Source organism: Rhinolophus sinicus, chromosome 7 (genome assembly GCF_057876585.1).
Source record: "Rhinolophus sinicus isolate RSI-liver-muscle chromosome 7, RSI-T2T, whole genome shotgun sequence".
Classification (NCBI taxonomy): Eukaryota; Metazoa; Chordata; class Mammalia; order Chiroptera; family Rhinolophidae; genus Rhinolophus; species Rhinolophus sinicus.
In genome coordinates, this window is record NC_142507.1 from 20,244,403 (window position 1) to 20,316,491 (window position 72,089).

Below are 72,089 nucleotides of genomic sequence, written 5' to 3' on the forward strand. Positions count from 1 at the left end.
TGTTTTCTGGGAAGTTTTGAAATGAGCTAACTTAAAGCAGCAATTTGATTTATAGTCAAATGGGACATGGTCTGAAGGGGTAATTGGAAAAATTTCTCACCAAGAGAGATACCTGTTTCTGTAACTATACCGTCCATCTCAAGAAAATACCACATTCTTAGTTTCGTCTGATTGAACTGTGATTATGAGATTGACCTAAAAACAATCATTTTCACCTCTGACTGACGCACGGTTTTTGTTGGTCCTGTTGACATTTTGAGTTCAGGCTGCTTCAGTCACAAGCTCTGTTCAAAGCCTGATAGGTTGGCAGACATAGGGAACCTCGCCCTGCCAAGTCATGCCCACAAGCTCCCTGATAAGGTGTCACAGATTTGTCTGAGGATGCCAAACTTGGCCGTCGGTGATCCATGAAGCTGGTAGAGGGACATGAGCTGGATGTGGAATGGATGGTAGAGAGTTATGGAATTCTCCATAAAAATGATGCCTGAAGAAACATAGTATCACTCTTCATCCAGTTTGTTTTGACTTTTAGCTACCTCTGTGGACCTTACTACTGACCTTCTTTGGTTTTTATGTACATTCTCTCAGTTGGTTTAGAATGGAGTAAATTCCATTTTTTTCACACCACAGAAACAGAAAACTACCAAAACTCCATTTTAAAGGAACATTTTAGATTTAAAAGGAGTGGATAGACATTTTTCAGTAGCAGTGAGCCAACGCTTAAAAGGGAGGGATAACCTTGAAAAGTACAAGATTTTAAACTAGAAGAAATCAGAGGGCGATGTTAATTAATGTTAGTCCTGTATGTCGCTTTACTGTTGAAAACAACCTAGTCAAAAAAAAGCAACCATTACGAGGGAGTTTAGCAATGTGAAGACAATAACATACTGTATAATGTGGATCCTTTGTCTCTTTTGGCTTCGGGGAAATCCTGAAGGTCCTCAATTTATCCTTTTCCTATATTTTATAGTCATACTTTAAGAGATATTAAAATGATGGCTACAAATGAAAGTAACCTACATTGCAGAATGTTCTCCAAAGACTCTTTCAAAGCTTTTTTCTTTCCCATAGAATGTGGTGCTGAAAGAAAGTTGGGAGATCATTGATTTCAAGTTTTAAATGATAAGACAATGCTCTAGGAATAGCCCTTTGGGATTGGTACGATTTCCGGCTGCAGCCAGACACTTCTGTGTCCCTTTTTTATTCTAATCAGTTTCTAATCCAATATGGCTCCCTGTGTATTTGGGGGCAGAGTATCCATCTAGGTTTTCAGGCTTGCAAGGGCCAGGTTGACATGGCTCAATTCACTACCCATCCTTGTGGAAGGGTTACATGTCCTTGTCTCCTTGATATTGGGTTTGGTCAGATGACTCACGGTACCCCTTTCTGTGGGATGACTGTACTGATCTAACCTTGAATTGAGGTTTGGCTACATGACTTGCTTTGGCTGATGAAATATAAATGGAAGTGATGGATGTTCCTTTCAAGCAAACGCTATAAGAACTAGCCTGTGACTGTCATCTCCCTTTGCCATCTAGCTGAAATTAGCATATCTTAGATATACTGCTTCAGGAGCAGAGCTGCAGCTGCTAAACAGTCATGTGAATGAAAAATAAACTTAACCTTTGTTGTCCTTAGCACTGAGGTTGTGGGGTCAGCTGTTATCACAGCATCAAAGCCGAAGCTGACTGGTTCAGTTGCTTAATATTGGATGGCACTCTTTAATAGGAACTGAAATAAGGAAATTAACCTAATTGGGCTGGTCAGAAACAAGGGTGGAGGTAAGGAGAGCTACAGCACTGCTGCACCAGGGAGAGAAACTTATTTACCAAAATTTGGGCCCTAGAGGCATGAGTAACATAGGTGGGAATGCAAAAAAGCTGTCAACAGATCAAGGCAAAAATCCAATGATTCATGTATTCATTCCTTATTCAACAAATACTATTTTCTACTGTTTAGGGTTGAAAGTAGCGAACAGAGGAATGTGTTTGTTTTGTTCACCATTATATGCCCAATGCCAGAAACCATCCTGGGCCTATTTTAGGGACTTGAACACTCAGTAGTTTCTTATTGAATGAAAGGGCACCTAGTAGGAGCTGGGTCTTACCAGGAAGGATAAACATGGCATCCCAATTAGGACTTATAATACAGCACGTTTTGATGCCAGATGTCAAACGGTTGAGCTAGAGAGCTCCTTGTATTTCCCCAGTTGGAGTCAGGACTGAGCCCCAGACCTGGTCTTATACTAGAGCTGCAGGTGCTGTGCAGGAGGTGACAGAGGTCAGCAGAGGCTGGGACATAAGCGATGTCAGCTGGATATTCATAAGGAAACCAGAAATGCATCATATGTAGACATTCTCAGAGGAATTGTGTGCTCAGTCTGATTGAGTGATTTTACCCTAGGGGAAAGGCCAAGAGCATAGTCTTTAAGATTAGACACAGTTGCATGTATTTATTAGCTAAGTGACTGTGGGTAAGTTGTTTACTTTCCCTGAGTTTCCTCTTTTTTTAAAACTAGGTTAATAGTACTTATGGCATAAGGTTATTTTGAGGATCAAATTAAATAATGCATGTAATTCCGTGTATTACATAGGAAGTAATGAACACTTTCTAACTGATGGTATGTAGTTGATACTATCAACTGTCATTAATTGTATAACTAATGTCATTATTTTATCTGAGTGCCATAGCAATTTCACAGAGTGACTTGGCATTATGAAATTTTGTTTGGTCTACTTGGTTAAAGTAACCTAATTATAATTATGATACAATTATGATTCAACTCTGGCTTTTTTCTATCATATAGTTGGAATCCTCCTTTCTCAATAAATACGAATTGATGATGGCATGATAAAGGATTAAAGGTGACCACTTATACTAAGACAGATATAGTCAGCTTTGGATTTAATATTTTCACACTTTGACAACAATAATCATTGTGCTAGGAGTTTTGGAAATATAAGAATGACCTCAAAGAATATTCATTGAAATAAAAGAAGCATACATATTTAATAAAGTAGAAGTGGTAAATATCATAAAAAGCAGTAGTGATGCACTTGACAGTTCAGAGGAAGCTGGATTCCCTTCACCTAAGAAAATCCCACAGAGGAAATGGCATGTGAGGAGGGCCTTAATTTTGAATAAATGAAGACAGACCTAAATTTTGGGAAGAAGGAACAGCTTTGGTCAAATTGTGGAGAGATTTTGTTATAAGCTGGACTCCCCAGGAAACAGACCTTGAGATGGAGACTGTGTGCTTTATTTTACATTCATTGGGGTATATGTATAGGAATGACATTTCTGAGGAAGAAGAGAGTGAGAAAAACAGAATTGGTAGAAGGAGTAGTTAAACTGTGATGCAGCTGCAACAGAGGCCATGCCTCCCCCCTCCCAAGAGGAAATCTGAAACTGAAATGGCCCATCAGAGACATCCTGGGTTGAGGCAGGGTCCTAGGTCTTTACACCTTGCAGTGATGAGCCATAGGGTGTGAGTTGACCCTGAGAAAGGAGGAGGCTCCCTTCAGCCTAAGGCAATTTCTAAGAGGAAGAGTTCAGCTATGAGAGTCAGCAGGCAAGTCACAAGGCAGCTGGAAGGATTACGCAGGGAATCTGGGCAGCACACAGCAGCATACTCTATAGCCTTGGATGTTGACATAGCGACACTGTGTCTTGTGTTAGTTTCCTAGGGCTGCTGTAACAAGAACAAGAACAAAACAAACAAACAAACAAAAAAACAAACAAACAGAAAAACCACACGAACTGGGTGGCTTAAACAATAGAAATACATTTTCTCATGGTTCTGGAGACTAGAAGTCTAAGATCAAGGTATCAACAGAGTTGTTTCAAGCCTTTCTCCTTGGCTTGTAGATGGCCCCCTTCTACCTTTTTTTTGTGTCTTCACATGATCTTCCCTCCCTGTGTGTCTGTGTCTTAATTTCCTCTTTTTATGAGGACACCTGTCATATTGCATTAGGAAGCACCCTTATAACCTCATTTGACCTCAATTACCTCTTTAAAGACTCTGTCTCCAAAAGTCACATTCTATAGGCACTGGGTGTTAGGACTTCAACACATGAATTTTGGGAAGACATAGTTCAGCCCATAAAACACCTCATTTGCTTGCAGAAGGAAAAATATTAGAAATTTTCACAGGAGAAATGCTCACTAGGGGATATACTTCAAAAAGATTAATCTGTGGGTAGGGGAAAATGAATGCTGAAAAGAGAAGAAGAATGGAGGCCAATTAGGTGGCTAATGCTTCAATACTGAAAAGACATAATAAAACCTGAACTAGAATAGTGATAGCAATGATGGAAAATAGAGAACCCATAGAAAAGATTCTCTGAGTAAAATTTGTTGGGACTATGGTTGGTTGGATATGGGGGGCAAGTAAGAGGCAGAGGTTGAAGACTGGCAGCTTGGATAAATGCTTTCAACAGAAACAGGGGATATGAGAGGAGGAAATATTTGCAAGTAAAAAAAAAGTGATTATTTGAGAACATCAGGATTGAGCTGCCAACAAGATCTCCCAGTAGAAATGTCTCATGCAGCTGGGAAATGAGGGGCTAGAGTGTTAGCAAGATACCAGCATTAGACGTACTCAGGGGCCACCCGTGGATCAGCACCACCCTTAGTTTAGATGAGATTCTCAGCAGAGCCTGTTGAGAAAGAGAAGAGTTCAGCAGGAAATGTCAAAATTTAAGGGACAAATAAGAAAAGAGAGAAACAAAGAGGGGCAGAGAAAGGCCAAGGGGAACAGAACAAGAGCATATACTTTAAGCCGATGGAGAGAGTTTCCAGAGGCACACTTGGCTGCTCCACAGATATTTGTTAGGTAAATGGATGAGTGAAAAAATGACAAAATAAACAAATAAAACTATTTTTGTTCACAAACCTTTTGTTTTCTGAAGGCTAACTGATCTGAGCTTGTTTACCCCATTTAGTTAGCTCACTGAGAACAAAGCAGTAGAGTTTTCTTAGGTGTCAAATTCTAAAAAATGGAATGTTCTCATCCATCTATCTTCCTCAGATGAATGTTAAAATGGGAACTCTATTTAACACTCTTTTGGAATTCACAAACTATCAGGAACTTACTGGAAGCTAGAATGGTCTAGTTCTATCTTCTGGGTATAAGTGGTGGGAGGGGTGGGCTTCTGCTGGAGGGTCTCTGGCCCAGCTGATGTTTGGGATGTTTGTTAGGAAGTGGGTATCTAAGGCCCTTTTTGCCTGTGTCTTCCAGCTTGTCAGGCGTGTTACCAATCTCTGGGCTTGCTGAGGGCAGGAAGCACACTTTATTTCATGCCCTGAGGACCTGGAGCTATGCCTAGCACGTAACAAAAAATGAATCTCTGTCCACCTGAACCTTGCCTTCTGTGGTACACAAGTGACTCAGCATCAGATGCATAAGTTGCTCCAGGACACCAGCTCATTAGCCCCTAAAGTTCTAGCACATTTCAGTCTAGACATGGAACTTCAGTGAATCTATGAAATTTTATCATGTAAATAATTCTTTATGGTTTTAAACAATTGGATGAAGAAGGTCACCTAAGATTAGGATGGTCTACTTGACAGACTAGCCAAAAGACTTATAAAGTTCCTCTTTATAAATCTGGAACACTAGAAAATATAGCAATTACTACTCCAAAAATACTTGTTGAACTACTGAATTAACATAGCTCCTGTGAATTTAGCCGAGGAGACTATGGTTTGACTTTCTTTCCCATCCCTCTCAAGAAGCCAATATGCTCAATACAGTCTCCGTGAAGACACTTGAATATCATTCCAATGGTATATGTACAATTTGCTCACTCCTGATTTCATCCTGTCTGAGGCCTGAGAATGAACTGACTGGGAAGCAATCATAAAGAATGGATCGCCACTTGCCTAATTTTAGATAAAATTGTAAGTATTCTAGCATAATTGTCTAAAGATAATGGGAAGTAAAGTTGAACAGAGTATAATGGCTTTAAGATGATATCATTAGCATCTCTTTTTCTTTGTGATTCATGTAGAATACATCTAACCAAATCAATCAATCCTCTCATTGTAAGGTAGATAATGAGAGAAGCCTCTTATCCTTTTACATATCCAGCTTGTCGCTCTATGGCCAAAGGAGCTGTAAGTCGATGTTTCTGCTATTCCTTTCAGAAATTGCCAGCAGCAGTATATATGGCCCGACTGAGCCTGTAGCCATTAGTATGAAAAAGTAGGAGAATCCACATAAAAATCTAGTTTTAGTTTCTCTTAAACCAGATATGGAAACTGGGATGTATTTCTAAGTGGTCATATGTGCTGAAGCTGAGTCAACGGTTAGTTAGACAGACCCAAAACCATGTCTCTCGCATCCCCAGTTCCCAATCATGTGTGATGCCTGCTTGGTCCCTGCAGGCATTGAGTTTTACAAGCCCTGCCTCATTGGAGATTGAGGAGGGAAGTTGTCGTCCTGTCTATTGTGTTGTTCCACTTTTCCTGTGTGACTCTTTGCTCGGAATCTTATTTATAACAAGGTTCTGTATATTACAGAACCAATCTTTTATTAGAGTGGGTCTCTTGGTAATAACTGTTTTTTTGTGTTTTTTCACTTCGGGGATTCATAGCCTTTCTCAACAACAAAGCCTTCTTCTTAGGTCTGAGTATATTCATGGTCATTCCAACGAGATCGTCTTTAAAAAGTCTCAACAATGTTGATTTTAAGGCTGTGCAAACCGTTGAGCCACAAAACAGGAGCATTAAATCATAGAGAGTGTTGAGGTCTAAGCACAGAGGGGGTAGAAAACATGATTCTTTTGTGCATGACTGCCAAAACTATGTTTCATACTACAACTGGTTTCTCAATCTGGAAAGAGACTCAAGTTTCGGAACTTACTTCAGGAAACAATATTTCTGTGCTAGATTCAAGTTATAGTTGTATCTCCCAGAGTAGGAATTTGGTATTCTTGGGCCAAGTCTTGGCTCTCCTCGAGGGAAGATTGGATGATTAGACATTTTAGAGGAAGTGAAAATTTCCCATCTCTGCTTGATAATCCACCAAATATACTAATATGCATATGCTAATGGGACAATTTCTACACTTTTCCATTCTCCCTATTTTTGGCCTTTTCTCATCCCTCCAGGCTCTGCACTGCAAGGACAGCCTGTCCTCTGGGAAGCCTCTCTTGACCGTCAAGGCTAGGATAAGTGCCCTGCCTGTGTGCATTCATACAACTCTGTGAATGTCTAGCATAACATTTTCACACTATTTATTAAGTGTTTGCTTCCCATCTGTCTTCATCCAACACTTGAGATACTTAAGGACAGGGACTTTGTCCTTTACTGCTGTGTCCTATCATTACTTACAAGGAATCTTGGCTTAATGACTAAGACACAAAATAATTCTCTAGACATGAGATTCAATAACCTTTATCATACTCTTACATCAAAATACAGTTATCTGAACTTCACTGTTTTAAAATCAGGTCAAATTTATCCAATATTTTACTTAAATTAATAAATCCCCAATATGGGAAGAGATGAAATGATTTTAATTTTTGCTTTTACTTTCAATATTAATTCTGGCTCCCAATACATCCTCCTGTTATAGCTATTTAGAGAAACTACTGTAAAAATTTAGTATGTGTTCTTCTATCATTTAAGATTGGTTTTGACTCTGTAGAACACTGTCATAAAAAACCATAGCATCTACAAACTTTCCAAATACACTGTCTTAAAAGAAAGAGAATGAGTGTTTCTCTTTGACATGAAATGAATCTGGAGGTAGTCATTAAGGGCTGGAAAGGTAATCAGTGAGGGTTCAAATTTTCAGGACTTGGGACACTTCATCCATCCTTAATTCCAGCCATATCCTCTTCATTCCAGCCAACAGGATGAAGCAGGGGAGAGGAGGAGTCCATCACTTCCATTTTTAAGAAGCCCTCTTAATACCTCACAACATTGATGCCTGCCCCAATGTCTGTACATGGCGGCCAGGGAGACAGGGAAATGTGCATTTACCTGGTGGGTAATGTGCCTCAAAAAACAAATTCTTCATTCTTTCTGCTTGTTTTAGTTTTAGTTTCGTTTTCTAAAGAAGAGCAAAGGGGAGAATGGGTGTTGCAAGGTAGCACTCTGTCATTTTTCCCCCAATTTACTTTATATTAAGTAAACGGGATCAAATATATGGTGATGGAAGGAGAACTGACTCTGGGTGGTGAACACACAATGGGATTTATAGATGATGTATTACTGAATTGTACACCTGAAACCTATGTAACTTTACTAATAAACTTTAATTAAAAAAGAGATATTAATATTCATGTTAGGATTTTATACTACTATATTAAATATAAAGATTTATTTTAAATATGTTAATATGGAAATATGTTTGTTTATTTTTACACAGGTAATATGATATACATTGTTCTGATTTTAATGGTATCACTTAAAAAAAATCTGTGACTGAACAATTTTCCATAAGATGCAGGTACTCAGTTAACCATTTGTACCTTTTCTCTTCATTATCTGTTTGCTCTTCTTGAGTTAAGAGCTATGGATTTTCTTTGGAGACTCTTCCAGTGGTTCCTGTAGAATAAACTCAACTCTCCATCCCCAGTCCGAGGTCCAGAAGTTGTAAGGGGTTGGCTGAGTCCTGGCCATCAACACCTTGGTTTCCTGTGGTCCCAGTGGTGGATTGGAGAACGGGTGCATCACCAGCAAAGTCAATGAGTGTTGGCAAAGTATTTGCTGAGGTTTCTGGAACTGAAGGAGGTAATCCTTTCCCTCTGCAGTGTACCTGGAAACATGACACTGAAACTCCTATCTCCATCTGTCCATTATATGAAGCACATGAGAATGAGTCCTCGTACACAGCGCAGCAGGGATATAAGACAGAGGAAAGCAGGCCCTAGCAGCAATTTTATTCAAGTTCTGACCAAGCCTGTCCTGCACTCAGTCCTATCTCTGGATTTTTCAGGTATGTGGGATAAATTAATTTCATTTTGAGTAAGCCAATTTGGTTTGGATATTCTGTCACCACATTTAATTGGAGGGGATCAATTCAAAATTATCATTAGAAAAAGATAGTAAGGAATTACTAATATTTGCCCTAGTGTTTCTGAGTTGATAGGAGAATCGTATCTCTTTTATTAGAAAACCTATGCATTTCTATAAACTTGTTCTCTGAATTCGAGAAGCAAAACTTTTTGCCTAAGTGCAAAATTTAGAAATTCTTTAAATAATATGAAAAGTAGTAATAGAGTTACAAATGTTGCATGACTGAAATGGTTCCAGCTTATACTCCTGAGGTTTTTGTAATCTAAAGGGCATTTTGAAGGCAAAACACTAAAAGACTACACAATAAGAACTTTAAAATGACCTTCTGTCTTTTAAGAGTAAGAGGGGGGTTCTTCCCTTCTCCCTCTGCCCCCTCCCCTCCCTTGGCAAATAGCTTTCTTCGCAGCATAGGCAGATCAGGGGCTTGGCTTTCATCACACACTGACAGGTTTTTGTTTACCTTAAGTGAGAAATGGACAAAAGGAAATACAAAACAGATGAATGGGCAAAAGTAGGAATAAACAACTCCCGCAGCTGAGTAACAGATGGCTGCAGGGACCTCATGACTAAACAAATTGATTTGCAAGATTTCTGGAAGAAAATACTTGTTAGTGTTTTTCTCAAGCAAAAGACATAGTAATAGAATAAAAATGATCTCATCACTGACCGTAGCCTTCTATAATAAAAACAAAGAAAAAGTTGTTTTCAAAAAGCAAATACGGGCTTTATTGCGAGGAAGAACAAAATGAGCCCCACAAGAAGCTCCTAGGTGAATTGAAGAGGATATCTTGCAAACACTAAAATGACAATGCATCCTGGAAGAATTCCACAGTGACGGTATGGAGCAAATATTACAGACGGTAATATGCAGTGTGAGAAAGGTCAAAGTCATGGGCTATAGAAGCAGACAAGACTAGACCAAATCTTGAGTGTCTCTGCCCTGATTTACTTAGTTTTGCAGAGCTTCAAATTTTTCTTAAACTTAAAATAGTAATATTACACCTTTATGTACTTGACCAACGTTTATTAAAAACAGTCTCTGGTCCTCAGACGTATGCATGAGAGAGCAAATGTAGAAATACATGCTTCTGGTAGGAAGGTCTGAAGACCATCATCTTTCTTAGAGGCTGTGGTAAGAATTTCTGCAGGCTTCATTGGGGAGGCAACTGTGGAGGTTGGAGCTTATATACCGTGGAGCCAGATTTCTGTATGAAAATCGTAGCTCTGAGCTCACTGTGTGACTTTGGGCAAGTTACTTAACTTCTCTGTGCCTCAAGTTCCTCCTTTGAAAAATGGGGATAATAACAGTAACAGTCTTACTGGGTTATTATGAGAATTGAATGCATTATTAATACATGTAGAGAATTTAGTATAGGACCTGGCACCTAGTAAACACTAAAGAACAGTGAATATTGTGATAACAAAATAAGATAACATGTTAAGAGTAAGCCTTCTGATTCATTAAAAAAAAAAAAAAAGTCTAGTAAATTATTTGTTCCCTGTGGAACAAATAAGCACAGTATACAATTTAAAACCGCTTATAATTGAGATTTTTTATGAGCTAATAAGCTAAGTATCACAAGTTAAAAATAGTAAAATGCCTCACCTTGAATTTGATAATTTCAACATAGAATGCAATAACTAGACTGGAAAATCTAACAGACGTTTAATTTGTCTTCCATTTAATTAATTAATTCCTCATTTTAGTTAATTATTTTTATTTTTATTGGACCACACCTATGAATTTTGTCAACTCCAACCTCTGGTATTATTTCCTGATTTTGCAACAGGACTGATTTTGTAACAGGCCAATCCAAGTCTCTCTGCTGCAGATTTAGGAAAATCGTTGACTACCAGATTGAATGGGGGACTGTGTGTGGTGATTCACAACCAACACTCAACACTTCTAAGATACCCCCTGAGATGGCTTTTGAGATAGTGGACTTGGCGCACGCTGTCTGTAGGACACCCATTTTGCTGCAGCTACCACCATGAGGGACATGCCTTAGGCATTCTTCTCTCACGTTGGCTGTGGAGGTCTGTCAACCAGGGCACGGGCGCAGATTTTTCTAAAGATCCTTGTCACTTGAATGGAAATAATGTTCCTGCAGCTGCTGTGCTGTGATCGGCAACCTAGGGGACAGGTCCGCCTCCAGAATTGAGGGAATCACCGATTTGCAGGGTTCTAGGGAAGACAGGCTTTGCATGGCACTAGGAGTGTCCTTTTCGCAGCACCGCACAGCAGGAGCGTGGCAGTGCCTAGAAGCCCATGCCCAGTTTCCGCAACCCCTAAACTCTCCGTGACTGCCTGGTAGTGTCTCCTTCAGCTTTCACAGCCCTGGAAAGACCAGTGCAGGAGTCACCCAGACTTCTGCCTTGTAAATGGAACTCCTCCCTTTGGTGTTGCGGTTCTCTGCGCCCTATGCCAGGGGTTTGGCATCTTACAACTATATTAGAGATAGGCCGGCCTTATAGGTGCTTCTCAGTGAATGAAACAGCACCTTCATGAGTGGCACGTGTCCTGATGGGACCTAACATACAACCAGGATGAAGTTTGAGAGTGTGGATCCTGCTGATAAGACCACAGAGAAATAGCACAGCCCCGGGAGGCCCCAATTGCCCTGGGCAGCTCGCACCCGGGTGCTGAGTGGCTCCAGGAGCCCCGCCCCTTCCCCTCCAACTTGACCCATTGCACAGGTTCCCACTCAGGCTGACCCCTTCCCACAGCTTTGAGGGCAATAGTAGCAGGAATTACCAGCCACACTTTTTGTTTTCTCATTGTCTCCTCCCAACAAAACCCTAATGCCTCGTTTACTATCCCCAATTGTAAATAAGAAAAATTAGAGTCAGAAACTACAAGATCTGGTCCAAAGCCACGTGGCTCCCAAAGGGTAATGTGAAGATTCTGACTCCAACCCCAGGCTAACTTCCACACGAATGCTCTTAACCTTAGTATCACCCCGAATTTATTTACAGTGAAATAAGCCAGGTGAGGCACATATATACAAAGGTATTCTAAAGTATATAATTTATTCCAAAAACAATTTTTTATTGTTGTTGTGATTATTATGTTGTTGTTGTTGTTGTTGTTGTTGTTTGATAACTGGTTTAACAAAGGACCAAAGGAAAGGGTCCAACAAAATCCCCAAAGTCCCTTGTCAGTGGCTCCATATGACCTCCCGCCATTGAAGTCCTCAAAGCGTTGTAAGGTGGAGCTAGGGCCCCGCCGACCACCCCCTACCCCCCTACCCCAGCCACGGAGCTCCTTGCTAGACCCATGACCCCGCTTCCTTCAGGGATGCTGGAAGAAACACACAGGAAGGGAAACTTGAGAGACTGCAGCTCTTTTGCTTAGAGAGGTCACAGAGGACTGACAGTGGCATATAGATTCAGATGCCTCTGGTGTTTGGCAGCTTCCGGTCTCACGTATGTTTAAATTGACAACGAAGACAAGACTGAGAAGAGTAATCCCTGGAAATGACCCCGGACGTCATGTGAAGAAGAGTAATGCTTACTTGTGTTCAAAGGACCTCAGCACAGAAGACAAATGTTTCCTTCCCGCCTGGTAGTGAGGGACAAGTTGATTGTGGAAAACAAAAGTAAAAAATGATTTTGTAATCAGGTGTACAACATAGTGATTAGAGTAATATAATATTGTATGTCAACTGTAATTGAAAAATTTTAAAAATAAAAATTATTTAATGTTATTATCAAGAAATTCCTTGAACCATGGACACAGAATATGAAGTAAAGACTGTCCACTGTATTTTAGGTTTGTATTTAGATACCAGATGGAAAAGCTTTAGCGGGGGGGTTTCTTTTATGCATTCATTTATAAACATATGAGGACATACTCTGTACCAAGCTCAGTTCTATGTGCTAAACATGTAAGAATGAACTGGTTTTTTCGCCTGAGTCAGGCAAGTCAATTAATTCAATTTATAAGAAATTTGCTGAAATGGATTTTATTCTTTGGGATATGCTATCTGATATTAACAAATGACCTCATTATTTCAGTGACTTATCATGTCACCCATCCCATTAATCCAGAGGGCCCTGCACTGCTCCATCATTTGGGAACCCAAGATCTTTCTATCTCAAGGCTTCACCTTCCTCTATGTTCTTCCTTCTGTGAACGGACTGACAGAGAAAGGGAGAATTGCTCTCAGGAGGTTTTCAATGGGGCTTTCCTAGAAGTGGCATAGATTACATCTGCTCACTTTCCTTTCGCCAGAATATAGTCATATGGCCACATCTAAATGCTAAGAAGGGTGAATAATATAAAATCGATGTATAACCAGAAAGAAAAGGAGAACCTGGATATTTGAAACTCTGACATGGAGTTATGTTCAAAGACCAGTCTTAACAATTCCACTATTTTAGAAGGGTGAAAATTAACATTGACTGAGACCTTCACAGTTAGTTATGGACCAAAAAAATCCTAATTATTATTCCTTGTTAACAGATAACCAACTTTGTTTGCTAGGCCCTGTCCCAGGCGGTAAACTGTTAGTGTTCCAAGCTTATCATGACACTTCTGGTTCTGTTTGGCTGACACACATTCTCAGCTTTACTTGCAGCTAAGGGTGGCAATGAGATGTAAACAGACATCTAATGAGGGCTTCTGAGAAAACAGCTCTTTTTTTTTTCTTTTTCTATCTGATTAAAGGGCAGGAATAGGAAGCAAGTTTGTTATCATATCCTCTTCCCCTTGCTTCTTGCATTTGAATATGGTGATAGGACTAGTGTTTGGAACTGTGATAGTCATTTTGAGACAATGAGACAACAGCAAGACAAAAAAAAAAGTCATGTAACCATATGTACTGGTTTGCCTAAGACGGCCCCCAGTGACTCCTGCTGTCTCTGGGTGATGATTGATAAGGGCCCTTTTTGTACTCAAAAGTGTCCTGAATCAGACAACAAATTTTTGGTCAGACCCAGAAAAAGATTCAGATACTAAAGCTGATAGAGAGGAAAGAGCAATAACATGAACTTTGTAGAGTGGCTGGCCCAGTTCTGGACAATTTACTTCCTGATTTTGATTTTAAGTAAACAGCACATTTAAACCTATGTTCATCCAGTTTTCTGTTACTTTCAGCTAAAAGCTTTCTTTCCTGTATTTATCTTCAACAGGGATTTTGGAGTACAGCTAGAGCTTGACCATTACTTTCAAACTAAAGCCTTCTAAAATTCTGAACATTTTCGATAAGTGTTTCTTTTTTGCAATTCCTGAACTGGCATGATAATTACTGAAATGCTGCACAGAAGGCTTATTTTGTGGTATTTCCAATAGGAACCAGAAGTGAAAGTGTCAAAACTCTCACCAGAAAGCTTGTTATGAGATGTTCTGCTCAAGCTGGCAACTCCGGGTGGTTTGGAAAGTACAAATCAGAGGTATAAAAAAACTTCCCTCAATTCATCTAATTTTCCAACTTTTTGGGTTTCAACTTTTCCCAGCAGACAATATGCTTCTCATAAATCTTTAAAGTTTAATTATAACCTTTTTCATTTATTTTATTTTAAATGCAAGCCAAATTTTCAAGGAAACGAGTACTAGAATCCTGGAGGAAAATGTAAACTTTGCTGTCTGTTACATTTGAAAATATTTACGGGTCAGATCTGTGTCTGATGGAAAAGAAGTACCAAGTATATGGGAAAAGTTAAATTTCAGGAGAAGGAAATTAACTTGTTAAAAACATTTAAAAATTAAGTGACAAATCTGTAGAATTAATTCCACTACAAACTTTATATAAGTAATCAGGTATAATGTCATATTACAGAAGGTTCTCCCATCCACCACTTCCCACAGGACAGTTGAAACAGGATGATCCAATTATGACCTGAGTTCATTAGCAGTAATTGCTGACTAATAGACAACTTGCATATGTTTGTAACAATTTGGTTAAATTTGGGATAAGTTTCTAATATGACCAACAGGTACTTTTTAAACTTGTTTTCCTTATAAGGTGTATTTTCCAAATAGTCTTTCGCCTCACTGAATCTCATGTCTTGCTTCTCTCAATAATCTATATCACTTAGGTCTGAACAGACAAGCATTCAGGCCACTAATCCGACATTACTTCTCTTTAGAGTTAACTTGACATGAGGCTGCTAGTCTGTTATGCTAATTACTGCACTAGCTTTTACGTTTGCCCATTTAGGACACTAACAAGGCGTTCAACCTGACCTCCCTCCAATTGATCTTCCACTCAGCTGCCAGAATGATTTTTCTCACACGCCAACCCAATCCCCACCTGCCTCTGGTTGAAACCTGCCAGTAGCAGGGCAGGGCCTGACCCTACTTCCCACTAACAAGATGAACACATGTCTCCCTGATCTGAACCTCATTGCTTTGCTGGACGCACAGGCCCTCACCCCGTAGCTGGCCTTTGCCCCAGCTGTGAGGAACTTCTTTTAGTCCCTGACCTGGGGATGCTCCGTCTTCCTTCCCTGCCTCTGGGCCCCTGTGCTTGGTGTTCCTTCTACATGGAATATTGTTCTCACCCTCTCAACCGCCACAATCACGTCTTCCATTGACCACACCTACTTTTCCTCCAGATCCCAGCTTGAGTGTCACTTTCTCTGGAAAGCCTTCTCTAACCTGGAAGTCCCTGCTAAGTGACCCTTCTAGGCACTCCCAGACTTGCCCCCATCAGCACTTAGCCCACTGTATGGTGATTGCTCCTTTCCTTGTTTAGATCCCCTAGTAAACTGCAAGGCCTATGAGGCTATGTGGTAGGCTGACCCAAGGATGTCCACACGCTAGTGCTCGACACTGTATGTGATATTACGTGGCAAAGGGAAATTAAGACGATTGTCAGTTAATTTTAAAATAGGGAGATTATTCTGGATTACCTAGGTGAACCAGTGTAATCACAAGGTTCCTTAAAAAGAGGGCGGCAGAAGATGAAAGTCGGAGAGATGGGACTGTGGGAGCATGATCAGAGAGATGCAATGTTGTTGGCTTGGAAGATAGAAGAAAGGAGCCATGAGCCAAGGAATGTGAGCAGCTTCTAGCAGCTGGACAGGTTAGGGAAATGGTTTCTTTCCTAACGACTTCAGAAAGAAATGCAGCCCTGCAGATACCTTGATTTTAGGCCAGTGAGGCCCATTTTGGACTTCTAACCTACAGAACTGGAAGACAGTAGATTTGTGTTGTTTGAGCCACTATGTACATGGTAATTTGTTATAGGAGCAATCAAAAAAATAAGGGAAGCAATGCTGTCTCTCTTGCTCATAATTGTAGCGTAAGGTCCATAATAAATCCCTAGACTGTAGTAAACAGCTTGATTCGTTGAATGGGATATGAGAAGGTCAGGCCCAGGAATGGCTGTTGAGGGACGCGCTGTAAGAGTGAGGGGTCCCACTTGCTCACGGACTGTTTCCAGTCACCTGCTCAGGAAAGATGATCATCTACTGTGCACTTATTTCTTCACTCTCTGTCTTGCTAATGAGGAAGAATCGTTTTCTATTTGAGAGAAGTCAAGATGATCCCTGCACTAGAAGTCGTAAGAGGGAAGAAAGGTGACAAACTGGGCCAGGAGGGAAAGTTTTAGCATCCTGAGGAACATGGTGCCATGAAAAGCACAAGAGCACTGAGGTGCGGCGTAAGGACTGACAGGCATTGTTGACGGTTATGAACTAGGTCGACTTTATCACCTAAAATGGGATTGCTTTAAAGTCACTTAAGACTACTAAATTGTATATCTTTGAAAAAAATGTCTGCAACGGCTGAGTTATTAGGGCATTCTCCATTTATTAGGGTTACACTTCTTCTGACACAATAGCACAATGATAGGGACACACTGTTAAGTCCATTTGGGGTATATGTAGGTTAAGCAAACTGGGTATGTATCTTTGTCAGGGGAACAGTATTTCCTTTTCCAGCTAACTGAGCTCCTGGGAGAAAAACACATAAGTTCTTGGTTTCTCACATTCAACATAATGCCCAGCGACATGGGAGGCAAGAGCACAGAGGCATCAGGCAGCCCCTGGAAGAATTTGTTCTGATTGCTGTTGCACTTACAATTATCTTACATGTTTGTTCTTTTCTCCTTTTCTAAAGTTTAAGTGAGAAGAATCTTTGCTTACTTAACATACTTTTAATAAGATACTTTAGACATTAAATTTATAAGCAATTTTCTTCAAAAGCCAGCTTCCAAGAAGCTAAAAAAAAAAAAGAAATCCCTTAAGAAAAAAAAATTTCCCAATATTTCGGAACTTAAGAGTAAGGAAAATAAAGCTGCCATGGATACTAAACAGCAAACAGTAGATTTTACCCCCAAAATTCCTAGGTTATAGGAAATATACTAACAACTTTAAATTGCAAGCTTCAAGAAAATTTGTGCCATCCATTTTTTGTACATTTGCTAAACAGGAAAAGACCACTGGAATAAAACAGATCTAAAGCCTGATTTTTTAAAGACAAAATTGGGTTCCATCATTGTCACAGTGCTGACAGAACAATTATGTTTCATGTGGAGAAACCAACAGGCACCAGGAACATAGCGACTGACGTGTCTACAGTGCTTCTCACCAATGACACGCGGCGATACGGATGTTTATACGCGACTCTTGAAGTTTCTCTTCCAGGATATGTTGGGCTGTGTTAATCCAATAAACTCTGAAAACACAGAGTTTATAATACAAATTTTAAAGTTCACAGACCTTAGTTTAGCAGCTAAATTTACTTTTTTCTCTCTTCCCAAGAACTTAAATTTTCTTCACTAAGAAGTCAGGGACGTTAGGCTTGTGTTGCCTAACTTGCAAAAGCCTATTTTCAAAATTTCATTTACTTGTGAAAATAAAGCATACACAGTTTAAAAATAAATTAAAACAACAAAGAAAGGTTTACAATGAAAGGCATCATCAAAATTATAATTATAGTTTTTTTTATTATTATGATTCATTAATGCCTGACCCACCACTAGACTGTTCTATCCAAGAGGGGATTGGATTATTGTATTCAATCAGCAATTATGGCAGCAGTTTCCTTAGTGTCCAATATAAAGCTTGGCATATAATAGGCTCTCAATAAATAATTCTTGGTTGAAAACATTAGAGGAAACCTAAACAGTCTGATAAAATCTGAGTCTGCAAATGAGACGAAGTGTGTGGCATGCCTAAGAAAATGAAATGGCTCATAGCAGAAACTTCACTAAAATCCAGAGTGGACCCTAGGCTCCATGAATCCCAGTCAGTGTTCTTACTGCCAGGGTCAATTTAAGTAGAAAACAGTTTCCTAATAATCCCCAAAGCAAGATTCTCTCATGACAAACAAGTTAAAGAGCTCTGCAAGTTTCTTATCTCCTATTTCAAATTAAATGCCTCCAAGGTTCCTATGACCTGCCCACCAGTCTCAGGTGTAGAAGGTAAAGCATTAAGGATGAGGGATTAGAAGACGAGGGGTGGGTACTATGTGTGGTCTTGGTACCTCAAACAAACAAGCCAACAAAGAAATGTAACAATGTATGTCAGCACATCACCTATCTGCATAACTATTTCTCTTCCCTTATGAAGGAGTCAGTGGGAAATGGAGAGAGAAAATAAAATTGCTAAACCTTAAAATTTCACTCACCATCCACTTCTAGCCAATGAAGGTGAACCTTATACTACTTCTTAAGAAATTGTGGAAATTAGGAAATAGAGGGCTACTCAAAACACTCCTTTTTTTTTTGTTGTTTTCATTACCCATAGTATTCATAGTTACCTCCAGTTATTACATTTTCAGAGAAAAGCTCAAGTCCAAGGAATGAAATAAATTCCCTCAAATTAAAGTGAAGGAAAACCACAGTCCAGAATGCTGCTCTCCTTTATGTCTTCTGCTCTGTCCATTGGAGGGAACTCACAAAGATGCCACCTGTGAGCTGGATGTCCCCTTACAGCAGCTGCATCCTTAGCCTTCTGCCCAGGAAGTGGGGGCTGGGGGGCTCCTTCAGCACCTACAAGTTGAATTCCTGTTAACATGATATCTTCATGGATCTCAATTGCCAATGAATCAACAAATCAGTAAGTTCTACGGAATAAGTAGCTGCAGCACCACAGCCACACAATTTAGAAGCCAACAGGCCGTTCTCCAACTACCTCAACATATATATCAAATACACGTATGTCCTTGCAAGTATATACATATTTCAGTGCAGAGCCACACTGCTGTGGAGTGCAATGAACCAAGAACCATATCACTGAAGTCTTAGAGAAGAGAGAAAGGAAGGAGACAACTTCCCTAATTTTATACTTACAACATGCCAGCTCATTTCTCAACTTGAATTCCATTGCTGTGAGAAATTTCCTTCATGTCCTGTGCATTCCAAATTCCCAGGGAAACATTCATCTTGCAAACTGACTATGTTCTCAAGTAGGGGTATTTTCAACACTCTGTCTTCTTGCAAAATTTAGGAATTTGCTGTGGTGTGATTCCAGGGGCTCTGGCCAGCATATCAACAGTGTTGCTCTACCTTGGTGCCCCAAAGGGGGACTAGCCATGGGCTCTAGCTGGAGATACAGCTTCTAATTCCTGTTATGAGCATTTATAACAGAATTCTCCATGCAAATGTATTACCTACCTTTCTCCAGAGACCTAGTGACTTGTCATCCTCTTTCTACTTTATCTCTAGAAAGGTAATAGAACATTGTGAGTTATTTACTACCCTTCTCATCTTGGAATTCCACAGATCTGTCTCTATATCAGTTTTTCCCTGATTCTTGAGGAATTATGAATAGCAGTTCCTTGAACTAAAGCTTATTTTGATGTTTCCACAACCTATGCTAGCAGAGGGTCCAGCAAACTAGTCTGTCTCTTCTCAAAATATTGCTTTACTCTGCTTTTAATTCTCCAGGTCTGGACTAACTTATATTAGGAAAATGGCAGTGAAATAGTTCCATTTTGCCACTAGTTCTTTTCTTGCAACAGAAGGTTCTGACTCTAATTTTTCTCCAACTTATTTCAGGTAAGCTCAGCTGAATTTATAAAATTTACCTGCTTCCAAGTTACAGTAGCCCCCTCCACCCCCTTATCCACATATTCACTTTCCACAGTCTTATTTAACTTCAATCAACCATGGTCCAAAAACATTACATGAAACATTTCATAAATAAACGAATCATAAGTTTTAAGCCTTTCTGAGTAGTGTGATAACATTTTGCACTGTCCAGCTCCATCCCACCTGGGCCATGAGTCATCCCTTTGTCCAGCATCTCCATACTGTAGACACTCCCCGCCCTTTTGTCCCTCAGTATCTGTCTTGTTACCAGATCGATTGTCATGTTACTGCAGTGCTTGTGTTCAGGTCACTCTTACTTTACTTAATAATGGCTCCAAAGTACGAGAATAGTGATGCCGGCAATTTGGATATGCAGAAGAGAAACTGTAATGTGTCTCCTTTAAGTGAAAAGATGAAGGTTCTCAACTTCATGAGGCATTTTATCATCTAATGTCATCACAAGAAGCTGGGTACAATACAAGAAGATGTTCTGAGAGAGAGAGAGACCACATTCACATAACTTTTATTACAGTGTATTGTTATAATTGTTCCATTTTATTATGAAGTAGGTGCAAAAGTAATTGCAGTTTTTGCAACTATTTTTAACCTTTTAAACCACAATTACTTTTGCACCAACCTCATAGTTATTGTTGTTAATCTCTTACTAGGCCTAATTTATAAATTAAACTTTATCACAGGTATATACGTATAGGAAAAAAGCATGGTATATAGAGTGTTTGGTGCTATCTGTAGTTTCAGGCATCCAGAGGGGGTCTTAGAATGTATGTGGGTAAGGGAGGACTACTGCAGCTCTATATTTACTCTTCCACGTGTAAGACCAGCACCAACCAATATTCCTTCCTTCTTCCCTGCCTGCCTTTCTATCTTCCCCTCCCTTTCCCTTTTCTTTGGAGCCAGTTATTAGCATTCCTAACATATTCTTGCAGAGTCTACTTTGTGGGAGCCCCTTAGTAAGATTTATGACATAAATGAGTTTGCGTATATCAAAATAATTCTTTGTGAAACAAATCCTACCTACCTTGCAACTGTTGAGAGCAGTAACTCCCCCAGCTGTTACTCCATTTTCAGTCTAATGATTCATCTAAGACCATGCTTTAACCTGCTATTCCTCCTGCCAGGTTCCTTCCTATACCATTTTCCCATAACTCACCACGATATATTCTCCTACAGTATGTGATGACTCTCCCTCCCCATGAAAACTTACTGAAGAGTAACCTCGCTTAGACTCTCCCAGCAGGAAACAAGCCTGCCTCATTCACTGCTTTATACCCAGTGCCTTTAACAGTGTACAGCACATAGTAAGTGCTCAGTAAACATTTTCTGAAAGATAAATGAATATGCATAATAATAGCATCTTAAAATTCACCTAAGAAAAACTGAAATTTTGTATGCTTATCTTCACAGCCAATCTTTTAAATTCTGTCCTGATCTTGTATAACCTTTAAGTGTGATTGTCTTCATTTTTAATTTTTCACTTGAATATTGACTCCTCATATCTGGTTTTACAAAATTATTTTATAGTGGAATCTGTCTTTACGTTCCTACTGGTGACGTTACTCTAGTCTTCTGTGTCTTCCTCTCACTGACAATTCAATATCTGTGTACCACAGTCATCTTCCCTGATCTTCTAACAATTAACATATCACACACTTTCCGTCTTTAAAGGCACTAGAATCAGAAATAGCTCCATTTTCCCACTTTACAAGATCGGACAATTAAGTTCGCGAACTTGTTGCAACCATGTTGCTAACCTTTTTTTTAAATGTATATATATTAGAGGGATTTTTCATTATGAATTTGTATCAACTGTACAAACAGATAACCAAGTTTACTATTTGGATGCGTGGAAAAGTTAAACGACCTGAAATTTTCGCCAACAATTCATGGCTCTTTCATCACGACAATGCACCAGCTCACACGGCACTGTCTGTGAGGGAGTTTTTAGCCAGTAAACAAATAACTGTATTGGAACATGCTCCCTACTCACCTATTCTGGCCCCCAATGACTTCTTTCTTTACCCAAAGATAAAGGAAATATTGAAAGGAAGACATTTTGATGACATTTAGAACATCATAGGTAATACAATGACAGCTCTGATGGCCATTCCAGAAAAAGAGTTCCAAAATTGCTTTGAGGGGTGGACTAGGCACTGGCATTGGTGCATATCTTCCCAAGGGGAGTACTTTGAAGGTGACAGTAGTGATATTCAGCAATGAATTATGTAGCACATTTTCTAGGATGAATTCACGTACTTAATTGTCTGACCTTGTATATTTGTCTAACTTGACCTTCAATACCTCATTCTTTCCCCTAAGGATTTTAACTAGAATGATCAGGGACTGTTCATTGAATAAGTGACAATTTGAGGCAGACTTAGAAAAATAAATGGAATTTTGGAGTGGAATTTTGACAATGGAACTTTGACAATGTCTTATAAATCTTACTATTAGATCCCTTAGCATAATGCTTGATAGTACAAATTAATGAAATAATAAATAAATGAATGAATCAGGGGAATAGTGCATGAGTGAAAATATAGGGAACTATATGTAGTAAAGCAAAGTGAGTTATAATTTGGTGGTGACTCTAGAAAACAGTGATCTAGTTCACAGATAGCCTTGAATGCCAATATAAGGGGTCACAGCTTTATTTAGTGGACAAGGGTTTTTTTCACTGGGTGTGATATGAGTTATGCTTTAGAAATTTTATATAGGATGGTAGCATGTAGGAAAGTTTAGAGAGAGATGTCGGAGGTAAGGGGACGAGTTTGAAGGCTACTGTAATAGTGCTTAAGACAGGCAATGATGACATATATTACACTGATAGTATTAGGAAATGACAGGAAACCATGGTAAATGCATTAAACAAGATAATAGTGCTTATAAATAATATGAAAATATGGAAAGCAAGGTATTTGAAATAGTTAAAGATCTAGCCTATATGTTAAGTCTTATATCAGGGAAATAGGATTTTAATAACAGATGTAGAGAGGAACTACTAATTCAGGGTAGAATTTTAGGCTGCCTGTGTTTATAACCCAGCTCTACCAGTTATCTAATTATGTGACCTTAGGAAAATGACTTATTTGCTCTATGTCTCAGTTTTCTCATCAGCAAAATGAGGATAATGGTATAGTTCCTTTTTAGAGTTGTTTTGAGGGTTGAAAGAAAGTATGTTATACACATAAAACACAGGTTGAGACATGGAAAGTGCTCAATAGCTATCAGCTCTTTATTTTTATTATTAATATTATTGAACTTAAAGTCCTAGTGGCATATCCTGGCAGAGTTATTTAGGGGAAAGTTAAAAAATATATGACCAGGCTTCAAAAATAATTGTGACTAGTGGCGTGTTAGAGTTGGTATTAGATTTGAGTGTTGGAATTGACTCAGAGTGAGATCACCCAGAGAGTGATAGGAGCACATGGAACAGAAGAGGACTAGACAAGAGCTCTGGGCAGAAGAGTAAAGTGAAGAGCAGAAGGAACAGATGGTGCACGTTTGGGGAGATTACTATACCAGTGATCATTAATAGAAACGGTTGCAGAGAAGTAGGTAGAGATGAAGGACAGGAACGCTGATTTGATAGGAGCAGTGAGAAGGGTGTTTCAGATGCATGGTGGGGACAGAAGTCAGATTTTAAGGACTTGGGGATTGACTAGGTGGTGAAGACATGGAGGCAGTGAATGCAGCTCTTTCAGTGACTGTGATGGAGGAGGGAGGAACTGGTGTGGGGGCAGGGGTGGAGAAAGTTGCTGTTGATAGAGGATTTCGAGTATGTTTTGGAAAGAAACTGAACCTGAAGAAAGAGGGAGAGTGATTTCTTTCTTTTCACAAGGTCTATTTCTACTACTTCCACTCTTTAATTCAGTTCAACATTGAGTGTCTGTTCTGGACCAGGCACTGTTCTTGGGACCGGATGCAAAATGGCAGTTATCACCTTGACCCTTCCCTGGAGATGGTCTTCACATCGGTTCAGCACAGCCCATTGGAGACAACCAACTGAAGTGTGATGAGTAACTGTTTCCTCAGTGTTAACAACGCAGTGATTTGGGAACACAGATCAGATAATTTGGTTCTTTGCGCCAGAGAGAAATTAGGCTTTTTTTTTTACATAGTCTTATGAGTTATTATTTCTTCTGTTGGAATTTTTAATGCTAAAAATAATAAATCTTCTTTTCCATATGCAAGGTAATATTAATTGCTTATTTGCAACATTAACTGTACTTTTCTTTTCTCTTATAATCTCCAAGCCTAATTATAGAGAATTTCAAACTTAAATGTTGCTGAATACCCTTTCCACAGCCTTATCCTGGGATAGTGAATTTTGCATTAGATGCACAACATAGTGATTAGACATTTAATATCTTACAAAGGGATCACACCAATAAGTCTAATACCCACCTAACACCATATATAGTTATTAGATTGCTTATAACATCACTGCTATGCCCTGTCTTCTGTCACTTAAATCAAGAGTCCCTTATTTAACATTATCATTGTCTTACAAATTTTACTTTTTCTTCTGAGTCAATTCCTTCCCTGAAACATTTTTGTCTAGAATTCTACTTGTTCCCATTAAATTTGTATGCTATACCCTCTTTTTCTTTTTTAAATGCTTTTTCTCTTTGTTGTTTTTTTTTTTAAATATTGTCACATAAAAAGACAAAAATTAAGATGGAATTTCAAATTTTTCTATTTCCACAAATATATTTTCTTCTTGCTTTCCTCCATTGATGATTGGTCTTTGTCAAAAGGAAGAATAAAATGAATAATTTCTGGTAATTAGAAACCGCTCCATCTAAAATCATGAATCACTGAGATTTTATTTATTCAGTTTTTCATTCATTGAACAAATATTATTGAGAGCTTTCTGTGTCCAGGAAAGAAGTATTCTCAGCTCCAGTTCTTTGAGTCAGAGCCACCTCCCTCCCTTCTTCAAACAATCCACATCCTCAGACTTTCACCCTTCTCCCTATCAAAAGCTGCTAAGAGTAAAGCATCTAAAATTTATTAATACTAAAATATGAAGAAGTGATGGCTTGAACTTAAAATCTATCTCACAAGTATTTTAATTTTAACATGAATAAAAGCTATAAGCAACAACAAAGTCAAGACAATATTATTTCAGACATCAGAAGGAGAAGGCTTTCAGTGAAAGAGGAGGACCAGTCATCTCAACATCAGGGAAATGACACCACGCAAATGTCACCAGTCCTTTCCAGTTGTCTTGCCTCCTCATTAGATAACTTCAAATGTGCCTAAATGTTGGAGAAACTTACCTGTATACAAATTGTTCAAACTGTTCAGCTGTTATTGGGTGACCTCTACTGCATGCTTCTTGTGCCATATGTAAGTGATAGACATATGAGAACTTGTGAAGAGATAACAAAAGAAACAGACCAAGAGGACACACCAGGGTATTACAAAGGTAGGCTGGTTATGTTGGAGGTACCAACTTTGTTCATGTATTTACATTTTCTTGCGTCTGCCTGGAATGCTGTTACTTGCTTTATTTCTTGTCTATCACCTGCATCTTTTCTTATGCACTTACCTTTCATAGAAGCCTTCCATGTCTGTCCCCAGGAATGTATTAAGAGATTATCCCCTCTGCTCTTTCTTTGTTTTCCCAGAGCACAGATCTCCCTGGGCATATTTTTATTTTAATATCTGTCCCACTGTATATTATTAACCATTTCCTTGTTCACCTCTGACATTTCATTATTTGAGGGTAAAGACTCTGTTATGTTCTTTCCTGAACACTCCAGACCTTTTCATTTTCTTTTTTTTTTAAGTCCCTGATTAGAAGAAAACATAGGTACTAAACTTATAGACTTTGGGTTCAAAGAAGATTTTATGAATTTGACTTCAAAGGCAAGGGAAGTAAAAGCAAAAATAATTGAATGGAACTATATTAAACTAAAAAGCTTCTGCACAGCAAAAGAAACCATCGACAAAATAAAGAGGCAACAAACCAAAGGGGAGATTTTTGCAAACAACACCTCTGATAAGGGATTAATATCCAAAATATATAAGGAACTCATACAACTCAACAAAAATACAAACAATCCAATTAAAAAATGGGCAGAGGACCTGGAGACATTTCTCCAAAGAAGATATACAAATGGCAAATAGACATATGAAAAAATGCTCAACATCATTAATCATCAGAGAAATGCAAATAAGAACCACAATGAGATATCACCTCACCCCAGTTAGAATGGCTATCATCAACAAGACAAATAGTAACAAGTGTTGGGGAAGCTGTGGAGAAAAAGGAACCCTCATACACTGTTGGTGGGAATGCAGACTGGTGCAGCCGTTATGGAAGGCAGTGTGGAGATTCCTCATAAAATTAAAAAACAGAATTACCATATGACCCAGCAATCCCTCTCCTGGGTATCTACCCCAAAAAAATCTGAAAACATTTATCTGTAAAGATATATGTGCTCCAATGTTCATTGCAGCTTTATTTATGGTGGCCAAAACATGGAAACAACCAAAGTGGCCTTCAATAGATGAATGGATAAAATTGTGGTATATATACACAATGGAATATCATTTGGCCGTAAGAAAAGATGAAATAGTGCCATTGGTGACAACATGGGTGGATCTTGAGATTATTATACTAAGTGAAATAAGTAAGACAGAAAAAGTAGAGAACCATAGGATTTCACTGATATACGGTATATAAAACTGAAAACAATAAACGAACAAGACAATCAAATGACGAAACAAAAACTCATAGACACAGACAATAGTTTAGTTGTTACCAGAGGGGAAAGGGGGAGAGGGGTGGTAGATGACGGTAAATGGGATCAAATATATGGTAATGAAAAGAGAACTGACTCTGGGTGGTGAACACACAATGTGATATAGATGATGTATTACAAAAAAAAAAAATGTACACCTGAAACCTGTGTAACTTTACTAACAATTGGCACCCCAATAAACTTTAATCTAGAAAAAAAAGTTTCTGAAATCTAGTGGTTTAAAATTTCTTTATTGAATACATACTAGGATTAAATTAGGGGAGACTTTAATAATAGCCATTATGGTGCATTTTACATCAAGTTGGTTTTAGTCAGCTATCATGATAGCATTTATTCCAAAGGTTATGATCAATTCCACACATTGCAGAGAATTGTGAGTGTTTTAAAAAAATGGAAAAAACCCCAAATAAAAGGAAGTTTCTTGCAGAGATATTTGGATGGTCCGAAGGCTCTGCATCAAATTGCCTTCTAGCATACAATTAACTTGGTATTGTGTTATAAGAAGTGCCAAGGGGCACTAAGTAAAAAATTTATTTTATCACTTGGAAAGTCCCTGAAAATTCTGACAAGATAAGTTTATTATATAAATATTGTGTATGTTTATTTGTATTGACCGGACAGATAGCTATGACAGCTTGAAAGGAAGGCTACACCTAATGTATCTCCTTGAATTATTTGATACAGATGATAAAGATTTTTGATCATTTAAAAAGAGCACACCTTCTGTGACCATGAAATGTGTTACAATTGGGTCAACAATCTCCTTATTTTCTAAAATAAAAACAAACTGCCTTTGCCTTTCAATTTATAACACACAATTTCAGAAACCATAAACTTGTAAAGACTTCAATATGAGTTTTACAGTCTCATTTTAAAAGAACTAAGATCACTGAAAAATCTATTATATCTTATGTACCCTCTTCAGGAATGTTCACACGTCTTCACATACCGTGTTTCCCTGAAAATAAGACCTAGCTGGACAATCAGCTCTAATGCATCTTTTGGAGCAAAAATTAATATAAAACCCGGTATATTATATTATATTAATTATATTACATTATGTTTTATTATATTAAATACCCGGTCTTATATTATAGTAAAATAACACTGGGTCTTATACTAATGTTTGCTCCAAAAGATGCATTAGAGCTGATGTTCTGGCTAGGTCTTATTTTCGGGGAAACATGGTAGCCTATAATATCCACTCAGTATTCTCTCTGTACATCAGTTACCAAATGATGTCCACACTATTAAACTTTCCTGGTTCTTCATGTATAATCAGTTGTTTCTTTTTATGTACTCATCCTTTATTCAGCTGCTACTTATTTTATATAGATTTCCTGTATAATATATTATTTAGTTTTGTCGAGAGCATATTATCCGTAGGCAAAAATTCCTGTATATAAAGATCTTGCAAAAACATCTTCTATGCAGTAGATGAGTAACAAATATGAGTGAATGAGTGCAGTATGGTTTAAAAAATCAAAGTAAATATCTTAACTTCTTTTTCCCAGGAGGCATAAGATTCAGAAATTGAAATTTGGTTAAAAAATGTACTTGTCTAATGAGCTAAATCAACTACTATGGCCCCCACACCACCACTACTCTTACCCTGCTCATCATCATCATCTTCATCATTGTATACAGTCAGAAAAGCAGAACCTGCTTTTGGACTCACACTGAAACATGGGCTCTTCCTTGGTCTCAGTTCCCGCGGTTCTCAGGCATTTGGACTCAGACTGGAATGACGCCATCAGTGCGCCTGGGACCTGTCAACCTCCATAATCACAAGGGCAAATTCTTTATAATCAGTCTTCATATAAGACGATGTAGTTCCAGTTTGAGTCTAAAGGCCTGAGAACCAGGAGTAGTGAGGATGGAATCCTCATCTGAAAGCCAACAGACTTGGGACCTAGGAATAGCCTATGTTTCAATTCCTAGGCATGAAAACACTGATGTACCTTGGAAGGCAGTCAGACAGTAGGAATTCTTTCGTACTTGGAAGAGGGTCAGATTTTTTTTTAATTAAAGTTTATTGGGGTGACACTGGTTAGTAAAGTTACATAGGTTTCAAGTGTACAATCTGTAATACATTATCTATATATCACATGTGTGTTCACCACCCAGAGTTAGTGTGTTCACCACCCAGAGTCAGACTTTTTGTTTTATTCAGGCCTTCAACTAATTAGATGAGGCACACTTATATTAGGGAGGGCAAACTGCTTTACTTAGTTTACTTACTGATTTAAATGTTAATCTCACACCCTCACAGTAACACTCAGAATCATATTTAATCAAATATCTGGGTACAAGAGGGCTTATTCAAATTGAAAAATGAAATCAACCATCACAACCATGATTATTACTTAATAATCAGTAAAAGACGTTACTTATTAAGTTTCTGTAGAATGCATTGTTGAATTCATCACTACCAAGAAAACCATGTGACAGATGAGAAAATATGTTCATGAAATAAGAAAATAAACTTGGCTAAATACTAAATAAAATACTGTTTGATGGGAGGAAATATATTCAAAATTAAATCTGAAGACCAATAAATATTCATTGTTTCAAAAATCTCTATCCCAGAAAATTCTTACTCTCTTTTAGTTATGGTCATTTTTTTTTGTCTAGAAGTATGTGATATAAAACTTCATGCAAATTCCAATGCCAGAAATGCAGCATTATAAAAATAATAGTGCCTTAGTTAGAGCTGTATCTTGAAATAATGCAAAGAAAAGATGTTAAACCAGGAAATGTTCTCTCCTAATGGTAATTTTTGTTTTGTTTTTTTCCCCTTCTTTTGTTTGTGTCCTATGGTAAAGGGGAAACAAGAATTTAAGGAAGGAACTGTCAGGGGCTAAAGCCGACTTTATATAAGTACAGTGACTTTTACTGTAGAAAGTACAACACAGACATAGGATTCAAAAGATGTAAATGATCTACTTAAATCTAGGGATTGTGAGTGGCTAACGAATATACAGTTAACTCTTAAACAACGTGGGTTAAAACTGTGCGGGTCCAATTATACGTGGACTTTTTTCAATAAACATACAATCAGCCTCTGTATCTGCAGATTCTTCACGTGTAGATTCAAACAAGCGTGGATTAAAAACAGTACATATTTTCAATGTGCAGTTGGGAACCCATGAATGTGAAGGGCTGACTGTATGCATTGTTCTATGTCATTTTACATAAGAGACTTGACATCCTTGTATTTTGGTATCCATGGGGTTCCTGTACCCAATCCTCTGCAGATGTGAGGGACAACTGTAATTAAGTTTTTGGGAAGCCAGCAGTTATACATGAATTTTCTGTGTGAGAGTCAGTGCCTCTATCTTCTTCATGGCTGAAATGTCAACTGTATAGTTATTATGCTGTTTCGTCTGGATCAAAATATTGAAGAGCAACTACTGGAATAGAGAATAGGAGTCAAAGGTCATTTATGGTCAGATCTTCAGTTTTTCTATCTGTAAAATGGGGATGATGACATAGCTTTCACAAATGACCGCACTGCAAACATGGCACCCAATGTGGCACCTATCAGGGCTCAGCCATTGACAGTTGTTATTTCATAGACTGTGTGATGCCTGGGTGCAGAGGTTATTTAAATATTACTTATCATATATGCATATGGTGCACATTTATTTATTAAATTATGAGTAATGTTCCACACTTGTACAAGATTGAGCTAGGGAAAAAAAGAATAATTCTTAAACAGTGCCTCACAAGAAAATAATAACCTTTAAATACAGTAGTCTGGTACAAGATCATGTAAAAATAGTTAGGTCAAGGAAGTATAAGAGAGATAGGCTGGGCTGCATTTTTCTCTGCAGAGACTAATTCTATCCAATAATAATGCATTTAATGCTTCCTTTATTTGTAAACATTTATTGAACACCTGCAGTGTGATGATGGACTATACTTTGATGGATATATTTTAATATTACAAATGTGTCTCTACTTTGAGTTACTAGAAATTTAACGAATGGACAGAGTCAGGTTGATTGTTTATGTAAGGCAGTGCCAGCACACAGGGAAAAAGATGGATGTATTTCCTTCCTTGGAAATCCTTTCAAAACAGGATGATCATTTGTTTTCCTGGGATAATTTCACTCTGTCTATTCGATCATAACTAGATAAATCAGATATACTTTTGCTTCAGTTACCTGAAAAATTGAAATTATAGCTCAGTTTTATAACCTACCCTTTCTACAAGGACTGCTACCATTATCCAATTCCATTTTCACGATGAAAACACAGAAACTATGTATAATCCTACCTAGAAATAAAGAGTAACATTTGCGCATGGCTAACCGTGCTTCTTTCTGAGGGATTTGGTACACTTCTGGTAAATGCTGTTCCACTACAACTTTGGCACAGCTGAGAGCCACTCTTTAACACTGTTCATTTTAATTGGGCACAAATTTAAATCCTGCAGTAATTGGATCAAGGCAGCTCCAGACTGTTTGCCTTGGGCTCCATAAGTTAGTGGGAAACCTGCCAAAATTTCTGGCTGGCAAAGTGTAAAAGGGTCATAAAGTTTCCCAGACAAATGTTTTTCAAAGTAGGCAGTTTTTTTCTTTACAAGTTTATTGGCCTCTTGGGTATCTTGGTAGGGTATAATTCTCTGATTATGTATAATAAAAAAATATTACACGTTGGATAAAGAAAATGAATTTAATTGAGAAAAAAAAACTTTACACAGGTGCTTCCCTTCATAAGGCCCCAGAGATGGTAACAAGTGGACTTAATACTCACTACCTCAATGATACTTTGACAGGGCAATAAGGCAGAAATTAATCAGATTCCAAAATAGTCCATAAGTTAAGCTTTATGCATGTGAACTAGTAGTGAGGCAAATGTGTTTGTGTAATGGGGTGACAAGTGTTTGGGGAACAACCTGTTAGAGAATGAGGAGGAAGAAAGTTTGGGAGAGATTTTTGGTGGGAACAGACTTTAGAAGCTAGTTTAGGATTAAGAACAGAAGGGATAAAAAGAAAGGAGGGACCAAGATAGTGACACAAGAGACTCCTAAATTTCCTTCCTCACATGGATGCATTCAACATACAAAGTGATTCCCTCTGAGAGACATCCAAGAACTAGTTGAGTGACTTCTATACATTGGACAAATGAGAAAATGCCCACGTGAAAATGAGTAGGAAAGGCTGAGACACACTCTTGCCATAAATCCCACCACCACCACACACACATACAATTAATTGTCAGGGAATCCCCAACTCCCAGCTTTTCCTTGAGGAATAAAGGGATTGGACTATAAACCTAGTTCCCCAGCTTTTAAGGCTCCCAACCAAGGGGCACGCTGTCAAAATATGTGGAACTAACAGCAAATGGAGTTTACAACCAGAGAACCACAGGACTGCAGCAAACAAAGAAGCAGTTCTTAATGGGTGCACATGTAAGCACTCACCATAGCTATGCCCCCAGGGTTCAATGCACAGGGAGCTGCAAAAATGCCGGGTCTCCCATTCTTTCTGTGAAAGGGGTTTGACTGCATACTTTATAAGCTGCTGCCTGAGGGTCCAGTTTCTAATTAGCATGCACAAGTGCTGACTGCAATCCTGCCCCGACCCAAAAAAGCCAGTGAGCACTTCCCTCACTTTCTCCCTCTGGCTTGCTTGCTTCAACATTAAAAACACGTTGCCAATATATCCCTGGAAGGAGCTTATCACACATGTAATACCCCAACTTTTACAGCTGCACCCAAGGCGTGAGCCCCCAAATCACTTAGATCTGATAGTCAATGAAGCTTGCATTCAAAAGTCCAATGGGACAATAGCAAACAATGAAGCACTTTTTAAACAGGCACAGGAGCACCTCTTCATGGCTGTACACCTGGGCTCAGTGCAGAGGGAGAAAAAGAAAATGCCCACCTCCTAGTTTCCTCCTGGAAAGGACTTACATTCTCAGCTGCTACCAAAGGGTCTGCTTTTTAATCATCCTGCATCTAGGTGATAGCTGCAATCTTCCCTTTGGGACATAAATGGGTTTTGGACTAACCTTAACTACTGGGAGCTACTAAGAATAACGATGGTGGCATGGACAATCACAAATGTTTGAGAGACAACCAGGAGTTTGGGTCACACTGATTGAGGAGGTTCATTTCCTACACAGAGCCAGTGAACACTGGGAGAGATTACTATTTTACCTAATGTGCAGAAACCAAAATGAAGTGTCAAAAGTAAACAAATAAATAAATAAATAAACATGAAGAAACCAGGGAATGTGTTCTAAGCAAAAAAGCAAGGCAAGCATCTAGAAACGGATCTTACTGAAATGGAGATCAGTGATTTAGTTAAAGAGAGGTCAAAACAGTAGTCATAAAAATGCTCGCTGAGGTCAGGAAAACAATGTATAACAAAGTAAGAATTTCAACAAGACCAAATATTAAAAAGTACCAAATATAAATCATGAAGCTGGAGAATACAAAAATGAACTGAAAAATTCAGTGGAGGTATTCCAAAACAGATTAGATCACGTAAAACAAAGGAGCAGCAAACTCAAAGACTGGGGAGTAAAATTCACCCAATCAGGGGAGCAAAGAAATAAAAAACAAAAAGAATGAGAAACAGTAAAAATAACTTAGGAGACTTATGGAATACCATTAATTTGACCTATATGTGTATTATAGGGGGGTCCAAGACAGAGGACAGAGAGAGGAAAAGGAAGAAAGCTTAATCAAAGAAGTAATGGTTGAAGACTTTTCTAACCTGGAAAAAGAAACAGACATTCAGATCCAGGAAGCAGAGAGAGTAGCAAATAAGAAGAGACACACATAGAGACATGTTATAATTAAATTGTCGAAAGTTAAAGCCAGAGAGAATCTTAAAAGCAGCAAGAGAAAAGCAACTAGTTATATTCAAGGAAATCCCCAAAAGAGTATCAGCAGATTTTTTAGCAAAAACTTTGCCGGTTAGAAGGGAGCGCATGACACATTCAAAGTGCTGAAAAAAACAGAACAAAACAAGACAAAACCCTGCTAATCAAGAATACTCTACCCAACAAGTTGTCTTTCAGAATTGAAGTAGAGATCAAGAATTTTCCAGACAAAGAAAAGTGAAGAGTCCTCACCACTAAGGTCTTACAAGAAGTTTTAAAGTAAATTCTTCAATCTGAAACAAAAGGTTGTTAATTTGTAACATAAAAACATATGAAAGGATAAAACTCTCTGAGATACACACACATACACACACACACACACACACACACACACAGTGCCAAAACAATGTATACACATTTTTAAGGAAAAAAACTGAATTAAAATTGTAATACTCAATATATATCAACAGCAAAAGATGAATACAAGTCACGTTTGACTTCTGCAATTATAAGAGGTGCTCAAAGTGGTTACCATCAGCGTAATTGTAATAGTTTTTCCTCTCTTAAAATGGGTATACAGTACATTCTTTAGGCGTGCTCTCTCTCTCTGTCTCTCTCTCTCTGTCTCTCTCTCTGTCTCTCTTTCTTTCTCTCTCTCTCTCTATATATGTATATATACATATATACATATATATACACATATAGTTAAACTATATATATATATATATATATATAGTTAAATTCAGAATACTCTCATATTGTAATGGTAGTAGGTAAATCACTTATAATTCTAGTGTAAAGGTAAAACAAATGTATCAAAAATAACTACAAAATAATTTGTTAATGGATACGCAAAAGCAGGTTATTGTGAAATATGGAGGAATTTTAATAATGTAGAACTTTTGCATTAAGTTAAATTGTTATCAGCTTAAAACAGACTGTTATAATTACAAGATGTTTATGTAAGCTTCATGGTAACCACAAAGCATACACCTATTGTCATTATAATAAAGATACAAAAGATAAAATGAGAGGAATCTAAGCATTGCACTACAGAAAATCATCAGATCACCAAGGAAAAGAGCAGGAGATGTAGAAAGGAAAAAGGAACTACAAAACTATCAGAAAACAATTAACAAAATGGCAATATTAGGCCCATACCTATCAATAACGACTTTGTATGTGAATGTGTTAAATTCTCCAACGAAAAGATAGAGTGGCTGAATGGATAAAAATACAAGACCCAACTGTATGATGCCTATAAGTTTCTTTCAACTTTAAGGACACACAGAGACTGAAACTTAAGGAATAGAAAAAGATACTCCATGCGAATGGAAAGTAACAGAAAGCAGTAGTAGCTATACTGATGAGTATATCAGAGAAAATAGACTGTAAGCCAAAAAACTGTAACAGAGGCGAAGGGCATAATATAATGATAAAGGAGTCAATGAATCAAGAGAATATAATTATTATAGATATTCAGGCACCCAACATCAGAACATTAAATATATAAATTAAATATTAAAACACCTGAAGGGAACAATAGATAACAAAATAATTAGTGTGGGGACTGCAACACTCCACTGTCAACAATAAATAGATCATTCAGGCAGAAAATCTATAAGGAAACATTGGGCTTAAACTACACATTAGGCCAAAAGAACCTAATGGACATACGCAGAACATTTCATCCAACAGCAGTAGAATACATATTCTTCTCAAATGCACTTAGAACATTCTCCAGGATAAACCATATGTTAGGCCACAGACAAATCTTAACAAATTTAAGAAATTTGAAGTTATATCAAGCATCTTTTTCAACCTCAATGGTATCAAACTAAAAATTAATTACAAAAAGAAAACTAGAAAAATCACAAATGTGTGGAATTTAAACAACATGCTCCTGAACAACCAGTGAGTCAAAGAAGAAATCAAAAGTGAAATAAAAAAATATGAGATAAATGAAACTAGAAACACAACATACTAAAGCTTTTGGGATAAAGGTGTTAAGTGTTAATTAACACAATGGTGGGGAACCCTCCACATTGCATATGTATATCAAATCATCACATTGTACACTTTAAATCTATTAAATTTATATTTGTTAATGCAATCTCAACAAATTATGCTGAAAAAAGAGCAAAGTGCTGATGAAGGAGTTAGAAGATGGAGAAAGGAGGTAAAAATAAAGATAACAAAGGGAATAGCATGGAATGTTACTAAAAGATGCCATTTATAGTTGTTGAAACAATAAATAAAAGTATAAGTATATTATTTGAAGCTACAAAGGCCGTTTCAAAGATCTAAAAATAATGAACAAAAGTGTCTATTGACAGGAGTAGCAATAGCATTAAGCAAGCTAAATCTCTAGTGTGATTTTTAAATCACAGATATGTATTATATTATAAAAGTTTTCACATGTCCTTTTGAAAATAAATTTTACTAAGCATTTTTAAAAATAATTTAAAAAAAGAAATAGAAAGGAGAGAATGAAAGGAAAGGAAATGGTAAGAGAAAGCATTTCAGTCATAGGAGAGCCCCAAGATAATTCTTGTAGATGGGAAGGAAATGCCAAGACTCAGTTTGTTTTTTAAAAATCCTTGTCTTTTATTCATGCACTTATACACACTATATACTTAAAAACTTTGTTAAATTGTGTTTTAAGTAATGGAATATATAATGGCTAATTTTAGAATGATTTTGTCACTTACATAAGGCTCGTAATGATGGAAGCATTCTCACACGCATTCTGTTGACTGAAAGAGATAAGGCTTCCAGCATCGAATAGGGGATGGTGAGAGAAACTGAGCCCATCACCCTTGCTGGCTGGAAGTCTGTCACCCTTGCTGGCTGGAAGCCTGTCACCCTTGCTGGCTGGAAGCCTGTCACCCTTGCTGGCTGCCCACAGCCTCCTCCAGGGTGTGTGATCAGGTTAACACAAAGTGGGAACAATGGGCTGATTGGCGTAATGAAGTGGCTGGGAATATTTTCTCTCATTATTCTTGCCATGTGGTATGGACATTTTCTATCTTCAATTATGTCATGGACCCCAAACTTCTCAGGGACACCTTAATTCATATACTAACAATTCACCGACTTGTTCAGGTAGTTAGAATTTAACAACACCAACAAAAAGCCAAAACACATCACATAACACAATTTAATCAATATACGGAAGTAATTTTCACTATACAAAAGCAGCTGTGTGAGGTTTTGCAGGACGTCCCTCTAGATTGCTCAAGCAAGCCACACATCCGGCACGTCCCCAGGAGGACATGCAGGCAGCAGTAGCCTCCATCGCTTCTGCCCTGTAACCCTCTCACCATGCCGCAGATCAGGACGTTGATTTTGTATGTGTAGCTCTCATGGAGAGTAAGAGAAGCAGCTCCACAATTTTCATATTTATTTCAATAGCCAGCATAAGAAATCTTTCTGGAGCTTGGCTCCTCTGGGTATGTGCCACCTGCCTATATTCTTAAAAGGCCTACTTATTGTTCCTCTGGTGTAAAGTATATTTCTGGTGACCATTCATAAACTGTGATTTACTCTGGACAATTCTAACTTGAGTCAAACTTCTAGTTTGGAAACCAGTAAGTTACTTATATTGTTCTTTGTGAGTAGTAATGTAACAGAATATTGTTCTTGGTGAGTAGTAATGTAACAGGATTCCTTGTCAGAGTAGGTACAGGTAAGAATCAGATTTTGTACCATCTCAGTAGCTATCAAAGGTAATTTGAGTGTCTGTCTTCTCAGTGAACCAGTCATCAAGGCTTCCTTTCTGTTTTTGTTGTTGTTTTAATGTTATCTGCAAAAGATGCAAGATCCTTCACAGGTGTTAATTAATTCTTCAGTTCTTCCCTAAATTACTGTTACCAAGTGATATTAGTTATTAGCCTTTTTTATACAAAATTCTGTTGGTTAATTAACCATCACTTTGAATCAAATGCTATCTAAGGCGTATAAGAATTATTAACAAGTATGGGCAAAGAGCGCTCCAAGCTAAAGATTTACATACTTGTAGACGAAAATGTGTAATCATGTATGTATCTGCACTGACCCTTAATTCTCTTTTGTTTATTTTTAATCCAGTGCATAAACAATGATTCAAGTAGTTAACTACTATCTGTTAAAGTTCCAGATGAGAGGAGAGAAATTATTTTTTTTTTTCACAAGGAAAAGAATTCTGTTTATAAAGAAATTATCTCAGGATAAAGTTAATCAAAACTTTACATATGTAAAACAAAATTTTGCATTTTGTCACCAGGAAATGATAATATTGAACTCATTCAAAAACTAATTGCTTTGACTCATTTTTTGTGTCTTTGTATAAGTATTACTAACAGTGATAATTTATGTTTATAGTTGAATTTAAATGTCACTGTTTTATGGAAATTATAGAAAAGTGTGCAAAAAGTATGTTCAAGGATATTAATTGTAGCCTTGTTTATTAGTAACAAAAGAGTAAAATATCCTCAACTTCCATTACCAGGAGATTTATTAAATTTTAAATGCACTTATATAATGGAATACTGGATAGTTATAAAGAAGTACATGGTAGACTGATATTTATTGATAAGATATTTAGACGTACTGTTGAGTGGCCAGCAAAATTAAGGAATAGAACATGATAGAACAATTGAACTTAAGGTAGCATGTATATGTAGGTGTGTGTTTTTATAAATACCGGGTGCGTAGAGGGCGAGACAGTGTTGGTGGGGAAGTAGAAGAGTGAAATGTTCCATTCCAGAATGCTCCAAAACAATTGCACCTCCCAGGGTAGCAGTATCCCAGGCTGGAAAACAGTAAGGCTTGTTCCAACTCATTTTGTTTCTTTGGCTCCAGAATTTTGGGGTGTGAGTGGTCTCCTTTTGAGATGTGTCATGGAATAGCAAATGCTGGCCTTTCCCCTTTATCAGTTAAAGGATAAAAATGGCAAGTCTGTCTTCATAACTTTTTTCTGAAAAAATGTAAAAAGTTTCCCTTTACTAGAGTATTTATGCTCACCAACACAATTATTTTTCTATCTTTATATGTATTTGTTGGAAGATAATTCTCTATGGGTCTTTTGTGTTTTTTCATGTCTTGTAAACAGAGACAGTGACTGTATTTGTTCCAGACTATCTTTTCAATTGTTTATACAGTGAATAGCCTTGAAATATAGAGATTGGGTCTCCCTCTAGACAGAGGGCAGATTTTTTTTTTTTTTTTTTTTTTATCATCATTATTATAACAAAGATAATGTCTCTCTCCCTCCAAGACAAAGTTCAGGCAGGCTCATTGTCCAGTATAAAAGATCTGTGTTTCTTTAGCTTAAAGTTCTTCATAAGGTACCTCACTACATGTACAGGATCACTTGGCCTTTTTCATAGATGGGGGAACTGACTAAAATGTGAATGCTTTGCCTATTGCTGTCACTGTGAATAATAAATTGTTTTTGTCTCTGAGGCAGGAGCCTCATGTCATCTGTCGGCATCCATGAAACTGTCAGGCTAACTTCTTAGCTGGCAAGTAGGGTGAAATGTCAGACCTTTTACAGTTATTGACTGGATCCTGTCACAACTCAAAGTTATCTAAGTTACAAGTGCCTTCATTAGGACATTTAATTACATATATTTAGATAAATAAGAAGGTCTTATTTAATGTCAAACTCCAACCTGAATTTACTGATTTCTGACATTTCTTCTTAAAGTAAGTCATTTTGATTGAATTAATCACAAACTTGTTTAAGATATTTATCATAGTATAAAATAACTTTAAAAATACATTACAAAATAATTGTCCTTTAAAAGTATTTCAGTTACAATGACTGATAATTTAACAGAACAGTTCTCTGACAAATCAATAGAGAGACTCTGCAGTGATCGATTTACTAAAGTTCATATTACCAGTGAATTCAAAGCAATTTAAACAGAAAAGAAAAGAGAAATGGATCGATATCAGTGGTCAAGTTAGATTGCTTTCTATAAGCAATGAAATATCTTTGGTTTCTTTTCAAGTAAATAATCAATTGTCAAAAACAGTATTCTTTAAGGAATATCTCATGAATGGACTTTTATTTCATACTTTCATTTTCTTTCTTACTAACTTTTATGTAACTTCGAGAAATCGTTTTCCTTATGGTTCCGTATAATCCAGAGTAAATATCTCAGTTAATCAGTTGCTTATGTTTGTATACGATGCCTGGTTTGTGCAGAAGCTCGATCCATCTCCATTCAAGAGCCTTGCACCACAGATTTAATGCAGAAAAGGAATCTGCTCTAAAAGCAGTACAGAGCACTCAGGTGTAGAGGAATAGCAATGGTAGAAACAAGAATATCTGAGAAGTCTTTTCTGAAAAAAAGTAAGCCTTAACCTAAACAGGATCTAGGTAAGACTTCAACAAGTAGGATGTGTAGAAAAACCTGTCAGACAGAACGAAGACACAGACAAAGCTGTGGAAGCTGAAACAGGGCAAGTGTTATCAAAGACATCACGAGAAACACGTGATAGCTGGAGTGTGTAGGGATTTAGTGTGTTTCAACTTGATTAGTCAAGTTCCAAGCTAGAAATGAGTACTTGGGGAATGTTTGCATTGAGAAGATATTTGAAGCTAAGGGAATGGAAGAGATCACCAAGGGGAGTGTGTGGAAAAATAAATGGACTCATAGCCTGACTATGAAGAAGGCCCATAAAGGAAAAAGAATCCACCCAAGAGACAAGGAAGACCCAATTGTACAAGCAGGTAACTTACTCATGTGCACACAGTAATCCTGAGAGACTGAGTGCTGGAGCGCAGTCCAATCTGTGTCAGAAGCATTGTGTGACCTCAGCCAGAACATGTATTCAACCTCAGTTTCCTCAGCTACCCATTGAGGATTGAATCTCCAAGAACACCATGGTCCCTCCCATCTCTAATTTTGTTTTCCCATTAATAGTGAGTAGAGAATCTGAGGCAAGATCACTGAGTACAATATATCAAAAAATTACTAGAGATGGTAGGCATTACCTTCTTGTTATCTTGTGCCCTCATGCAAATCTTTCTGTTTTTCTGTTTATTCCAATGATTTTATGTTGACACAGAGACACAGTCTCAGGTATACCCAACAATTAAGTGTGGGTGCTATGAAAAAACAGTAGCCATTGTGACATACTAAAAATATCAAGTAACAATCTATAGTCATAGATTCTTTGTATTTTGCAAGGTGTTTGAAGTTCATTTGCATTTTTGTGTCCGACAATGACCTAGATAGAATGTGTATTAAAAGCACCAGTAGCATTGGTTTCAATGGCATTTCCACTAATAAAGTCAACAGAAGAAATGACAGTTGGATTCATATAATGTAGTATGAGAAATCCAATTTGTATCCAACCCAAATCTGTTAATTCATATGTTTTAGAGTTAAGATAATAATAGGCTGGAGAATTTCAAGTTTGCTTGGATAGATGAAACATTTGCTGGAATGACTTTAAAAAATTCAGAGCCTGCGTCTGTGTGCCAGGCAGGATCTCTCACATTATAAAACAAAGTTTATGCCAAACTGTCTCATTCCTGGAAGTAAAGCAAACTTAAAATCTAACAGTGGTGATACGTTAATTAAGGAGGAAGTACACAGTACAGTTAAGGCTGTTTTCCAAGATGATCTAATGTTTTCACCCAAATAATTTTTAAAACTCACCTTCATTGTTTAAAGCCTGGTTTATATGTTTATCATTAGTCCATTATTTGGGATATATCATATCTTTAAAAAAATGTTATAGCTGATAGAAGTATTTGCTCTCGAAGCAAATTACCTCTGAGGAGGACACATGCACTGAGTATTGGCTACGAGCCAGGCACTCTGGTAGATCCTTCATAAATCGTACCTGATTTAGTCCTCACAGCAGCCCTATAAAGAAGCCATTACTTTTCCCAATGAGGAAATTAAACATCAAAATTTTAAGTATATCACCAAATTACTTAGCAGTAAAATTTGAGTATCCTTTTCTTTGACTCAAAGAGAATCATTCCTTTTTAGGGGGTAGTATTTGACCACTACATTAGTAAGCTTCAAGTGACTTCTCTTCTGATGGATTGAGAAGAAGAGCTCTCCCTTTTACAATAGGCAGTAACATGGTAGCTGATGGAGCACTGGACCCGGGGATTAGAGCATCTGGCTTCTACCTCCATTTCTGTCACGTTGGCTTCCTGGCCTAACTGGGATCCTCACATTTCTCCTAAATGAGGGGTCACAGTGCTTCCAGTGACTGCATTCTGTGATTCTCATTTTTTCACGTCACATTTTAATTTACTTGGCAATGTCAATGCTAACTTTTTCCCCCAGTGATGACAACTGTTAGAAAACAACAGATTTTTTTCTTTCTTTTTTCTTTTCCTTTTTCTTAACCAAGGATTTTTAAGCTTCATCTAGTGAACTGAATGCATAGATAATAAGTTCAGGATTCTGACCCATTTTAATTCATTAACCTGATACTTCGACATTGTTCATCAGACACTATAGTTCTAAAGTTAGACATATATGAGAGTCAAGTGCAGCTTCCTCAGTACTTAGTATCTGCTTTGCTGGTTACTGGCTTAAATAATCTAAGTATGCATCTCATTACTTGTCTGCAAGGCTCCATCACACGTTTATTTTTATTTTTTTTAATCCATAGCAACTACTGAATTTGCATGCATTTAGATGTCTTGGATGCCACAGTTGAGATTCTTTCCAATTTTTGTGGAGATTAGTAAAATAAGAATTGCAAATGTGTAAAATCCTGTCAGTTTAAATTAGGAATAATGAAGCTTGCCTTCTTTGGGGTGAAATTATGAGATTTTGATAGCCAATCTTGAGCAAAGATTTTCAAGAGGCAATCCTAGATGGGATATAACTAACTGAAGGCAGAAATTATTGTTTTTCCGTATTTAACCAAAATAGCACCACTATTGATTGTCCAAATAATTTCATAATTAGAATTTGAAGCAACTGAGTTCTGCAGAGAATGGCTGTGTAATGAACAAGAGCTGAGCCACCAGAGACTGGTCTCTGACTGACGTTCCACAACAGACATGCCAGTGGGGGTGAATTTCTTGCCTGATATGTCATGTCAAGGAGTTCTTTATACCCACTTACGAATTTATGTTACCTCACCCAGTATCTATGAGAAATCTCCCTTCAAATTATTTGCAGGAGCAATTAATCTATTCACATATTCCTTCTTCTCATAAATCCCTCTCATTCTTTCCCCACCTCTCTAGTAACTGATTTCCTTTTCTTTAATTCATCTTAGCCTTCCATTTGCTTGAATTCTTCTTAGCTTTCCATTTGTCTGAGATGGAAAACTCTGGACTGTAGGACAAATATTTTTGTTCAGTCAATGTGTTGTCCTCTTTATTGATTTAGTCCCTGTCCACACTCTCAGATTGCCTCTGGCCAGACTGAGAAGTCTGAGAATCTGTTTAGTGCTCTGCTTTCTCCAACTATGGCCTCTGCAACTAAAGAGAGGATTTTGTACCTACAACAGTAGTCAGTTACCACACTTAAGAGAAAACAATTCATGCTTGAGGAAAGCACTACCCATGTTTTTGTTTGTTTGTTTTGTGTTCTTTTGCATGTGTGTGTGTGACAAGTATGCACTACTTTTAATTACTGAAGTAATGAAAAAAAGCAAACTAGCAGCGACTCTATTCAAGTATGAATTAGATCAGTTAGCACAGCAGTTGTTTTCATTGCTTTTTGGTTTCCATTAATTCTAATAGTTGTGTCAACGAACTACCACTTTCACCATTTAAATCTGAGAGGTGCTTTATCTAGCATTGCTTGAATTCTGTACAACCAAATTAGTAAGAAATAAGGCTTATTTTTAAAGTTTCCATCATCTAGTAGTTTCAGTTTGGCAGAGTTTAGATGAATTTTCATCACTTAAAGCCTGTATTCACATCACTATAATCATACCCCTGATGGAATGGAAAGTTTCACGTGAGACCCATTCATCCCAAAGGCAAGTTCACCTCACAAAGCCATTGTCTACTCAGGATATCTCCACTCCCTGCAGGCAAGGGTCCACAAGACTGGATTTGATAGGTTCAATGTCTGGAATGCCGTTTATTTTCCAAATGGTATAAGGTAATCAAAATATCTTTGGTATCCTATCTTACTTGAACAAAATTGTTTGGGGATAGGTCAGTAAAGAGCACGCCAGGCAAGGGAAGCGCATGTCTGGAGGTGAGAGGCATGGGCTGGGCATGTGTGCAGACACACAGGGTAGGAGACTGACTGTAGGTACAGCTAGAGGTGGAAAAAGCAGTTGGAAAGTAGCCCTAGAAACATCCCAACAGGCAAACATAGGTTTCAATAGAATTATATGCTTCAATCATAGTATTTTGATCAATATTTGTTGAGGGGAGAGGCCATAGAGAGTTTAAGCTAATGAGGAAGATTTCAAGAAAAGAACAGGCAGAATGCTTTAATTTCAGATACCCACACATGGAAAACTGCATGAATTATAAAGTGTGTAGGAGGCTCATAGGCATATGTATTGCTAAGGCAAATGCTTCATTTTACGATGTCTATTTAAACTCATTAAAAAAGGAATCAGCAATATTGTCAGAGCACGTATAAATAAGGCCCATAATGAGGAGGAGGCTGGATGGAATCATTCCTGTGAGAGTAGGAGGTACTCAGAGTTTGAGAAATGAGTCAATTCCATGGAGCACAGTATTTGCTAGTCATTGGAGTATCTAGAAGTCTGCATATCATGAGGGATTTTCCACTGGTAAAGTGCCTGAGAATTAAAAAGAGGCTGCAGCCCAAGCAGGACTTGTGGGACCAGGCTTTGAACTTGCTCCATTCATAATGTGGACTCATTCCAGCTCTGCATTGGGCACGGGAGAGCCAAATGCTCTCAGATTTGTAGGTAATAGATTAGGTGTTAAGTAGAACAAAGTAAAACAGATATCCGCACCATGTCTTGATTTGGATACTAAATGGTTTTTAGAGCTGGGTACTGACTGGGAAATGGCGTCCTTGCTTCTGCGTGATGGCTGGTGCCTAAGAGCTGGACTCTGCTGCTGGGCAGTGTGAAGGGTGGCACCGACATCAGCAGATTAACCTGCTGCCAAAAACATTTGGGCTGGAGTCCCTGCGAAGAGAGCTTCTAAGGTGATTACATTTGTTGAAAATTCTCTATATAAACTTGCATGAAATTATGAACACAAAACACTAAACTACTTCCTAAATTGTGTGCTGTGGAACCTATGAAAAGGTTTATTAATCAAATAAATTTGGGAAACAAGGCATACTAACATCCCTTGAACATTCATTAACTTTCACATTGAACGTGAGTATATTCAAAGTTCAGCAAGATTTTGCAAAAAAGAAACCTGCTTAACTAGGAATTCCCCCATCAATTTTGTTTTTAGTATCATCTGTGATTAATTCCTCTTGCCTTATCTATTGAGGTTTACTTCCTTCAGAAACAACCTCTCCTCCCTCTAACCACCATCGCAACAGGAACATACCCTTATCTAAGAGTGGGTTTCCAAAAGCCATGTTTATACGCTGGAACTAAGGAATGTGTGCTGAAATTGGCAGATCAGGAAAGAAAACAATGTTTACATTACATAAGTATGTGCTTAATGCTCACACCTTGAAGCTGCTTCTCCATCCTCGGTTCTTCATGCATTTCCAACATGACCTTCTGATAAGATAAGTAGGGAGACAGGAAGTCAAAATTAACTTCTTTATAGCCACTTGACATTAGCCATATGGAAAGATGAGCGTGACCACGCTGTGTTCCCAGACCTGTTCCTGCCATGATCGTGGAGCTGAGCAGCCTAGTTCAACTTTTAGATCTGGGTTTTCTAAAGCTCTATAATAGATACTCAGTTTTCTCAGTTATCACCTAACTCCAATAGCTGCCACTGTGTAGGAATGACATGAGCATGAACTTTCCCAAAGTGTAGAGCCTCCCCCATCTCCACTGATTTTCAATGGTTTAGAGGTTTCCTGTCCCCATTTTCTATTCCCATTCTCTCTCTTTCGAAGCTTTTCAGTAGTCAAGGGGCTGTTGGTGAAGATGGCAGTCACACTGCCACTGCAGAAATGAACCAGGCTCATATAGCATGGAAGAATATTCCTAATAAAATGTTAGAGGAAATCTAGAGCTGAGGGCTGTCAAGTTTTCTATGACATAACTCGGGAAAAGAGAAAGCTGACCCATAGAGACAGGAGGGATACCTGATGTCCATAGAGGAGCAGAGACAAGGGACAAAGTGAGATCGTGGAATCTGGTGCCAGACTTCCTAAAGCCACTCTCAGATGCTTCTGTTCCTGCACCCCAGTATCTTTTTGTGAGTCCATACAAACTCAAGCTGGGTTTTTTTCTTGCGACAATGCTCTTAACCGGTACAACACCACTCAACATCATGGGGATCCAGCACTCAATTACGTCATACTTTGTAGAATGGAAACTCTGGGAGCTTTCCAGCAATCTAAGGGACAAATACAGAGATGGTACCATCTACTCTTGGTCTGTGTCACTGCATACATAATTATTACTATTATTGAAAACCCAGCTCCAAACTATCTCATTACCTCAATAGCGACACAAAAATTTAGGTGTAACTATATAAAGAAAGTAAGACGTTTTCAAAGGCTCAAGACGCCCAGCCCAATATGAAGATGGATACTAGATAAGTAAAGAATGAAATCAGCATGGAGAGCATAAGAGAAAGTCAAAATCCCAAGTGATCAGAGTCAGTATCTAGTACCTACTTTTAAAATCTTTTAACACATCGTTTAAGTAGATCTGGGTTGGACAAATGATTTTTTTTTTAAAAAAGACAAATGTAAAAATGCTAGGTATATAAAAACTGACTGTGCTTTCACAGAAGTACTACCTGTTCTGTGCAGTCACACTCTCACCATTTTGAGCTCTTTTATAAGAAATGCATGGCTATTGATGCCACAATGATCTTCCTGGATAATGACAGTCTCAGCCTCAGTCTGGTGACAATCACAGATGAGAGCATAGCAACCAAGCAATTCAAACTGAAGCTACAGAACTAAATCAATCATTGCTGAGGGGATTAATTTCAGATATAACCTGTAGAACAGGCAAAGAATCAAAAAGCAAAAGGTTTTAGTACTAAAGAATGGCAATCTGAATACATTAGGTTGTTAAAAGTCATATTAAATTATTGTTATTGTGTCTCTAACAAGGTCCTGTGTAGATAAAACAAAATCTAGGAAGGTAAGTACCACTTGGTACCATTTGACTCAAGACCCCGTTGTATGTCTCCATATTGAACTCACCTTAGCTGTTCATTATTCCAGTTATGAATTGCTACATAACAAACCACCCAAAAGGAGTGGATTAAACAATAAGAATCTATTATTATTATTATTATCATCATCATCGTCATCATCATTCTCAGGACCTCACACACAGTTGGAGTGAGAAGGTGCTGAGGCAGTAGTTGTCCCCAAAGTTTCCTTTCTCACATGTCTGGTACTGACACTGGGAAACAAGGACAGCTGGGACTCTTCTAAAAGAAACTTCCAGAAGCTACATGGTCTTTGTTAGTGCAGCCTTGGAAGTCATGCAATGTCACTTCTACCATATTATATTCATAAAGTCACAAAGGCCCATCCAGGTTCAAGGGGAGAGGACAGACACTGCATCCCCTGATGGGGATGGACTGCCCGTGAATTTTCAGATATGTTATAAAATCATTATATTCCTATTGTATGAAAAACACTTTGCCCATGGGAAGTGCTTTTTAGAAGTATTTTCTAATGGTTAAGTGCTTTGGGGTAATTTTAATTTTGCTTACTGCTATTTCACATCTATCTAGCTGCATGAACAGGAGCAAGTTACATAAATTTTCTGAGACTCTATTTCCTTGACACCAAAATAGGGATGATTTTTAGGAATGTTAGGATAATTAAATAAAATAATCTAAATAAAGGACTTAGTGCAATACATGTCTTACAGAGTTTAATTAAGTAATAATTAATAACAAATTTCAATTTCAAACATTCTACTTTCAAATCATCTCACCTTCTAGCTTTCTAGCTTTTTCTAGGGTAACTTAACTCCAACATTTGGCATGTCATCCATGATTCTGCCACCTCTTTACCTGGGTATTTAGAAATACATTAAAAAGCACTGCATTGATAACTGGGGCACTTGAGTGTGAAGGATGAGGAAAGAGAGAGACTCACTTATCACTCTGTACCTTCACGGACATTTGGATTTTTAACATATGCATGCATTACTTATTCTAAAAAATAAAAATATATATTTATAAAATTTTAAATTACAAAGATAACATGAGTCTAATTAAAAATAGGAATCCTTTGTTTTCAATCAATGAATATTTTAATTTCAGTAGCAATAATTGATATCATACTGATTGTACCTATTCTGTTGGCTATTTGAACTGAACTATAATTTTATAAAGTTTGCTTTTTCTCTTTATGATTGATTTATATCTGTGAGATAATAGAAAAAATATTTATTGGTCTCTGCCCTGGTTCCTGACCCACGACTTCTGAAAACCTTGTAATTTCCTGAGTGATGAGAGTGTCTTTTGTTTTACTGAGGTGACTCTCAGTGAGTTCCTGGATGAGGGCTGGTCACCAAAGAGACCAACCATGACTAAAAGTTTGGAATTTTCAACCCTACCCCTTCCCCCATTCTCTTGAGAAGACAGAAAGGCTGAAAGTGGAGTTAATGATCAAACATGTCTACATGAGGAAGCCTTCATAAAAATCCCAAAAGTACGGTATTCAGAGAGTTTCCTGGTTGGCGAACACATCCACACCTGAAGGGTGACACACCCCAGCTCCATGGAGACAGAAGTGTCCACACGTGGTAGATTCCTAGGCCTTGCCCTGTGTGTCTCTTTATCTGGCTGTTCATCCGTATTCTTTATGACATCCTTCAGTAAACTGGTAAAGGTAGGTAAGTGTTTCCCTGAGTTCTGGGAGCCACTCTAGCAAATTAATCAATCCTGAGGTGGAGGTCATGGGAACCTCCAATTTGTAGCCAAAACAGACAGAAGTTATGGCTGCTCTGGGGACCTACTCCTAGCGACTGGCATCTGAAGCGTACCGGGAGCAGTCTTGTGGGACTGAGCCCTTCCTCTGCGGTAGGCAGTGTCAGGTAGGCAGTGTCACAACTGAGTTAAATTGTAGCACATTCAGCTGGTGGTGTGGAGAATGGCTTGGTATGGGGAAAAACCTCCATATATTTAATGACCAGAAATGAAGTGTTTTGTGTGAGCAGTGAAAAAAGACTCACAGAGAAGAATCACACAGTAGCAAGCAACTTTTTTTTTCCCTTACAACAGGAGAAAAACACTGGAGTTTTTCACTTACAATAACCAACAGTGAATTCTTTTTAATTATTTACATTTAACCTCAATTTTCCTGACCAGCTCCTTACACTCTTTCCAAGTAAATGCAATTGCAGAAAATGAGCCTTTTAAGAATTCCTAGACTTCCCTAATAGATCATCAATCTCTTGTTAATCTCCACAGATAAGTTGCATGGATTTCCTATTAGGAGACTTTTTTAGTACCATGAAGGAAATAGAGGTCAATCAATAAAATGATTTAAATTATGCACCTATGTTTTGTTTTGAATGTCTGTGTTTTTTTTTCTTTGAATTTTGATAAACCCTTTGCTATAGACTTGACATCACTAGATGTCAGGTGATGTCAGCTTTAGAATCTGGCGAGAGCCCTTTCAACAGCCCTACTCAACCGTGCTGAGGACAGTGGTGGGACGCTCTTTCCAGAGTGTGTCCATGTGAACCTTACAGGGGGCTTTGTGGAGGGAATTGGCAAAAGTATAGTCATCAGCATAATTTTATATTGGGAAAGACAAGAAAAACTCAGTGTGCGGTAACTACTGAAAGTAAAGTTGGACAAATTCTTAGTGCCTGATTTCAAAGGGGTAGGAAGCACTAGGGTAAGAACTGGGACACTTCCTCTCACTGCTTCCTTCTTGGAGGAGTAACCTCTTCAGACCTTTCCAGATAAACAATTCTGATTCAGAGATACCCTCATTTATTTAGACTTATTCTTCTGTTGCCAACAGGGGCCGTGAGAATGGTCAGAGACTTGAAACCCTCAAGCCTTTGGAAAGGGCTGCCTCTTTCTCTGGGACAGTGCAGCTCACACATTAATTCCTCCGGACTGAGCCAGTGACTGGGGCTGACCTCTGGGGAGAATTCGGAAGACGCATGTCCACATTCCCCAGGAGGATGTGTGAATTGGAGGCTCAGTACAAGGCATGGTCTGGGTGTACTGGGGAAACATCCAGCCCTGGGATGCCTGCTTCGCTGCTGCCACTGCAAAGCTGAGGGCACTGCCTCCCTGGGGAGCTCTCAGCATGGCAGACACCTTCAGAATCTCCAAGACTTGCTTACCAGGAGCCCTCTACCCAATTTCTTATCTGCTTTTTCATCAGACTTCACTCAAGCAGGGCTTCTGTGGGCCTGGCTTCCCTGATTTTCTCTGGGGAATGAAGAAAGGAGTCTGATGTTTCTTCTCCAGGGTCCTGTCAGTGCAGGAAGTGACCTGGACTTTTTTGACACACATTTAAAGATTCATGCTGGGCCTCCTGCCTGCTCCCCACACTCAGCAGGGAACCCCGACTTTGCCCCACCCCACTGGAGAGCTTCAGAGCCACTACTGGGCTCTGAACAGGGAACAGCTGTTGTTCTCCCATGCACTCTCAGAAGGCAGTGGAAAGAAATAAAAGAAATACTGCACGAAGTTCTTCTTGTCACCTAATGAGCCCCCTACCCCCTGTCTCTCTCTAATCCCCTCTCTGCCTATATATGGAGGTTCATTCATTTATGCATTCATTTAACAAGTAATTGAGTATAAAAATGAGAACCAACCATGTAGATAAAGGCACTGAGAATGTGGTGCGAGACAAGTGAGCCTCACTGGGGCCCTGCTTAGAGAGAGAGCGTTTGTGGTTGGCTTTTCTAGCTCTCTTAGGCATCTTCTAACTACTTTAGTAAAGTATTGTTTTTCCAGCAGCTAATAGAAAATTCTGTGAAAGAACTAGCCTTATTTGGAGGGATGTTTTGCTCAGCCTGGGCTAGACAAAGGATGAGGTTTCAGAGGCTATGGGTCTGGCCCCTGGAAAGGCACCAGAGAGTGAGCTAAGTGGAGGGGGGAGAGGAAGCAGAGACCCCTGGTGCCATTGTGGGGTGAAATTTTTTGAAAGGAGAAACATACAGATGGAGAATCTGTGTGGGGGAGTGGTTGCGGGGTGTGGGGTCTGGCAGTAGGAGCATGCTTGTAGAGTTGCCTGGTTCTGAGCTCAAAGCTGTGTGCGAGGTCCCTTCATGGGCACAACCAGAGAAGCAGACATAATTTGGGGATGATTGGAGATTTGCTGATTAGAGATACGGTGTCTGGCGGATGACAAAGCCCAAAGGCCATACTGAATCCAGGAACAGCCAGCCACCATCCCATCGGTGGTGACTGAGCAGCTTGGCTGTCACCAACTCAGAGCCAGACAGCCAGAGGGCTGTCTTCCTGTGTCTGTAGCATCAAGGCCCACTCATGTGCCCTTCATTGCACAGGCAAGAAATGGGAAAATATAGGCTTTAGGCTAAGGTGCATCAAGAGAAGAGGTTAGGGATAGAGCCTGAGAGAATGCTTGTTCATCATTATAAAACCCTAAGTGGGCACAAATAGGAGAGAATTAACTGTGTAAGCTCTGTTGGGGAGAAGATGCTCTCCCTGGAAGGGTGAAGAGTGAGGGTTGAAACTCAGTCTGGGATCCATTAGCCAAGCTCGTGCCTTGGAGGAAAGGGTTTCTTTTTCTAACTAGCACCAAAAGTGCCTTCTGGACTAATAGCAGCCATGGTGGGAACTTACAGTGGTTAATTTTGTGCGAACTTGACTGGGATACATGATGCTGCATATGTGATTAAACATTATTTCTGGGTATGTCTATGAGGGTGTTTTCAGAAAAGATTAGCATTTGAATTTGGTGGACTGTGAAGAGTAAATAAATGCTCCCCACCTTTGTAGGTGGGCATTATACAATCTGATAAGCCTCTGAATCTAACAAAAAGGTGGAAGAAGGGAGAATTCTCTCTCTCTCTCTCGCTCTCTCGCTCTCTCGCTCTCTCGCTCTCTTGCTCTCGCTCTCTCCTTTTCTTTCTCTCTTTTCTCTTTCTCTGACTGCAGAGCTGGAACATCAGTCTTCTGCCCTCAGACTGGAACTTACACCATCAGTTCTCTTGTTTCTCAGACCTTTGGACTCAGGCTGGAATTTACACCACTGGCTTAGTCTCCAGCTTGCAGACAGCAGATGGTGGGACTTCTCAGCCTCCATAATAATGTGAGCCAGTTCCCTATAATAAAACTCTGGAGAACGCTGACTAAACACCTCCTTTACACTGCTTGACTTGCTGATTGCCCCTTATTCCCCCTCCACGTATAAAGGTCTAGCCTTGAATCTGGCTACAAAGATCTCTTACCTTCCTGTTTTGCATGTAGCTACCAGTATGTACCAAGAAATCTTGTGGAATTCTCAAGTTTCTATAATGAGAGGCTTTTTTCTGCACTTTGGCAACATACCTGTCTTTGTGTAAAAATGTGTGCTTCCCTTCCCCAAATAAATTTCCTGAGAGAATGTTCAAAATCTATCCCTTTGAAAAATCCCCTATTTCCCCAATCAATGAATATTTTTGTATTCTTGTTTCCTATGATAGTTCTTCCACTGCTTTATTCTAGGCTAAATGAATTTTGGCATGAACCTCAATCTTTGATATTTAGAGGATGAATCTTCCAAAAAAATTTAATCTAAAAGATTTTTCACTCACAAATGTTTTATGCATTGTATCTAGATTAATCCAAACAATATCAAAATTTAAATAAACTTGCCTCCTTCCTGCACTTTCATCTTGACTTTAACATAATTAACCTTATTCTGTTTTATAGTTACAATTAATATTTTTACCAAGACTCTCAAAATGTACTCATTTCCAGGGTACTGTAAAATTAAACATTTGACACCAAGAAGTCTTTGGTTCCCTTTTGTTGATCCAATCTTGGAAACAGAAATCAAATTCAAACATCAATTGGTCTCATTCATTAGTAGTTCTTAGGAATGTAACCACACATCATGTCACATTTGAGCCAGTTTAAGCCCACTTGAAAATTAATTGCACAAAGTCAAATCAATAACGGCCTCTTCCAACAATACCAGGAGTCCCTCTGAAGTGTGTAATAAAGGGTAAAAAACGATTATACCCCATTTGCAAGATGCTTTAGCTAATTCAGCTCTGACACTGGAGAAATATTCTCTGCTGTCCATTACCTGAGTAGTAATAAAGTAATTTATGGAGGTGTTTTTTCAAGTTTCCAGAGATTTTTTTTTCCCTCAATTTCCACTTGGCAACTGAACATTTGAAAACAATGTTTATAAAGTTGAGTATAAAAACAAATAATGTGCTAGGTTGGTGCAAAAGTAACTGCGGTTTTTGCAATTATTTTTAACCTTTTAAACCGCAATAACTTTTGCACCAACCTATAACTGGCAACTAGTGAGAGAGTTTTATAGGAAAAACCAATGCAACCATGTCCCTTAGTTAGAAGCAGGTAGTTCTGAGCAAATATCAACTATTCAGTGTCACCCTAGAAGGAAGTACCCTTCCCTTTATGCCTCCTCCATGTCTCCCTTTTCTTGTAATTCTGTCGGGACAACAGTGTTCTGCTTGTAACTGGAGAATTCCTCCTTCCCCTCATATTCTTCCTCTAGGTTCTACAGCCAAGAACTCCCAACAATTTGAGGAAGTGTTAGTTTCACCTCTCTGTTTGGCTAATCTCTAGAGGATTGGCCTGAGATTCAAATTTCTTCTTCAATCCCTCTTTCCCACTCTGTTCCTCTCAATGGGAAAGCCACTTCCTTGGTTTTTCTGAGGGTGGATGAGGTGTACACCAGAGCACCCTCCCCGCAGAGCAGCACTTGGCTGCCTTCCTGCCAGCAGTACTCTGCCTCCAGCCTCTCATTAAAACTTCTTTGGGAAAATATGGCAACGGGTGTTGCCCAAAGTGAGTACCAAGCCACACTGCAGACATTTCAGTTCCAGGCCCAGCCAGTTACATGGTTAACTGTCTATTTAAAACAAATGGATGGAGAATGGTGAAGTGGGGATGTCTTTGAATATCTACTTCTTTATAAAAGCAACGATAACACTGGTTTAAAAAAATGTCAAAATAAACTTATTTAGAACTCCGGAAATTAATGAAATACTTGCAAAAATCTAAGGATCTTTTATTCAAGAAAAATGACCAAGAAAAATGGCCAAACCATAATTAAAATAGGAAGTTTGTGGTGCTTTAACTTGCCCTAATCCCATCTTCCTCTCCAGGCTCTGCAGTAGTCTTGCCAACAACAGCCTCACAACCCTGGTAGCTATGAAACCCAGAAGCCCAGCAGCCACTGTGGCGGGTGAGGATGAGTCTGGGGCTCCCCAAAAGCCCCACCTCTAGAGAACTGCCACAATTTGTTACTGTGAATTAACAGTAATCAGGATGGTTTGGTACTGGCATAAGGATAGACATACAGAGCAATCGGATAAAATTAAGAGTCCATAAATAAACCCATACGTCTGTGGCTAATTGATTTTCAGCAAGGGTGCCAAGAACAGCTACATGTACAACGCAAAGCTTTTTTTGGAGCTAGAAATAAAAATATTGAACAGGAAAAAGTTCTTGCCCTTTAGTGGAAAAAACAAGCAATAAACAAAAAATAGGTACTTCATACTATTAAGTACTACTTAAACTAGGCCACTAACTGTTATAAAGACAAATAAGTCAGGATCAGGGGTAGAAAAGTCTGGAATGAAAAGTCCTGATAGAGTGGAAGGAGGACCTTTGGCTGTGTTACCATTTGAAGAAAGACTAAGTGAAGTGATGCAGATAATCATATACCGTGGTACCTCGGTTTTTGAGTGCAATCCGTTCCGGAAGACCATTCGAGTTCTGAAATGTTCAAAAACAGCTGACAGCTAGGCCTCAGCGGAAGCCGTGTGAGATGTTCGACTTCCGAGGCATGTTCGAAAACCAAAGCATTTACTTCCGGGCGTTCGTAAACCGAAATGTTTGTCAACGGAGACGTCGAAAACTGAGGTACTACTGTATGGACATCTCTCTCTCTAAAGGGAAGGGCATCTGCAAAGGCCCTGCAGCAGCAGTATGCTTGGTGTGTCTGTGGCACAGTAAGGACTGCCTTGTACTGGAGCCCACAGGTCAAAGGGGAGCGTAGACACAGATGAGGTCAGAGAGCAACCAGGACCAAGAGCATGTAGCACCCCGGTAATATCTGAATTTTATTCTAATATCAGTTGAAAAACTGAAAGTTAAATTTTTTTCTTTATTTTTCTGCTGCTTTGATTCTCATGAAATGAATAAAAAACTCATTTTTAGAAGATGCATTGTCCCATGTTTTCCAAATTTCTAATAAATCTGATTTGCCTTTTCTTTAACACTTGTATATACATCAACAACAACAACAACAACAACAACAAGACAAAAACTTCAAATCCCAAATGTTTTCTTTCCAAATTACATCACTGTTTAAATCTCCTACCAGTGATCTTGTTTAAAAATTGTTTATTGTGTGAGAGAGTATTTGCAGGATGGAGCATAACCAGGAGGACATTTGGCTTATTGACCGTTGCAGCAACTGTTGCTGGTCTATTCCCTTTGGCATATCAAAGGCATGTGGAACAATTCAGTTGTGTCTTCTTGACACTGAAACAATAGTACAATTAAGCAAATAAACAAAAACAGCTGGCAAATCAACTAGTTGACTTATCAGTGCTTTCATTTTTCAGTTGGTTGTTTTTATTGTTTTTGCTACAAGCTTGGAGTTCTAGAAATGAGGAATTTAATGAGTAATGCTCAGGCTAAAAACATTCCTTTCCTCGTGGAACTAGACAGAGAATTAAAGACACATTGGATGATAAGCTGTTTTCTCCCTTCCTTGATTTGGAAATAAATTAGTAACCCATGTAGCGGGGACCCCTTACAGTAACCTGTAAATAACCACTTTCTTTTACCCCACACCACGTCAGAGCAGGAAGCTGGCAACACACCATGGACAGCTCTGCCTCCTCAGTACACTACTGAGAAATGGATATTTTAGGAAAGATTTTGTGAGACAATGGAGGAGGGAATGGCAGGAAGAAGTTAATTTTACATGTAACATTTCATTCAAAGAAATTCATTCTGGACCTTTGAAATGTCTAAAATATTTTCTCCATGCTTCTGGATCAAGGTCCATATTCCACTAGGAGGGATGAGACTAGGTTAGTGAAAAGACTTTTCATTGTTCCTCAGGCATGCCCAACGGAAGGGAGAGGCCAGGACTAAATTTCATTCTGCTACAAAAAGTTTAAGTGTCTTGAAAGGAAAAAAGTAACATTTGAGACAGGAGAGGGTAACCTCAGTGGAAATGGGCAAGCTGCATTAAGGTTGACACAGGGGACTGAATGAGTCACTGGGGCTGAGACCAGATGGGCAGAACATGTTGTCCAGAGAGTTGCCAACAACCAGAAGGTGGTAATCTCAGGCAAAATCTCAGCATCAGGGACTTTCCATCCAATTTCTAGAAGGGATTAAAAGGAGTTTCCAAAAGGAAAATGGAGCCAGATAATAAAGTGGCCTCATAGCCAGTGATTGGAGGTTTCCACAGGCAGTCAGTTGGCAAAGAAAAAACCAGCAGACTAGAACTTCAATTGCTAGGTCCCATCAGAGGGAAAGGGGGCTAGAAGTGATGGACACAATTGCAAGAATGAGACATTTTTCTCTAGTCTGAAAGGATCTGAAAGGGCTAGGTAGGTTTATAAAGTGAGAGACTCAACACAGGAATCAAGAAGGAATTGACTTACTAAAAGTGAGGAACAGAATAGGGGTGTGGCCTAGGATGCAACACAGAAGTTCAGTTTTTTGTTTTTTGTGGGTTTTTTTTTGTTTTTTTTTTTTCATCCAGGAAGAAAAGACATGGTCTTTATCTTGGAAATCCCATCAGATAAGCATGAGATACATACATCAGCATGTATTAGGGCCCTAACAACTTCCAAGGCAGATTTGATGTAGTGGCTGAGAAGGTGGAGGATATTAGAATTGCTTATTACCCATTGTGGTAGGTTTGGCTTGGTTCTAGGAATAATATAGATCAGAACATGTTGGTAAGAAAGATGGTGCCCCAATTATGGAGAGGAGAACAGATGCTGGTCATTCAGGGTCTGACATGAAACAGATGGCACACTAAAATAGGATAAATAATGAGAGTTTAATGAAGACATAACTTACAACGGTGCAGGTCGAGTTAAAGGAAATCAACTGGAGATGGTGATCACTGCAAAGCTAAACAAAACAAAACAAACAACAACTCAGGGAGCTGTTACTGCCTACTATTGCTAGATCTGAAAGAGCAAGAAGAGGAAGCAACTTTGTGAGAGGACCACTCAATATGAGCTTTGGTCACGAACAGAGCCATTGCTAATCTCTTCCCAAGCTATGATCTCCTGTTGGTGTCTCCTCTTCGGCAAATTTGAAGCCAGAGGGTAAGAGAATCCAGCTGAAGCACTTCTAGAGGACAATCTTTGGGACAATGGACAGGGTAGTGGACAGATCTGGTGGGGCAGACGTCTAAGAGCCAGCATAGATCTTGGGACTCAGAGTGGGTTTGGTATTTTCCAAATAGTTTATTTATATTGTATATTCATATAAAATCATATTTATATAAATGTAAACTCTGAATAAATCCATATTTATATATATATGAATTGAATATATAATATACACGTATACTCCTCAAGATTGCTTGCATTTGAATGACTACATTTTGTTTTTGTAATGTTCTGGGAATATTGAGAAAGAACACCTTTTTATTCAAAATATTTTTTCCTACATTTCACAAGAACAAAATTCTAAGCCTTGTGTGGAATGTAGGTAGATTTTTTTTTTTACAATAAATCAAGCATTTGTACCAGAAAACCGATTACTAATCATGATTTCTTTACTTAAAGTTGCCCAAATTGGTCTTTATTGCATCCTTTAAGTGTGTTGACTTTTTCCTCTATCAATAAGTCAATGTCAGTAGATAAAATATATTTTAAGATTATGAAACCAGATGGAACTTACCTTCCGATATTGAAGTCTGAAGTCTTAGCAGTTGTTTTTATGACCTGAACTCCACCTGGGACACATTGACTCGCTGCCTGTACTTTGTCTATCAGGAGGGCAATAAAGAGCTAATGTAAGCCAGAGTGTACAGAAATAGATACTGACCTCCCTCTGCAGAAGAATGTCACCTCAAGGGCAACTGATAATGAGAAGAAAATTAAATCTTCTGGCTAAATTACGGATTTGCAGTGAGGAATTTGACCCACCCTATTTGATTCCCCCTAAATAGGAATCCCATGTGCCATTGAAGATACAGACACACCATACACTGTGCAGGCCAGTAAAATGACGTAAATGACAAAGGGGAAACTACCAGAGAAGTAGATGGAAACCAATTTATAGACAACAAGCACAGGTTAAAAATAATTGCAAAAACCGCAATGACTTTGCACCAAGCTAATATTATTATTAATGACACCCCAGGAATGAGCAGTAATGAGTAATTTGAGTACTGGTTATGGCAGATGATAAAGACAGGGCAGTACTGTGTCACTGAGAGAGATGCTCTCTCCTATATTAACAGAGAAAATCAAGAGAGCCTAGTTAGACAATTGTATGAAGCCTCATTAAGCCTGCAGTACAGACAGAAAGCACATCAATAGTACAGATGCTTCACACAAACTGAAAGGCCTGAAAGGAGACATAGATACATTAAAGTGACTTTCTTAATGGCTTCATTTCCTGACCCTAAGCATGCTCTTCTAGTCTCAACTCTCTTCTTACCCCACCTCCCCCCAGTGGTTGTTTAATGTAAATTTAGCTGACCCCTTTAGTCTATTAATTGAGATTTAGCTGGAGAGAATATGAAGAGTAATTGTATTAAAGACTGATTTGATTTATGCTTTCTTTTTTAATTAATTTTTGGGGGCTCCTTTTTGGGTGATGCATATCATGATAGACACTGGAGAGTCCATACGAGGATCCCTGCCGTTGCCCTGTTAGGATCAGTTGGGCTCCCATCTGTGGTTCCCACAAGAACTCATAACTTGGACTCTAGGTTCAAGGCAGGTCAGCATGATGGTGAGAGGCAGCTTCTGAGCTTCCACGTACTATTTATGTCCTAGAATTGGTGAATTTTTGTGCAGAATCAGGGTGGCTTCTTCCATCTGGAAGTCTTTTAGATACAACGGAAGTCTTTATCTGCATTTGAAATTTACCTTTGAGATTCTTAGGAGGATATGGGTCCATGTTGGTTTAGTCATCCAATTCACAGAACTGTAAAAAAAAAATTGAAGGTGTTGAGAGAAGACACAGAGAGCATGTTCAGATGGCTCTTGAAAGAGTGGTTCCTGGAGCTCATAGGTTGTAAGTTCAGGGACCACACTCTCCTTCCATTTTTTCCCCCCAATATTCTATTATCCTTCAAATCTCCCTTTTCAATGAAATTCTTCCTCATCGCTCTAGACAAAAGGGGCATCTTTTTTCCCTAAATCATGTAAGTCTCCTTCTTTTTGTCTATTGCTAGATGCTTACCCTAAATTTCTCTTGATCTATTTGATTACCCAGTTCCTTCTTTACACTGAAAGCACCCAGAGATAAAATGATGCCATGTATCTTTGTAACCGCCCACTACTATACAGAGTAAGTTAGCAGTAAATATATCTTGAAAGAATTAATTCCTTAAAAGTTCACATCCAACTTTTTATTTCTTTGGTGGAAAAAAATTTTAGTGCCTTTGTCATTAACAACATACTAAATGGAGGTGTATTAATGGATAACTAAGAATGTCCTCCTTCAATTTTTATGGTAAAACAGATGAGAAATGGTAGTTTATAATGAGTTAACTTTTAATTAAAGCATAACCATTAGGACTGCACTCTGGACTGGTTAGTTTTCTCCTTGACTGACTTCGCTCATACTTGGGCAGTGACCCTCATACCAAATCAATTTGTCATACAAGGGAGTTTTATTGCTTCTCACCTAGCATAGTCAAAATTCCTTTCCAAATGTCAAAGCTGTAAATACTAATATATTGTGTAGATGTTCTTTTGGAATTCAAGATTGAGCTATACACCAGATTTGTAGGGAAATACCGTATATTGCTGTGTATAATGTGCACTTTTTTGCCCAAATTTGTAAGGGAAAAATAAGGCTGCGCATTATACATGGGTAGTACTAATTCCATATCTATATAAATATTTTTAATTCTTTTATTTATGCTTATGAGTTAAAAGTGTAACTCTAGAAATCAATAACGATATCCATATGAAAAATAATACCTGGAATACAATAATCGGTTTTGTTGAACTTATGACGACCTTGCAACAATGAAGAGTTCTTGGCCTTCTATGATGCATAAATGTCATACATTTGTTATTGATACATAAAATTTCTTGTACCTTGTATCTGTTTTGTGTTCTGTAATTATTTGTTACATAAAATTTCTTGTACCATAATATGTTAAAAAATAAATGCTAAAATTCCTTTATAATACAAAAACAAGTACCTAAATGCAAAAAAAAAATTAAATTAAATTAAAAAATTAAAACAAAAGATTTTTTCCCCTGAAAGTTTGGGCCAAAAATGTGGGTGCTCGTTATACAAGGGAAAATACAGTATATAGAATACCAAGTTCTGGGTCTTCTGTTTTTCCAAATATGAAGTGGAGATGACTGTGTAGAGTAAGAAGGTGACCAAAGGGATGGAGTTAAGGGACTTTGAGTACTCTTTCATCATCCTCTAGCATATATTTGATAAATAAATGATTTTATAATCCTTCAAATTACCTCCTTTCCCCTCCTCTGGTCTGGTTGGTTCATGAAATTCTAACCAATGGATCATGTCACCCAGTGAATTAAACTCTTGTTTCCAATGTGCCTGAGTAAAAGGTGAAATAGGCAACAGATTCAGAGAGATTAGTTCCTCAGATTAAATTGTTGTTGAGGAAGAATGGTCAGTCCTGAGGGAATGGGCCACAGAGTGGAAAATGTCGAGTCTGAGTAGTGCTGGGCAATGCAGGTTTGAGCAGGACACCACAGCATCTAGCCTGTGAGGCTGAGGATGGGTCTAAAGGCTTTGCCCACTGGGGTAACTGACCCAAACACAATTCTCAACTGGACCTTCTGAGGCCAGAAGCAAGATGGAAATGTTATTAATGCTTTTCAGGTTTTGAAAATATCCTAAAGAGCTAATGGCATGATGTCAGAGTGGCAAATACAAAGAATATGGAGTGGAAAAGTCTGCATTTCAGTTGGTGGCTCTTTTCTTGACTAGTCACTAATTTTTTGAGGCCATTTAGAGGACTTATTGTCCTCTAGCCACTGCTGTTTTACCCATTTAAAAAACTATTTTCATGAGGTTGTTGAGAGTATAGCAGGATAACAACTTGCTCTGTTTGCTGAAAGTTCTCTTTTAGTGTTTCCTGATATCTCATCTTCTTCAGAGTCAGGTAACAGTGAAATTTTCTTTACTAATTTTCCTAAGCTTTTGACTTTTTTGTTTCCTTTCTCTTTTTTTGACATCATTAAATTTTTAATGTTTATGTCTTGTTATTTTTTCCATTTTCTGGTAAACCTAGAATACTTTCTTTTCTTTTTTTTAATGTAACTTTACTAGCAACTGACTTTCAAATCAACTTTTGCAACCCACAACTGAGAAAATAGTTTGAGAATAGAGGTTTGTGGGTCTAAAAAGGCTGTCTTTGATAATCAAAATTTAGATCCAAAAGGATGCCACGTATGATGTCACTAGGTATGTGGGTGTCTCAAAAGTGGGGAACATTCTGCTTCCACTGGGTGAGCCAGTGGAGGGGAAGGATATTAGAACCTCAAGATAAGTTTGGGTATGAGACAGATTTGTGTGCCTCACATTCTCCTAGAGATGTAGAATATGAGTAGCTGAGAGTTCCTTGCATCACCATAAAATGTGGAAGAAGGGTCAATAGGACACTGTGTGTTTATTTAGGTAGCATCATGAGACAGCACCCCCTGATTTCACCAGAAAGGTGTGAGATATGGGATGACTGTCAAATGCCCTTTGGAGGAACTAGGATGTAGTTGATAAATTCAGTGTACCTGAAAAACCCCTCATACTCGGGAAGAAGCAGTACAATGGTAGACGGTAGATTTCAGCATTTACCAGCATCAAGGGATAACAACAACTCAGAACCAGAACTGATGACAGACATCAGTGGACACTGCTTGGTATGAACGCATAATGACCAATAAGCAAATGCTGCACTCTACCCATTCCCGCTTACCGTGCTGGTATATAACCTTCTCATCTGTCCCTTCAAACAGATGGAGTAGGGGGAAGAGGAAAATTTACATTGATTGGTAAAAATAGACTAAGCTAACTGAGTCTAACATTCATACACTACGATTAATGTTTCTGCTGCCAGTTAAAATGGTGTGTTAAGTTAAAAATTCATTTCAGTTATAAAACTTGTTAGATTTTTACATACCAGAGTTTGTGGTTTATAAAATCAATGCCAATTGCATTATACTTACTGAGATAATGTGTGTGATATAGCATTTTGAAAATTTGAAGCAACTGTAAGACTTAAAAATAAAGACTAACAGAAACCATAAATGTGTTGACCCTTCTGAGTAACTGACGTTTATCTTTTAAATTATGTAGATGTATTTGTATTTAGCAGACAGAATTTGCTACCTACACATCAATTATCACTTCTCTTCTTCGTTCCTTTCTAATAGACCCCTATATTTTTTGTTCAGTTAGGCATACTATTCCTCTGGCCACGTCTTTTTAAAGAGGAGGGCCTCAGATGGTGAATCATGATTGGTCAAAGCCAACCATGGTGGAACTTTCCTCTAGTAGGGACTGGTTTCTGTGTGGGCCAATTATGGCCAATGAGCATAAATCTAACTCCTGGACTTTGGGAGAGATTTTTTTTTTTTTTTTTTTTTCAGGTAATGAAACTTGTGATACAATATGTCTTTTTTTTTTTTTTTTTTTTTTGCCTCAGAATGTTGCCATGCAAACACAATGAATTAACCTAATGATATCAGAATGGAAAGTCTGAGATTTTTGTTATTCTGCACTAACCAGCGCTGGAGAAAAATGACTCCAGAAGTCATCATATTTGTAATTTTAAAAACATGTTGAGTCAGAGTTTTCTGTTATTCAGAGCTGAAATCATCCTAAATTTTAGTTTTAATATCATTTTTAGGGTTCAAAATAATAAAATTCCAGTTTAAAACAGCCATCCCATGGTCTGGTCAGAGGTGTGTGGACTAAGCTAGTCAGAAGCAAAAAAATTCTCTCATGTACTTGTTTATGTACTTATTTATGACCAGCTTCCTGCAAAGATAATTAATGATTATATCTTAGATGAGGATATTAAAAAAATAAATCAACACACCAAACATTACCTAATTTTCTAGGAATTACACTCACTTAAACTTACTCTTAGAAGGCTGGGGAAAATTTCCCAATATGCTCACTCTCAGATATAGATTGAAAAATTTAACAGCTATTAAACCTGGCTGATCTCTTTCTTTATTTATGCCTGAAGGAAATTAGTCAATTGGGGAAAACATTTCAGAAAGTACACAGTTTTAAACCAAAATGTTATTGTTAATGATTTTCTATTATCATTGTAACCTGTACTTCTACAGTAATTGCCATTTTCTGACCTACTGGTCAAACAGTATTTTTCAGTTAGGAAAAATTATGTCTGTCATGTATTAATAAAGCATGGCACTGCATTCTCTAACTCACTACTAACAATTAAAGGTCTATATTCAAGGCTGAACCACAAGAACAAACTGCTATCAAAATTAACTGTGTATATAAAATCATATTCATATGCATTGCTCTATTCTCAGTAATGTTACACAACAAAAATGAGAAGTGACAAGAGAGTCAAATGTATATCACAATTGAACTGGTATCTAACACCTGGCCAAATGATAAAATGAGATTTTACACTTCAAAATAATCAGACAGGTGGAGGATCTATTGCTAATTCACACTCACTGACTAAACGCCAAATGAAAATGACACTGACTAGATAACATAATAAATAAAAGAGCTCCCCCAGTATCAGACTTGTAGGGTGCTAACACTTTCTGACAGTACCGGTGAAATTTCCTTGGTCAAAAGATGTTCATTTAAAACTTTTTCAATTCTTGTTCATTCAAAGATGTTTCATAATTTGGAGCTTTACCATCCAGAACAAGCTACTTAAGCTAACAGTAGCTTGAAGACGCTATAAGGAATTAAACTCGGAATCTTTCCTTTAATGTTTGCATTGGGGAAATCCTGAAAATGTTCTGAAAATAGGAAGTCCCATGAAAGATAAAGAATTGAAAGTATTTGCATCTATATCAATGACCATGAAATCTGATTCAATAAGCTATGGTTCATAAAAATGGAAAGGTGATTGCAATAGGTTATTTTTCTGAGTCATGGATGATAGGCATTCCTTTTGTTTAGCCAAAAAACATCATGTGAGTCATTCTGAAATTGTGCATGGAGAAACCGTTTAATTACTTGTCATTGAAGGATTTGCAATCTTCACTATTTTGCTTTCTCAGAGATTCTTTGCCCATCTCTGCCTCCATTTGTCAGCAACTGATCAGGAGACTTTCATACTGTAAAATATCCCTCTTGAAGCTTGGGTACACAGGTAAGTTAAAACGCTTACAGAGCATTGATGAGCAACAAGGTCTTTGCAAAGAGCACAGGCATCAGAAGCTCCAGGTACCAGTCTACGTTTACTTCTTAGGAGCTTCGATGGGTCCTTGTGTTCATTTGTTAATCTCTGTCTCGGCCTTAAACTCTGCAGATGAAAAAGACTAATGGTAATATCTAATTCACAGGATTGCCATCTTGAATTGTGAATTTACTCTGTAAACAGCAAAACGTCTATGTGGGTTATTCATTGAGTCAGAGGAGCCATGGTTGGGTGATCAAATAATCATCAGGCTTGGGCTAATTGCACATCAATATATTAATATCTGTGCCTATGTTACAACTACCCTGAACATCTCAAGAAGACCTACTCTGCATTCTTCACAACAGCAAAACTTTTCCAATTTATAAACATCCTTTCATAATTCTACTGCCCTTACTTAATTCATTAAACTCTTAAGAGTGTACCTATTCTTCATACCACTGTTTGTGTTTCAAGGTTCACTGTTCATATGTTATGTATACATATTTACTTTACGGTTCTTCACATGTAAACACCTGTTTGGGCATCTTGATAATTTATCTAAACATTCTTAGGCAATAGTGAGTTAAATAATATGTAATAATTGCTTCATTTTGCTGAAACAAATATTAAAGATATGTCTTTACACATACACATACAAATGTAGAGATATACATATATAGATGTATATACAGATATATATATAGAGAGAGAGATATGTATACATATATAGACAGAAATAAATATTTATTTATACAGTAATAAATATTGAATTTACTCAATGTGTCATGCAATTTGAAAAAAATTTACCAGGTCCACATAAAGCTCTTTGAAAGAACAAAAAGTTTCTAAGTATTAAGAGTGCGGAATTCCTCCACTGGTATAAATTTAACAGATTGAGAACCAGTAACAAGAGCTCTATAAAATGTAAAATCCTTTAGGGAAGAAAATGTTCTTACTCATTGCTCTTTCTAGTAAAAACAATATTCCTTTTGTCTAAATTAAGTATAATTTCTACTTAATTTATTATGTTATATTGTACTTTGAGATACACTAAGCATGAAATCATCCTATAAATATAAATTTCCTTTTACTCTAATGCTACTGATGTAACAGAGTAGAATAATGTTGACTGTTTTTCCTGAAGAGTTTAAAAGATGGAAAATGGACTGAAAATTGGCCATGTGGTTTACTCTCTAAATGGCAAGCTTGTCTATTTCTAAAATTTACAGGCACAAGAAGTGCTAAAACTGAGCTAACTTAAAGTAAAATTCCTTCTTTATACTTTCACCAATATGCCTAATATGTTTCAAGAAATTGGAGTTTCTTTTTTCATTTATAATATTTGATATTTTGCAATCATTCTGTTATTTAGGGTTTTAAAAAAATATTCAGACATAAATATTTTCTAATCTTCCTTTAAAAGTGTCAGAAAGGTCTAATTCTGAGGACTTGAGCGTGAAATGCCAGGATCATTGAGATGGACTCTTTATATTAACCCACTCCAAAGTAATGTAGTGCTGGTTAAGCTGTTTCTTCTCCTTGTGCCTCAATATTCTCATCAATAAAACAGGGTTAAACCATAACCCTGTCTGTTCCTCAGGAATGTTGGGTAGAAAATATATAAAATACTTTTATAAATGACTTATCATCACTTAGAGTTATAGCTGCAACCATGAGACAAGAGTTTGGGTGCGAATAATACAATGATAATATGTTTTTAGAATTATAGGTAGAAAAATCTATGCGAGGAATGCAGAATTCAATCAGGCAGTAAATAATAGTTTTGTTGAAGACATTCAAGTTCTGAAAGAACCTACACAGGGGTTGCTGGAATCTGCTGAAATAAACCAGGTGATGAACTATGAACAAGGTGAGGAAATAGATAAAAGTACAGTTTGAACCAAGGGGAATGTGGGCTACTGAACCAACCCACTTGAAGGGTGTGGACTCGGAGTAATGTGCCCAACTGTTGACCCAGATAGAAATACCTTGTAGGCATGTAGCTCATGAATCCTCTGGTTTGCAGGCTCTGACAAATATAAAACCATATATTTGGGCTATGAAACCATGCTGTATGTATACATGTATATAACCTCAGCTCCCCTAAAATGATAAAGTAAATTTCTCTCTCTAACCTTGGACAATTAGGCAACTTTAAGTTAGATATAAGACTCAACTTACCTCTTAATGTCAATCTGATTTCCTTAATTGGCTAAATGCTTCACAGCCATTGAAAGACTTGAATAAATATTGAAATGATGAAAATAGGAAAACAAGAGTATGAATACTTTTCCATTAGGTTCAATATAGTTGGTATGTTTGCAATGTTTCTGAGGATTTAGCACTTTAAGGAATTTGATCTAATTTAATTTTAAGCTTGTGGCTTTAAGTTAAAAAGTATAAGAGACTTGAATATGTTGAAAACATGACTAAAATTGCTCCTCCATTCTGGTCCAAGCACTCATAATCTTTGGCTTATATTATTGCAGTAGGCTCTTCACAGGTCTCCCTACTTCTACCTTGCTCTTTTAAACTTTCTTGTTCACCCAGAAGCCAGAGGGATCCTTTCAAAGACCTATAGATGCGACCATGTGATTCCTTTATTGATTGATTTATTGATGACTGATTTGATTGCTAGTGTTTTCTTTTGTCTTTATTTTTTAAAAAGTTAACAGTTGCTTTGTTGTTTTCATTTGCTTAACTTCATATCTATTGTATATTCTTCCCACAGTGTACTTTTCTTTCATTTTTTTTTAATTTTTATGAGTTTATTTGAGCAAAACTGATGACAATTGCCAGGCAGGAAGCAAAATCTCAATGAATTGAGAAAACACTCTTAGTAGGCTTTTCCATAAAGTCAATCATAGCAGGTTATCTATCATTTACAAACTTTTTTCCTGGAGGTGTCCCTCCGGGAGACCTTCATTTTTCTCTAACCTGGACTTGCTGTTCTCTCTAGGCCTGCCATCCAGTTGTCATCCTGGGACTTCTATTTAAAACCTTCTAATGGTTTCTAGTCTCTTCGTGCAAAAAGCAAAGGCCTTATAATGACCTACAAGGCCCTATCTTATTTGTCGTAACTCACCTACTTATGATCTCTCCCCATCACATTCTACTCCAGCCAATGGCCTTGAGCATGCCAGGCAATCGTCTGCTCCCATATCATTATACTGGCTGTCCTTTTTTACCTGTAAGCCTTTTGTCCAGGTAGCCCATGGCTAGCTTCCTCATTTCCTTCAGACATTCACTCTCAAGTCACCTTCTTGGGAAAGCCTTCATGCTCCTTATTTAACACACTATAACATGTGCACACACACATCGCTTTTGATATTTCAAATCCCCCTCCCCAAGCAGCTCCCACCTTTATTTTTTCTCCTGAGCATTTATCTTTTTTCAAAAGATTTTTTTAAAAAAATTTTTTTGGTCTGTTTCCTCTAGTAGAGTGTAAAGTCCATGACATTAAGATTTATTTTCAGAAGGAGTGGTTTATTTTGCTTACAAACATGTAAGCAAAATGACATGAGTAGCTGCCTGGTACATAGTAGGAATCAATTAATAACTGTTAAGTTGATGAGGGCATGAATGTACCCTCATCATGAATAGATAGGATTCACATTTGGGAGCTATCGAGTTATGCAGAGAGATTCTGGTACCTAAAATCATCTGTCTTTCAGCTATTCATTTTGCTTGCTTGTGTCTTAATTTCATTCAGGTCTCATTTCAGATGTCACAGAGCGGTCTTCCCTGACCTTCCTATCAAAAATAGCACCCTCCCAAATGCTCTAGTTTTCCCCCTGGTTTTAGTTTTCCTTCATATACTTTTCACTACTCGAAATGATACTGTGTATTTATTTGTTTATTTCCTCTTCTAAAATGTAACAATGATGAGGACAGAAGCCTTTTTTTTTTTTTTTTCTGCTCATAAATATTTACTCCACACCTAGAACAGAGCCTGGCACCCAGTAAGCCCCTGGTCAATATTTACTAAATGAAGAATTAAGTGAATGAACGAATGAATGATTGCAGCCATGACCTACCTCTTTTTTGCATTCCAGACTCACATCTTTAAGAACCTGGTAGACACTACTGTAGGAATGTTTTACCTCAAAGACAGCAAGTCTTAAACTAAACTCACTGGTTTCTTCCTTCTCTATTCTTCGATTTGACACTTAGAATAAAAATCTCACATTATTTTGGCTTCTCCAACTCACCTAATTTTGAATTCATATTTGGCTAAAGTCCTGTTGTCACCACTTGTCTCACCTCTGCTCCATTCCCACAGACATTGCCTGTTTCAAACTTTCCTCACAGTGCAGAAAGTTCTGCACTGTCTCTTCCAAGTCTTTAGACTCTGCAATTCACTATCTCCACCATTGCCAAAGTTAGATTTCTAAACCCTAGTCTTCTCAATTTTTCTTTTTAAAATCTTCAATGGCTCTTAACTGAATTTTCCTTCATAAGACATTCAAAGCTCTTCACAATCGAACTCCAAGTAAATTTCCAGTTTCAACTTTATTTCATGCCCTATATGGTCTATATTCAGGCCAGGACTTTTCAGAGTTGCCAAGAGGCCGTCCACATCAGAATCACCTGAACACTAGTCCTTAGACCCCATTTCAGCCCTACTGATCAAGCTTTCCAGAGAAACAGCCCTAGCATTTACATTTTAAATAAGTTCTCCAGGCCATTTTTAGGCACGGAAGTGTTATAATCACATTGGTTTTATACACTGCTAAAAGAGTTCTCTATTCTTTCAGCTCTCCCTGACCACATGGTCTGACTGTCTAGAATGAATGATCTCCACAGATCTTCCTCCGTTTCCCTGATTTGCAATTACAACACCCCCTTAAGGGTATTTGTTCTTTCCTTCTCTGTGTTCCTTTTGGCTCATATCTTCTTCATGTTCATATCCTCAGTCTCTCGTATGTTATTTAGCACTTATCAGGTCCTCAAGTCAACGTTTTTGCAATTGAAGTTTTGAAGTGCTCTGAGCTAGTTCAAAGTTAAGAAGCTCTCAAGTCACAGGAAAATATGAGATTAACTCACACTGAGGCTATCTGACAAGGATTTCACTGGTTTGTTTTTATAATCTTTGTGTTGCTAGATAACAGGTAACACTATCTGCAATTAGCAAGCACCTTTTTCTTAGGTAATGGACTTGGATGTGGATAGTCTGCAGACTCAGAAAACGGAAAGTCAACTTAGACATAATGGTCTCCATATTTTTTCCTTTTAATATTTTATGTCTTAATGTGCAATGTAAACATTACTTTGATCAATACTATATGACCTTATAAATTTGTTAAAGATTATTTTTAGTATATATGCATTGAGCTGGGAATTGAAGGATGAAAAGAACTTCAACAGACAGAAATCATGATTATGCAGCCTAGACAGAGAAAATAAGCATGGGAAACAATGAGTGAGTTAATGCCATATTTAAAGGAATGACTTAAATAGCAGCTCGCTGATGAATAACTATATATATACTTTCAAGGGACCATCAGGTTTCTTTATGCTTTGCCTATGTGGTGAAACTCTTACCTTTAAGGTGAAATGTACCCCCCATCTCTTTGGGAATCAAAATGGTCAGCACTATGGCTGGCAAAATGGTGTTCATTTCTGGATCTGGCTTACATTTTGGGGCGGCGGGGCAATGCAGCTGGGATAGAAATGGAAGAACAATAAAAATGTTCCCTTTCTGCTGGCTCAGGGAGACTAAACTGTTCCTTCTAGTATTCAAAAGAAAAGCAAATCCCATTTCCGTTTTGATCACATCTGCAAATGGAAAAGAGCTTTTCACAATCTCTTTGAAATGATCTCTAAAAATACCATTTATAATCTATGCATTTACTTTAAGCTATAGTTTTTAAAGTTTTGTTTTAGGAAAAATAAATCACATTATACACATACACATTAAAATGTAGGCAGAAAGAAAATGGTTATTCCCAAATATTTCACTTTGTTTCTCAAGCCAAATTAATCTTGAAATTCACTCTATGTAAACTTTGGAGAGGGAAAGAATATGCTTTTAATCTCCCTTCCTATAGTCAATTTGCCATGATTTCTGTGATCATATTATCTATATATATGACAAAATATCTTTAGTTAATATATACCATGATTGTAAATGTGGGAGGGAGTGAAGACAATCTTTTTCCAACAAAAACATAGGCAATATAAAAAAGAGCGTTGATACTAATTAGTATCATTATATTGGGAATCAACATATGGGAATAGAAAAGAATTCTATGGTTATGTTAAAAATTATGCATGACATTTGTTAAAGAATGGTAAGACAGACTTTATTAAGGGGCCTTTGACATAGTTCTAGAGACCACTGCAATGGGACCTTGCAGTGAGGGAGAGAGATTGGGATCTAATCCAATTATAACACAGAAAGGTGGGAATTTACAACCAAGGAGCATAAAAGGAGGTCAGTACATAGACAATTACTAAGAGGAAACATTAGGGGTAAGGAGGAATTCTGGTTAAATCGACCTAACAGGATTCTTGCTGAAGGTGTGCAGGATGATCAGAAATCAGCTGGGGGACAATGGAGGATAAGAGACCCAAATGGATATTGAGGGTGATCGGATACGGAAAGTGGAAGATTCTAGCTAAACTGACTTAGCAGGATTCTTGCTAAAATTTGATGATACAGAAATGAATAGGGAAATTCAAAAGTCAGGGCCTAGCTGAGAAGAGAGTTCATAGGAGCCTGACTAGAGTTGGTCAAGGAGAGAATCTTTTTGTCAGTTAATAAAAAATAATAATTTTTAAAAATGTCTAAAGGTTTTTCTCTAGCTCCCCACATCACCACTCATTTCTTTTCTACCTCGAGCTCAAATTTTTGCTTGTGAAAGAAAAAATAGGATAACATTTGCAATGATATAAAATAATAATAGAAATTGACTTTTAAACATGTCTTTTAGTCAGTTGTCACCAAGCAACATGCTGATAGTCGATGCTTAAAAACTGCCAGACATTTCTTACAAATAGAGCTTTGTTTTCAAGCTGCTCTATTTTATTGTTCTTTCCTAAAACTTTCTTTGGAAAACAATTTTGTAGTTTTCTGCCCGTTTTGGTTTAAAAAACTAGTTCATTATTTAAGTTAAGAATTAATACTGCAATCAATGTCCAATATATTAAAACAAACAAAATCCTCACGTCTAAGATATGAATGTGATGAGACTAATTTATAGATTTTGTTCTTTCATTGATTAATGTATTGATTCAACAAATATATTTTTAAGCACTTATTTTTGTGTCAAGAACTATGCTAGGTCCTATACTCACAAGACGAATAAGATGCAGTAGCTAGTATCACTCTGTTGGTAGTCTACTAGGAAAAACCAATGTGTTTTACGACCATTATGTTACAAGATGATTTATGTAATAGGAGGAATATGTACAAAGCAGGATTTCCCAAGTGGTGAATCACAATTTCCTAGAGGTTCATGAAGTATTCATGGGGGTGTGGGCTATCATGACAATTCTGTTTTTAAAAAAACAATTAGTGCATAAATTAATTTTTTTCCTCTGTAAATTTGATAGTGTCTGAGAGGATATGGGGAGACTGTGCACAGATTCATAGAAGTACATCATGTGTTCATGTTTTCTTCATT